At 46.1% G+C, this 72089-nt stretch overlaps 1 protein-coding gene across 1 annotated transcript; it reads right to left on the reverse strand.

Moving 5' to 3' along the window:
- Positions 1–9193: 9193 nt before the first annotated feature.
- On the reverse strand, positions 9194–38607 carry LRP10 (LDL receptor related protein 10). The gene is made up of 5 exons (XM_040354310.1): positions 38369–38607; positions 29327–29362; positions 25055–26165; positions 21104–21233; positions 9194–11257 (listed from the first exon to the last, which is right to left on the reverse strand). The coding sequence occupies exons 1-5, from the start codon at positions 38397–38399 to the stop codon at positions 10706–10708; spliced, it is 1860 nt and encodes a 619-aa protein (XP_040210244.1). The 5' UTR covers positions 38400–38607; the 3' UTR covers positions 9194–10705.
- Positions 38608–72089: the final 33482 nt, after the last annotated feature.

The raw sequence follows: 72089 nt of genomic DNA on the forward strand, positions 1-72089 counted from the left end.
TGACCATTTCCCCTGGAGAGACAAACCTCCCAGGACTGCACCCCAGCCTAGCAGACTGGCGTCCGTGGTCACAACCTGCCATGTCACAGGAACAAAGGACTTCCCTTTTAGCAGGTTCCGGGGAACCAGCCACCAACAAAGGCTCTGCCGGACTGACCGGGAGAGAGACATAGGGAGATCCAAGGATTGAACCTTTTTGTTCCAAGCAGACAGAATGGCATGTTGAAGCTCCCTTGAGTGGAACTGCGCAAATGGAACGGCCTCGAACGAGGCTACCATCTTTCCCAGTAACCTCATACAGAGGCGAATGGGAGGCTGACGCTTTGCTTTGACTAGTTGAACTAGTTCTCTTAAAGCCTCGAACTTCCTTTGGGGCAGGAAGACCCTTTTTAGCTTTGTGTCTATGAGTAGACCCAAATATTCGAGCCTTTGCACAGGCATTAAGGCTGACTTTTCCAGGTTGAGAACCCAACCCATGGATTCCAGAAATTTTACGGTTCTGTGTACCGCTGAGTTTAGATCGGCCACCGACCGGTCTACCACCAATAGGTCGTCTAGATAGGCTACTATGGATATGCCTTGAGACCTTAGATAGGCTAACAGTGGAGCCAATACTTTCGTGAAAACACGAGGAGTGGTGGCCAGACCAAAAGGTAAGGCCACGAATTGGAAGTGGCGCTGATTTACCGTGAAGCGAAGCAGCTTCTGATGGTCGAGAAAGATAGGAACGTGCAAGTATGCGTCCTTTATATCGATGGACGCTAGTAGTTCCCCTCCTTGCAGGGAGGCCACCACTGACCTGATCGATTCCATCCGGAATGATTGGACCTTTAGGAACTTGTTTAAAGCCTTGAGGTCCAGGATGGGTCTTACATCCCCGTTTGGTTTGGGGACAGTGAAGAGATTGGAATAAAACCCCAAACCTTGTTCTTCCACTGGCAGTTCTCTGATTACCCCTTGGGATAACAGATGATCTAAGGCCAATGCTAAGGACCTTCTTTTGCCGAGGTCCTTTGGGACGTTCGAGGTTAAGAAGCGCGGTGGAGGAAATTCGCTCAACTCCAGCTTGTAGCCCCCGGAGACCGTAGAGAGGACCCACCTGTCTTGGATCCTGTCTAGCCAAGCCTCCGCAAACAGCTGAAGCCTTCCCCCCACCCGGCTGAGTGGGGGAGAACCTTCATAATGCTGGCTTGGCCTGTGGCTTTCGGTTCCAAGGCTTTTTGGAAGCCTGAGGCTGGCCCTGTGGCTTCCCACCTGTATTGAATCGTCCAGGAGGCCGTCGGAACTGCCTGGTACCGGAAGTACTAGGGATAGGAGAGGAGGATCTCTTAAAGGAGGGGGGACCCCTAAACCTTTTCTTTACTGGCAAAAGTGTACTTTTGCCACTGGAAATTTTCTGAATATAAGCATCCAGATCTTCCCCAAACAAATGCTCTCCATGAAAGGGAAACCCCGCCAGTAATTTTTTACACGGGGCTTCAGCAGACCAGTTCTTCAGCCAGAGTAACCTGCGCATATGAACTAGCGAGAGAGTGAGACGTGAGGACTGCTGAATGGAGTCCTTGATAGCATCTATGGCAAAACATAATGCTCTGGGAAACTCAGCCAAATTCTGGGCCTGTTGTGCCGGCAATTCCTTTAAGACCCCCTTAAACTGGTCTTTCAAGGCCTGGCAAATCCCAATAGCCACAATTGCAGGCTGGGTTATTCCTCTAGCCGAAGCAAAAGAGGTTTTTAATAATGTCTCTAATCTCTTGTCTGTCGGATCTTTGAATACCAGAACGTTGTCTACTGGACAGGTCAAAGATTTGTTTACGCAGGACACAGCTGCGTCAACCTTGGGGATGCCCCATTTTTTAGTGAATTGTTCCTCCATGGGGTATAAAACCGAAAACTTCTTAGGAGGAAGAAAATATCTATCTGGATGTTCCCAATCCTTGTAGATAAGCCCTTCCAGCAGGGGGTGAACCGGGAAGGAATAATTAGCTTGAGGAGTTTTTAAGGAGCCTAAAGATGAGACTGCACTAGAAGCTGGCTCTGAAAGTGGCAACTTGAAGGCCGAACGGACCATCTCAGTGAGGGACTGGACCAACAATTTTTCGGATTGTGACGCCGAAAAGGGTTCTCCCAAAGTGGAATCCTCAGAGTCCACTACTTCCAACTGACCTTCTGCCAGATCTCCAGAGGGTAAATCAACCTCTTCTGAGGATGCATGCCCCAAATCGAGGGACTCCTCAGAGGGAGAGGGGGACCTTGTGCGTTTTTCCCTTGAGAGAGAGGATGCAATCAAGGTCGCTAATCTCTGCTCCAGACCCCCCATAGCTGAGGCCAGAGCCTCCTGTGTCACAAAAACTGGAGCAGGTGGGACAAGGGCAGAACAGGCATCTGACAGCCCTGATGGTTCACCCTGGGCCTCCTCCAATTTATCAGGAGCAGCCGCAGGAGCATGCCCGAGATCCTCTGAGCCAGATGGCGATCCCTTTGCTTTTTTGCTTCTAGTCCCTGAGCCTTTAGCCATGATAAAGCTGAGGTACTCACAATAGTTGCAACTACTTGCGAACCTATAGACCAGCACTGACGCTGCTATTTGATGGTTGGCAAGGTGCAGAGCCCACTATGCGCCTTAAGCGGATGTCACTGTCCACCAACAGTACCAAATACTGAAAGTATGTGCACAAGATCTCTGTGTCCACCGTCAGCCAGAACCAGTTAGGTGGACTGGAGCATATAAGGACTAGGTGTAAATCACCTGACCTGCTCTGTCCTGTAATCTCAAGTCTCATAGAGAACAGCTGAGATAGACCCCCTGCACGCATGCGCACGCCGCTGTTAGGCGTGCACCACGAGGCTACGCGCGCACACGTAGCCGCACGCGCACACATGTCGTCACACGCATCTCACAGACCACGCCGCGCACATTCATGCACACCGAAGCAGCGTACAAAAAAGTTCATTCGCGCGCGCCTAAGACACATCAATGTCGCGCGCGCATGACGCTACGCGCTCATGCATGAGGATGGAACACCGCAGCTCCATGTGAGGACCAGGTAAGCCAAGTGAAGCCAAACATTTTGGACAACTTTTAACCTGCACAGGAGGGGCTAACTACCTGACTAGAGATACCCCTCCTCCCCACAACACACAGGACCATATAGGAGAAGCACAGACAGATAGCTTAGGCAACCATAATGGCTCAAATAAAGGAAGGTTACTCCTAGGACCAAGTCCTGAAGCACCTTCACTTACCTGAGCCAACGCTGCAGGACTCTGCATAAACAGACAGTCCAATCTTCACCCATCACGGAGAGCAGCGTCTGTAGACCTTCAGGGACCGGGGTCCATGGACAGGAACACCACACCCCTGGACCCATATCGCACCCTGTCAGTAGACTTTTGGTATTAGGAAATTGACCAAAGTACTGAATAACCAGGATCCAGCTCTCAAAGAGAAGCATTACAGGCCAAACCCCGTTCTTCTTAACCGGGGCCCGGGTACCGTCCACTTTGGCTCAGAAGCACTTTGGACGGATCTGGATTTCATGGAGGCTTTTTACATCCAATATGGATCCCTCCAGTGGAGCTCCTTGGAGCACATGTTCACTCGTGACCAACACCTTAGACACTGGCAAAAAACTGAGGTACTCCCGGTATGGGAGGGGTTATATAGGGGAGGGAACTTCTTGCCTTAAGGGCGTGCCAGTGTCCACACCTGAAGGTACTCTCTATAACCCACATAGTAATTACTATGCTCCTCTGTGTCCCGTGATGTACGATAAAGAAATTTTTTTTGAGCAGACATCCGCTTTAAATTACTTTTTTTCCCTTTAGAAATGAGATTTTGTGCAAGGACAGTTCTAAGCACGGGAAACATACGCTACTTTACAGGCATACTATAGACACCCCCCCGGGTATGAAATTTAAAGGAATATTTCACTTTTATTGTTTCACTTTAAGCATTATTAAAATCACTGTACTCGAAAAAACATCAGTTTTTAAAACTTTTTTTTGCATTGATACATGTCCCCTGGGGCAGGACCCAGGTCCCCAAACACTTTTTATGACAATAATTTTATTTTAAAGGTTAATATGCAAGTTAACACTTTTGATTTCTCCCATAGACTTTTAAAGGGTGTTCCGCGGCTTTTCGAATTTGCCGCGAACACCCCAAATTGTTCTCCGAATGGGCGAACAGCCAATGTTCGACTCGAACATAAAGCTCATCCCTATCATTCACATTGCAGTGATTTGTCATGCAATTTGACAGGTCAAATTGCATGACAAGTCACAGCCTATTCCTGGCAATGGCACCGTTCCAATCGGTGCGACGCTGCACTGATTTGCAAATGTAGTTCCTGCACTACTTTTGCAAGATTTCAGGTGCGTCTTCAATAGACATCTGTGCATGAAGCCACACAGATAGAAGTCTATTGAAGTCAGACCTGACAATTCGGCATTGAAATCGTGCAATTTCAGATGAAGTTGCACGATTTCAAAGCAGTGTTCAATGTGAACGAGTGCTTTATAGCACTTGTACCATCCTTTGCTGATACATCAGCAGCAGTGTTTGCAAATGTATGTATAGTGCATGCTCCCTTTTTTCAGTGCAAAGCACATTTCATGTTGTAAACTCTGGTGTTTGTGGAAGTGCAATGGGGTGCCATTCAAAATGAATGGCACTGCACATCACCACGTGCATGTCGTGTTGCTGCAAGTTGTGTATGTGCATGTTTTACCCCACATTACTGCAATGCACTAGTGTGCAGGAACTCTTAATGCACTTGTGCGTTAATGTAAACGAAATTTAGTGTATTTCTGTATACAACTAGTATATGTACCTAAATCTGCTGTCATGTAACCCCCTGTATAGTAGCAGTCAAACTGGGAGAGGCCAGAGCAGTACTAGTAGCCAATCAGGCACTGCTACATGCATACAGTATTTGCTCACAGGCAGGAAGAGCAAAGTTGATGACATCAATGTGTTGCTGCTCTTTCATTGTACAGTCAGCAGGCTGTAGTTAGGGAGGTGACTGCACTATATTCCTTTCCTCTACCTCTTTACCACAGGCAAAGAAATGTGACAAGTTGACATGCAGGTCTCCAAGGATATAGCATTAACCATTTAAGCCCCGGACCATTTTGTAGCTAAAAGGACCAGGCCACTTTTTGCGATTCCGCACTGCGCCGCTTTAACTGGCAATTGCGCGGTCGTGCGACGTGGCTCCCAAACAAAATTGATGTCCTTTTTTTCCCCCACAAATAGAGCTTTATTTTGGTGGTATTTGATCACCTCTGCGAGGTCTTCCAACAAGACAATGATCCAAAACATAAAGCAAAATCTACAATGGAATGGTTCACAAATAAACATATCCAGGTGTTAGAATGGCCAAGTCAAAGTCCAGACCTGAATCCAATCGAGAATCTGTGGAAAGAACTGAAAACTGCTGTTCACAAACGCTCTCCATCCAACCTCACTGAGCTCGAGCAGTTATGCAAGGAGGAATGGGCAAAAATTTCAGTCTGTCGATGTGCAAAACTGATAGAGACATACCCCAAGCGACTTACAGCTGTAATCGCAGCAAAAGGTGGCGCTACAAAGTATTAACTTAAGGGGGCTGAATAATTTTGCACGCCCAATTTTTCACTTTTTTATTTGTTAAAAAAGTTTGAAATATCAAATAAATTTCGTTCCACTTCATGATTGTGTCCCACTTGTTGATTCTTCAAAAAAAAAAAAATTACAGTTTTATATCTTTATGTTTGAAGCCTGAAATGTGGCAAAAGGTCGCAAAGTTCAAGGGGGCCGAATACTTTTGCAAGGCACTGTAAAATCTGGCCCGTTAGTGGGCCCTGAGGACAGGGTTAATGGCCACTGCCCTAACACACGTGTGTACTGTCCCACCCGCCTGTCATTGTTTTAATTACCTAGTGTGTTGGCAGGTGGTACAGGAGAATGGAATAAAAAAAGTAAAGTAAAAATGCTTGTTTTTGACGTATATTTAGGCCCACGTGAGAGAGGCCACAGAGAAAGTGGAGTCACCCCTCTGACTATCATGTTTGGCATAGGAGTACACATCACCAAAGTGGCTACACACAATGGTGAACCAGTTGGCAAATACAATATGTGGATGTCAGCTTTAACTGTAGACACCATTTTTTTCAAAGCCGATAAAGAACATGTCAAGAAGAACTCACAAAATGTTTCAGCACAATAAAGATTTATTTCTTATTTTACATAACCACAGAAAATAAATAATTTAGACAGCCCTGCATACAATCCCACACCAATCATTAATGAAAGCCAGCTAGAACATCATACAATTGTAGGAGTTGTTTGTATGTTGGCTATATGTGAACACAGCAATATACATCTGCAATTCCTGTGTGAACGATCCATTTGCAGACAGGAAGCCGTTTCAATGTGGTGTGGGCCTCATGTCTGGTTCACGGAAGATAAAAGGAATACTTAAGAATACTTTTTTTTTTGATAAAAAAATATATGTTTAATTTGTTTCCACACAAACAACCTTGAGAAGACCTGCTCAAAATATCTCCTTTTTGTAGATGGTGAGGAAATCAAAAGAGAAATTTCAACCATCTGATTGTCGATACAAACTGCGTTTCTGGAAATTGAAGGAACCAAAGTGAAAGCAGACAAGCAGTGTATGTTAGATTTCACCAAAAAAAAAAAAAAAAAAAAAAAAAGGATAGATACAGGATATTAAATCAACATTGGGATTGCATCAACAGAAAAGGCTTGTTGGGAAAAAAACAAACAAAAACGTATACTTGGCACAATCCCGAAAAATTTAAACCAAAAGGTAAGTTTAAAAAATGCATACGCTAAAGTTACCATCAGTGAAAGACAAGTGTCATAATAACCTATACAACCAGACATTAAAGGTACAGTGGAACCTCGGTTTAAGAGGAACTTGGTTCGAGAGCGTTTTTATTTGCGAGCAACTTTTTTTTTTTTTTATTCTGACTCGGTTTGCGAGTGTTGACTCGCAAGATGAGCAGAATTCAAGCTAAATAGGCCTGCAGTACCTCATTTGGCCTGAGGTATGGGGGCGCAGAAGCCGAGCAGAGCCGAAAATAGTCCTGCAGTACCTCATTTAGCCTGAGGTACGGGGGCACAGGAAACGAGCCGAAGTGTCCTTGGGCCTTTTCGGGACCTCCCCACCTCTGGCCACATGCGGTATTGCATCCCATTGAAGTCAATACGGGACTAATTATTTTGGTTTCTATTGACTTCAATGGGAAAACTCACTTTGATATGCGAGTACTTTGGATTACGAGCATTCTCCGTTAACGGATTATGCTCGTAATCCGAGGTTCAACTGTATTAGGCTGCATTCACACCTGAGCGTCGGTCGTTCGGTCGTTTTTTTCCGGCGTTTTGTTGCGTGTATTCATGCTTATTTGCGCGTTTGCATACAGCGTTGTCCGACGTTTTTGTACTTCGACGTTTTTTTATTGTGGCCAATAGGAAAAATTATCATCTTTTCATCACTTGTTGCTATGTTGGTAGATTTGTTTTAATCTTCTGCCTGGGTGAAAAGTTCTATTGATTTAAGCGACGAAACGCCCGTAGCAAACGCCCGTTGTCGCGCAAGTCGCTTGAATCGAGCGTTTCCATTACTTTCTATGGGAAATGGAAACGCTCAAATACGCCCAAACCGCCCGATACGCGCGACAAAAAAGGGTCCGGGACTTGTTTGAGCTTCAGGCGATCGTCGTTGAGATGTGAACAGTCTCCATAGAGAATAATGTAATTTCGACCCTCTGGCGTATTGTAGCGTCGCGCTTCAGGCGTTAAAACGCCTAGGTGTGAATAGAGCCTAAATGTTATATGCAAATCTCAACAGCAAAGCTTGGTCTCGTCCCTTCTTACTTCCCTACTGATAGTTGTTGATCACAATAAAAATCTAACAAGGCAGCAAACAGAAGTGAATGGTGGGAAACAGTTGAGATTTGCATATCTTTATTTAGCTTTCTGTACTGTATCTGCTTGGTTTTGTCACAGATTTACTTTTATATGTTGAACACATTCACACATCTTTGCTGGCTTCAAAATACATCCATACAAGGGGGTGGATTTACTAAAAGTAATTTTACAAGTGCAGTTGCTCCAGAGCTTAGTAAATGAGGGGAAGATCTGCTGACTTCCATCATCCAATAACATGCAAGCAAAAAATAAATAAATTTTATTTTACTTGCATGTGATTTGCAAAGTGAAGCTTCAACTCATTACTAAATTCTGGAGCATTGCAAAATGCACACAGTCTATTTGCCTTTATTAACCACTTAAGACCCAGACCATTTTGTTGCTAAATGACTGGGCCACTTTTTATGATTCGGCACTGCGTCGCTTTACCTGACAATTGCGCGGTCGTGCGACGTGGCTCTCAAACAAAATTGACGTCCCTTTCCCCCCACAAATGGAGCTTTCTTTTGGTGATATTTGATCACCTCTGCAGTTTTTTTTTTTTTGCGCTATAAACAAAAATAGAGCGAAAATTTTGAAAAAAAAAAAAATGCAATATTTTTCACTTTTTGCTATAATAAATATCCCCAAAAAATATATATAAATTTTTTTCCCTCAGTTTAGGCCGCTACGTATTCTTCTACATATTTTTGGTAAAAAAAAAAAAGAAAAAGAAAAAAAATAAGAAAAAGAAAAATCGCAAAAAGTGTTTATTAATCGGTTTGCGCAAAAGAGCTTCTACAAAATAGGGGATAGTTTTATGGCATATATATTAATATTTTTTTTTTACCAGTAATGGCGACGATCAGCGATTTTTATCGTGACTGCAATTCATCAGGTGGTAAAGAAAAATTTCGGATGAAAGCCCCAGAGCCTACATCTTTAAGAACAATTGCAACTCCCAAATTGCTATGTGAACATGTTCACTGTAATGCTCACCCCTTATGCCAGTTATTTTAATGCACTGCATACATGCGTGACATTTTTCACCATATTACTTTTTACTTTAAACATATTCACAGGACCTGCAAGGTTTTAATTAGTGCAATTTAATGTCTGATCAGTAGAGGGGTTCCCACTGAAGCTGCAAACGTCACTTGATCTTAGTCAAAAAGCAGAGAAGCCGGCAGAATTGTCTCAACCACTGCACACAGCTGTTCTGCATGGTCTTCCCTATAGGAGTTAGAAATTCCCCATGCTACCTTTCTATTTTTACACCAAAGGCTTTATGCCCTCTCAGGCATTCAGTCACACTCCGCTTTGCACCGCCGCTGGATATTGCAGAGCTCTGCTCTGTTTATTAGTTAGCACAGTTAAATCTCTTTTAAAAAAGGTGTGAGGACATGTGGGCCCTACCTGTATCGAGGATCACCAGCACATCGCAAGCTCAGTTTAGCATTATTTATTTAGTCACAAGAGGACCAATGAGAAAGTAAAAAAATAAAATAAAACTTAAAACATATGATCACCAATATGCTAAAGTAGGTCTGTGCTCCGGTGTCCTGTCCCAGTACATCATGCCGCAAATCGCCATTGAGAATGTACATACAAACCATGCGATTCCTAGAACAGTAGGAAGTTTAAAAGGCTCTCCATAGTAATTGCCATCCCACCATCCTGGCCGCTCCTACTTCTGCCAGAAGTGAAGTCAGCACCTTGGGCAGAACCTCATATCTAAGCAACCAGACAATAATAAAAAAATAAAAAAAGTGTGCAGTCAAAAGGAGCGGCGATAGAGCATAAGCAATATAAGCAGGCAACAGATAAAAACATGAGGCATGGTCAAAAATACCAACGGAGGACACGGAGAGCTAAAAAAATTAAAATCTAAAAACATTAAAATAAGGCTTTATAATACACATGAGCAGGGGAGGGGCATTTATGACTCTCTTCCATTGGTCCTATTGCAATAAATATTTTAGATATGACTGAATTGCGGTACTGGTGTCACGACTTGCTTGATGAAGGGGCTGCTATATTTTCCGAAATCTAGCTGTTATTTTTTCTGTTGTGACTAATAAACGGCTCTTATTTGAGCTTTCGATGTGCTTGTGACGATCTTTGTTTTTGAAGATACTGGAAGGCATCATCGTCTAGTCGTCTACCTTTTGTTCACTTCATCATTTGCTTTACCTATGCCACCACACCATTTGCAGTGCACCACACTCTTTGCTCCCTACTTGTATCTGACTCTTTCAAATCAGATGGTATAAGACCTTGGCCCCCACACCGACTAAACTGAGCCCTATGTACACAATCTAGAGGTGTACACAAACACTCTAAACCCAGTAAACAGCTGAAGGTGGGGCATAGTTCTGTGTCTCATCTGGGAGAAATTATATTGAAGCAGGCCCCTTAGATCCACAGAACACCTATGCTTAAATTTTTTCATCATTGCCAAAGTCTATGAGACACAGACAGTAAAACAATATATTGGTCATCTGCTCAGTCTTTGATGCAGAGATACATCCACCACCTGGGAACAATATCCAGATCAAGAAGACATCCCTTTAATTATTTTTGACCGTTTTCTGTGCTGTTTTTTCCCTCTCCATCTGTGTGGCTGTCATGAATCACATGTTGCAAGGAGAGGTGGGGATAAGAAGTTGGGGCGAGATCCACCGAGCACTGTAGTTAGGAGTGTATTATTAGCGTGGGCAGAATTAAAAAGCCCTCCACTTTGTGCAAAGGTGTATATAGAGGATAGAACAAAAAGCAGTGTTAACATGAAATCAAGCTTACATCTTCTGACTCGCTGTCTAAGCTTTCTGCCAGTGGTAGCAACAGCATTTCATCCTCTTCTTCAGGCCTGTCTATCTCCACACCACAATCAGCTCTTTCTGCACCCAATTGTTCCGCTCCACTAAATGGGAGCAAAATTCTTTCCCTGACCACCTGCACCATTCCCATCATCAGTCCACTCCTATCCTCAGTGGGATCATTTGGTAAAGGAGAAATGGCAGAATCAGTCTGGGAAACAGAAAAATCAGGAGTGTCTAAAGGGGTCTTGACTGGAAGCAGTGGAGCTGAAGGTGGATCACTGCCCTCTGACACTAGATGCGATGAGCCTGTACTTTGATTTTGATGGGTCTCGGTCTGTGTCCCTTGGGTACGAGGAGGAAGGAGTCCCCAACGCCTGAGGCGACGGAGGAGGCGCCTGACAGGACGTGGTGGACGTCGTCGTGTTGGCAGCTCGTTTAGGCCTCCAGCAGGGTGTGGCTGAGTCTGATGTAAAAACTGCAGTAGGCTTCGGAGATTTCCCATGAATGTACCCTATAGTAAAAAAATAGATAGTGATCAATAGTATAGTGCCATTGTAAAATCACAGCAACACTGACAGATAAATAACATTATACTTTACAGAGCCTTCATGACAAAAGGGGAATGACAATGATGACAAAACACAAGGCCAAGTCGACCCGTCATTGGCTACATGACATGACAATGATCCAAAACACAAGGCCAAGTCGACCCGTCATTGGCTACATGGCATGACAATGATCCAAAACACAAGGCCATTGGCTACAGCAGAATAAAGTGAAGGTTCTGGAGTGGCCATCTCAGTCTCCAACCCTCAATATCATTGAACCACTCTGGGGAGATCTCAAAACGTGCAGTTCATGCAAGACAGCCCAAGAATTTACAGGAACTGGAGGCTTTTTGCCAAGAGGGATGGGCAAGCAAACTGATCACCGGTGAGGATGGTTACCTTTAATGCTCATTCACCTTTGTGTCAACTTGTGTGCATGTTAACAGGCCAAAATCACCAGGGTGTGTAAACTTTTGATCAGGGTCATTTGGGCAGTTTGTTGGGATTAGGACTTAAAAAGAGTAAGCACAGTCGATTGATAATAAATGGCTTCAGCCAATCACTAACCATGAGTGAAAGAAATGTTTTTGTGTTATCATTCATATTCTCTGAAAAATAGCCAATAAATCACAAATTCTGCCAGGGTATGTAAACTTATAAGCACAAGTGTATACATTACTATGACGGACTTGTTATAGAATCTGGTCACCCTTTTCTTGTTTATATTCATTCACCCTCCTTTCTATTTACCATGACCATTCCTTGGCTAAATTTTTCAAGGTCCTACCTGAGGAGGTATTGTAGAAATGCGTTTCCATGTAATTGGAGGTATAATAAATAAAATGATAGATTCCTTTTTGCTATTTGAGTGTGGAAGCGTCTTCATTATTTTACTTGGGTTATGTAATGGGGCAGGCTTCGGACACCTATTGTCAAGTATTTATGAATGTTTAGATCTATTCTAATGAAAGTAAATCATTTGATGGCAAGGACCGTATCTTCTCAGCCCTAACTGATTCTTTATATGGTTTCTTACTGGTAGATATTGCCTTTGTGTCAGCTCCCATCTCCCCAACAGAAAGCTATTCTATAGGATGAAGGAGGTTTATGCAGAAAAAGCACACATTGGGCCGATTTTGCATGCGATTTAACATGTCAGATCACATGCCAAATCGGAGCCTATTGCCTGCGATGGCACCATCCCAAAAGGAGTTTCTGCATTACCTTTGGAGAATTTGAGGGCAATTTCAATAGACATCCTTGCATGAACCCGCACAGATGTCTGCCAAATCGCCCCAAACTCGCATTGAAATGGCGGTTTGAAATGTGTGCGTGTTCAGCTAAACTCGTACGATTTCAATCCCACCCTCAGTGTGAACGAGGGCTCAAACAGGGAAGTATACACTCACCAGCCACTTAATTGGGTACAATTAGCTTGGTAATCAGCCAATCACATGGCAGCCACCCAATGCATTCAAGCATTTAGATATGGTGACGACGACTTGCTGAAGTTCAAGCCGAGCATCAGAATGGGGAAGAAAGGGGATTTAAGTAACTTTGAACGTGGCATTGTTGTTGGTGCCAGACCGGCTGGTCTGAGTATTTCAAAAACTGCTGATCTACTGGGAATTTCACACACAACCATCTCTAGGGTTTACAGAGAATGGTGCAATAAAGAGAAAATATCCAGTGAGTGGCAGTTGTGTGGTTTAGGATGATAGAAAAGCAACAGTAACTCAAAAAAATCGCTCGTTAAAACCAAGGTATGCAAAATACCATCTCTGAATGCACAACACATTGAACCTTGAAGCAGATGGGCCACAGCAGCATAAGACCACACTGGGTGCCACTCATGTCAGCTAAGAACAGGAAACTGAGGCTACAATTTGCAGAGGTTCACCAAAATTGGACGAATAGAAGATTGGAAAAACGTTGACAAGTCTCAATTTCAGCTGCGACGTTCAGCTGGTGGGGTCAGAATTTGGCATAAACAACATGAAAGCATGGATTCACCCTTCCTTGTATCAACGTTATAGGCTGGTGGTGATGTAATGGTGTGGGGGATATTTTCTTGGCACACTTTGGGCCCCTTAGTACCAATTGAGCATTGTTCAAACGCCACGGCCTACCTGAGTATTGTTGCTGACCATGTCCATCCTTTTATGACTACAGTGTACCCATCTTCTGATGGCTACTTCTAACAGCATGTCACAAAGCTCAAATCATCTCACCACTGTTTTCTTGAATGACAAAGAGATCACTGTAATCCAATGGCCCCCACCGTCACCAGATCTCTAATAGAGCACCTTTGGAATGCGGTGGAATGGGACATTCTCATCATGGATGTGCAGCAACTGCATGATGCCATCAGGTCAATATGGACCAAAATCTCTGAGGAATGTTTCCAAACGCCTTGCCGAATCTTTGCCATGAAGAATTAAGGAAGTTCTGAAGGAAAAATGGGGTCCAACCGAGTACTAGCAAGGTGTACCTAATAAAGTGGCCGGTGAGTATTGTATATACATAATAAATGTAGAAATGTAGCCAAACACACAGCAAGCCTGCAGCCTTGGCCCATTCACCCAAAAGCTGAAAATGAGTTTAACAGTAAGCTTCCATTCTCGGCTGCCACTAGAGGGCGCACAAGGCTTCTTCTCAGTGACAGGTACAATGTGTTTTTACGAGTAGAATTGCCAGTCATTTAAATGATTGGTAGCGTCAGTGTGTGACTCTCTCTGGGAATGACTGTGTGCACGCTTCTTTCTTTTGTTCCTCCTCTTTGTGTGCATTTCTATTCTAAACCCTTCCTGTAGGTGTCTATGCATTTCTGCTGCCTCCATAAAGTGAGTGATTTCTCCGACTCCCAACCCCCCTGTTTCCTGTCCCATCACACATACTACCCACTCAACGCTCTCTCCCACTACTTCTAAAGCGGCACAATCTGGGCAGCTTACCTTTTATACTGAAATCAAGAAATGTCAGAGAGCTCACTAATAAACCTTTATATTCTAAACAGATTCATTAACCACTTCAATACCGGGCACTTACACCCCCTTCCTGCCCAAGACAATTCTCAGCTTTCCGCGCTGTCGCCATTTAAATGACAATTGCGCGGTCATGCTACACTGTACCCAAACAGAATGTATCATTTTGTTCCCACAAATAGATTTATTTTGGTGGTATTTGATTACCTCTGCGGTTTTTCATTTTTTGCTAAAAAATAAATAAAAAAAAATGATCAAAAATTCAGAAAAAAGTTTGTTTCTGTTATAAAATGTTGTAAATAAGTAAGTTTTCTTCTTCACTGATGGGCACTGATAAGGCAGCACCGATGGGCACTGATAAGGCGGTGTAGTGTCACAGTTTGCTGCCTATCGTAGAATGCTGCGGAAGTCACGTGGCGGCCAACTGCGCATGCGCGATGCGTTCCAAAGGATTTTCAACAGTATACACCAGCAAACCCGGCATTCAGGGCGACGTGGATTTAGAGGAAAGTGGCCAGTCGGCCTCACGTCCTCGCTCCGCTCGCTCGGCCTCCTGGCTCTTTTTTTAACATCCTCCAATCCACGGGGATGTTAAGGAAAGAGCCTGGAATGCCGACCGAGGTTTCACTGGTGTGCACTGTCGTGAATCCATTGGAAAGCATCGCGCATGCGCAGTTGGCCGCCAAGTGACTTCCTGGGCATTCTAGGATAGGCAGCAAACTGACAATACAGCGGCACTGAAGGGTAATTATGGGTGGCACTGCTGGGCACTAATAGGCATCCCTGGTGGCACTGGCAGGCATTGTGGATGGACACAGATTGGCAGCTGCCTGGGCACCGATTGGCTTATCCCTGGTGGTCTAGGGTGGCATACCTGGTGGTCCAGTGTGAGTGCCCAACCCTGGTGGTCCCGGGCGAGCATCTGAAGGGGGGCTGCGCTGATAAACAACAGCGCAGACCCCCCCCCCCCGCCGAACGGCTCTCCTTTACCCGCGAGTAAGGAAAAGTCGGTCAACAGCTCTTCCCGTTTACATCGCGATCAGCCGTGATTGGACACGACTGATCACGTGGTTTACCAAGATCGGTGTAGCGGTGTGTCAGGCTGACACGTCGCACCACCGATCGCCGCGATGCGTGCCCCCACGGCTGTTATCCTGCTGGACGTCATACGACGCCCAGTCATGATAACAACCAACGCATTCTGCTATAGGCTGGGCGGGAAGAGGTTAAATAAGGTATTAATGCTTTGTGCATTTGTATTAATTCTCTTTTAGAGATTGTTAGCTCTAAAGGAGCAGGGCCCTTTTTCACTGTATGGAATTGGATTGCAATTGTACGGCCTGCCCTCGTGTTGTAAAGCGCTGCTTAGACTGTTGGTCCCATCAGATGATTTAGAATCTACTGTGTCAATATAATGATTTCAGGCTGAATAAAACACTTTTAAAACATTTCTGATCACTGCCAATGGCTGTGGCTGGTTCTACTTAGTTGATATTCTTCCGTTTCAGACATTTGCAGGCACTTAAATGCCACAGTACGTCTAGAAACACCACAATTCAGCTGCTGTTCCATACTGAAATGAATATTTGTAAGAGAAAGGCCAGGCATTCAAATCAAATGATTTCACAATGACATTCAAGGAGCTTTTGCCACCTTTACACAGTAACACTTCACTAAATGGCAACAGCACAGGTGAGGAACCTCACCATCAGTGTTCCCGAGACTAGTCACAGATAAAGGACTAACACACACACACTGCTATTATTAATAGTCACCACCCAGCTCATGTACAATTGTATATCATGCCTCCGAGTGTAGCATGTATTAAATGTGCTGATGGGGTCTGCAATAAGAGCCTAACCCTTCCTGCAAAGACTTGTGACAACAAAGATATGGCTACTGCAGCACTTCCATGGCAATGTGCAGGTTCCTAGAGACTTCTATGGGTATACACACTCACCGGCCACTTTATTAGGTACACCTTGCTAGTACCGGGTTGGACCCCATTTTGCCTTCATTCTTCATGGCATAGATTCAGCAAGGTGTTGGAAACATTCCTCAGGGATTTTGGTCCATGTTGACATGATAGCATCACGCAGTTGCTTCAGATTTGTCGGCTACACATCCATGATGTGAATCTGCTGTTCCACCACATCCCAAAGGTGCTCTATTGGACTGAGATCTTGTGAATGTGGAGGCCATGGATATGGTCAGCAACAATACTCAGGTAGGCCGTGGCATTGAAAAGATGCTCAATTGGTACTAAGGAGCCCAAAGTGTGCCATGGAAATATCCCCAACACTATTACGCCACCACCAGTCTGTACTGTTGATAAAAGGCAGGATGTGTGATGCCTTCATGTTTATGCCAAATTCTGACCCTACAACCTGAATGTCGCAGCTGAAATTGAGACTCATCAGACCCAACGTTTTTCCAATCTTTTTATGTCCAATTTTGGTGAGCCTGTGCAAATTCTTAGCTGACAGGAGTGGCACCCAGTGTGGTCTTTTGCTGCTGTAGCCCATCAAGGTTTGATGTGTTGTGCGTTCAGAGATAGTATTCTGCATACCTTGGTTGTAACAAGGTTTTTTTTTTTGAGTTACTGTTGCCTTTCTATCATCTTGAACCAGGCTGCCCATTCTCCTCGGACAAGAGGGCATTTTCGTCCACTCAACTGCCACTCACTGGATATTTTTTTATGTTTTGGAACATTCTCTGAAAATCCTAGAGATAGTTGTGCGTAAAAATCCCAGTAGTTTAGCAGTTTTTTTAAATTCTTAGACCAACCACCATGCCACATGCAAAGTCACTTAAATCCCCTTTCTTCCCCATTCTGATGCTCGGTTTGAACTTCAGCAAGTCGTGTGGTTTTGCACAGAGCAGTCCTAATCCTCCTCTTTTGGGGTCCCCCGTCAGCGCTCCACCCCCCTAGCAAGCCGCTTACTATGGGGGGGGTGGCGACGACGACAACTGGTGCATGCTCATGCCACGTGCTGTGTATCTCAACCCTGCCCCCACTCCATCCTCACTGACTGATTTAGGGTAGTGGGAGCCAATGAGGAGGGAGAAAGCCAGGAGAGCAGCTGGATTGAGATCGAGATCTCCGGCTTTAGAGACCAGAAGCAGGAAGCATGCAGCAGGTGAAGTAGCAGCTCCCGATTTATTGGATATACTTGTTACAGGTCAGTGAGGTGTCAGCATGGATGCCGGAAAGCATTTTCAAAAAGAGGACAGCAATGGCAGTGTACGGATTTTTCCTTTGTACAGGTTTCCTGTACTTGTAAAAGGAAAAGGTGTCATCCAACTAAATGCCCTCCTGGTGGAGCTTGCTGTAGTCTGACTCACAAGATACATACAGATTCCCTGACAGTGAAGTACTGGTTGAGCATCACTACAAATACACGTTTTACATAAACTAGCCCATGCAGCCCCTAGTTTAAAATGCAAGTGTATTTGTATGCACAATAACAAGACTTTCCTGGGGAAAAATGTATTCATATTTATGCTCATCATATGCACATACCTGAGCAAATCACTGACCAGGAACACAGATTTTCCTTTTACTTAAGAATACATAGCACTTATGTGCCTGTGTGTATAGGTATATTCTAAACAATGGACTGCATTTTAGTTCAGTAAAAAAAAAAAAAAAAAAACTGCTGTACTGAGCCTTTTCAAGCTGCAGTGTGCAATGGCCTATTTCTGTCTGTGTTCCTACCGGGCAGAGTCACATTCTCCATTTGTCCTGGTGACCACTGCCATGATGGCAAATCCAAAACTCTGCAGCTGTCGCCAGAACAAGAATAGAGGAGAAATCTTGGGCACTTGTTCTGGTGGCTTTACTTTCATTTCAATGTGTACTTACATAAAAGCTGCTAAGGCTACAAGGACAAGGTAGATGGTTGTGCAACAGCTAGATAAACAGTTCGAGAGACTCTTGCCAGGGGAATGTGGGTAGGGAGCCAAGTAGCTGCTAAATCTTTAACCACATCCATACCGGGCACTTTCACCCCCTTCCTTCCCAGGCCAATTTTTAGCACTCTCGCATTTTCAATGACAATTGTGCGGTCATGCTACGCTGTACCCAAATTAAATTTTTTATAATTTTGTACGCACAAATTGAGCTTTCTTTTGGTGGTATTTATTCACGAATCAGTTTTTTTTTTTTTTGCGAAATTTTGGAGGGGAAAAAAAAACAATATTTTCTTTCTTTATTTAAAAAAAAAAAAAAAAACACCCCAATAAAATCAAATTTTGTCATACATTTAAGCCAACATGTATTCTGCTACATGTCTTTGGTAAAAAAAAAAAAAATCCTGTTAAGTGTATAATAATTGGTTTGTGTGATCAAAGACATATGTACGCAGATGATCATGTACAGATGTGCGCAGGTGATCACGGACATATGTGTGCAAATGATCATTGGGACATATGATTTTACTGTTACATATGTGGGGGACAGGTGTTTTTACTGTGTGGGGACATGCATTTTTTACATTGTGTGTTACTAGGCTGGTGATCAGTGTGTACAAATCTGTAAAAACAGCTCATACACACTGATCACCAGCTGGCTGCAGAGATCCGCTCTCCTCACAACAACTAATGTCTGAGGAGAGAAGAGCCGATCGGCCAGCAACCGGTTCTCCGTTTACATCACATGACGGTTGCGATTGCACACGGCCATCATGTGATCAGGAGGGCCAATCACAGAGCCCTCCTGCCATTCTGAGATGCGCCGTGTCCGGGTGACATGAGCACATCCCCCTCCTTCTGAGGGACGTTCCTGAGAGAGCGCCCATCCAGCAGTACATATGCAGTGGCTGGGTGGGAAGTGGTTAAAGCGGAGGTCTACCCAATTATTTTTTTTTTTTAAAAGCCAGCAGCTACAAATACTGCAGCTGCTAACTTAAAAAAAATGGACACTTACCTGTCCAGCGCGCCCGTGATGTCAGCAGCCGAGGCCGAGCAATTGCTCATCTCTTGGCTGCCCCCGCCGTCATCCTTGGGGAGGGAATCAGTAAGTTAAGCGTTGCGGCTTCACTGCCCGGTTCCCTACTGCGCATGCGCAAGGGGCGCGGCCGGTCCTCACTGGTCCCTGCTCTCTCAAGGGAACAGTGCGTTTCCCAGGAGACAGAGGGGGGGGGGGGGGAAGTCTTAAACAGGTATCTGCACCCCCCTCCCCCTGAAAGGTGCAAAATGTGGACACCGAAGGAGGGGGAGGGTTCCGAAAAAGCGGAAGTTACATTTTTGGGTGGAACTTCGCTTTAAGGACTATATGATTGGGAAAATCAGTAAGTACTTTTTTTTTTGTTTTTAAATAAAAGAAGCTACTGTATATATTGTCAGGCTGTGTCCTAAACTTCTAGAGAACAATAGAAAGTGTAATTTTCTTGAAAATCTCCCTATCAGGCCTGATCCTCTCTCTCTGGCATTGGGGTCAAAGTACCAAGAACACACCTCTGTCATCACTGAAAGAGTACAGCGATATTTGTTCAGTGACGGGTAAGTTTCTCCTTGACAAACATATATAGAGAGGGAAATAAATTCTAAGTTTCAAAATATAGAATGCTGTATTTTCCCAGTTTGATGGATTTCTCTACACTACTGCTTTCTTACTGCAGTATAGAAACATAGAAAAGTGACGACAGAAAAAGACAGAGTAGTCCATTGAGGCTGCCCAAATTTATCCCCATTTACCTTGTTATCTGACTATGTTTATCCCAAGCAGGTTGAAGCCATTTACTATTGAATGTCTCTAGTGAGTCAGTTGGTAGTTTATTCCAATCATCAACTACCCTTTCAGTAAAATACTAGAAGCAAGGTTTTATGCCGCTTCCATTCTCAAGTGACAATTGGCCTCTTTCAAGGTCAGAGTTCTCTTTAGTTGTATTTCACCCTGTCTTCCAAACTGCTGCACACATTTAGATCATTTTCAATACAGTGTCCAGTGGACATCAATAAACACAAGGAAATGCCAAATGACCTGATGAACCAGCTCCACTCAACATCTTTCCATAAAGACATGGATGAGCACGTTTGGGGTGGAGGAACGCGACAGTCCCGACCTTAACCCGATAGAATACCTTTGGGATAATTTGGAGACTGCGAGCCAGGCTTTCTCGTCCACATCCGTGTCTGACCTCACAAATGTGCTTCTGGAAGAATGGTCAAACACTCCCACAGACACACTCCTAAACCTTGTGGACAGCCTTCCTAGAACAGCTGAAGCTGTTATTGCTGCAAAGGGTGTGCCAACTCAATATTTAACCCTGTGGACTAAGGCCTCTTCCACACAAGGCGGACTCTGTTACAGAGTCCACCAGCTCAGCGGGAGATCTCTCCGCTGAGCCAGCGGATGACAAGTCCCTCTCTGCTCACTGAGCGGGGAGGGGCTTGTGCAGACCTATGGAGAGATCTGATGAAAACGGTTAGCATGTCCGTTTTCATCAGATCTCACCCAATCTGATATGGACGAATGGGGACGTATCACCATCTGTCTGATTTTGGCGGATCGGATGTCAGCGTATAAAGGCAGGTGTCCCAGTACTTTTGGTAATATATTCATCTTTTTCTGTACTATCCAAGAAGATGCAACCACTGTTCAGGTATTCTGACTCCTGCCTTAGCACAATTGCCTGCAGATTTGTCGATCCATGCTCTACATCTACAACATAGATGGAGAAATCCGTTTGGCCTGCCAGCTAGACAGATTGTAATCAGTTTTTGGCTAGCTTACTGCAAAACATAAAAAAAGGCAATGTATAATATAAAATTAACACTACAGAACATATATAACCAGATGGAAGCCATATTAGGGGTACTCACATCACTTGGACTCTCAGTTGGGAAGTCATCTACAGGAGGAATAGCTCCTTGAGCAATTAATTGCCCATAGGATGGAGGAGCTTGCTGCTGGATCAATTCTGCATCAATCCGAGACAGAGGAGCGAAGATGCTGCAGAAAAATTTTAAAAATAGTTAAATGTGATGCTGGTTCCTGGCTTTACAACACATTTTCTTAAAGCGAACCCATCATTAAAATTCAAACTTCCCATAAACAGGACACATATTAGCATTACCAAAACATTATTCTTGTGATGTGTAAAAAAAAACAAAAAACCTTCTTTACTTTAAATGAAGAAATAATATTTCTGTACCCAAGCTGCCACATGTAACCAAGACCCCTTTTCACACTGGAGCGGTTTGCAGGCACCATTGCGCTAAAAATAGCGCCTGTAAACTGACCCTAAACAGCTGCTTCTGTGTCTCCCGTGTGAAAGCCCCGAGGGCTTTCACACAATAGAGCGGTGCGCTAGCAGGATGGTAAAAAAAAAAAAAATCCTCCCAATTGCATTTTTGGAGCGTGTGTATACTGCTCCTGCCTATTGATATCAATGGGACACCGCGGCTATACCACCTCTGTAGAGGCGCTTTGCGGTGGTTTTTAACCCATTCTCAGCCACTAGCGGCCGAATAGCGCTTTACCGGTGACGCACCTCCCGCCAAAGTGTGAAAGGGGCCTAAAATAGGTTGTAAACCCTCTGAAAAAAATAAATAAAAAATAAATAAATAAAACGGAGTTCAAAGCCGCGTAGAGGTCATCGTTTTCCCCCTCTGGCGGTGACATCTCTCCCAGGAGTGACTTACAGGTATAGCGGGCCCTGGCGCTGTGATGACGTCACTCCCGCGCATGCGGGTGGTAGCGGCCTGTAACAGCACGTCTAACCGAAGCGACGTGCCATTGCTTCAGTGCCGATGACTTTGGCACATGCAGACACAGGGGGATATCTCCTAAACCGTACAAGTTTAGGAGATATCCCGGGTAGCTACAGGTAAGTCTTAAGGGGTTGTAAAGGTAATTTTTATTTTCCCTAAATAGCTTCCTTTACCTTAGTGCAGTCCTCCTTCAGTTACCTCATCCTTCCATTTTGCTTTTAAATGTCCTGCCCCGCCCCCCCCCCCCCTACAGCTAGAAACACAAACCCTACAGCGCCCACTAGTGGTTAACTCCTAAACTGCAATTGTCATTTTCACAGTAATCAATGCATTTTTTTTAACACTTTTTGCTGTGAAAATGACAATGGTCCCAAAAATGATTCAAAATTGTCCGATGTGTCCGTCATAATGTCGCAGTCACAAAAAAAAACGCTATTTTGTAAACGCTATAAATTTTGCACAAACCAATTGTTAAACGCTTATTGCGATTTTTTTTACCAAAAATAGGTAGAATACGTATCAGCCTAAACTGAGGAAAAACATTTTTTTTTTTTTTAGAGCTTTTTTGGGGATATTTATTATAGCAAAAAGTAAAAAATATTGAATATTGAAAAATGTCGCTCTATTTTTGTTTATAGCGCAAAAAAATAAAAACCGCAGAGGTGATCAAATACCACCAAAAGAAAGCTCTATTTGTGGGGAAAAAAGGACGCCAATTTTGTTTGGGAGCCACGTTGCAAGACCGCGCAATGGTCAGTTTAAGTGACGCAGTGCCGAATCGCAAAAAGGGGCAAGGTCCTTTAGCTGCATAATGGTCCGGGTCTTAAGTGGTTAATATATGCTTACCTATAGCATAAAGTGTGTTGTAAGGGTTTACAACCAGTTTCCGATGCATTTGTGCATGCACATTTTTGGCCATTCCAGATGCTTCCCCCCCCCCCCCATGTTTTTTTCCCACTGTACTGGGGGCAGGTGTAGGTTTTGATGCATTCCAGTGCAAGAAAAATGCAGCATGGGCCTCACACACTGGACATGATGAAAAAAAAAACAAAAAAAAAAACACTAGTAGCGTTAGCTGTAGAATGCCACAATAAAAACGCTAGTTTTTCAGCATTTCTGCATTTACGCTTTTTAGTGTTTTGGCGCGTTTGAGCTCCTTAGGCAAACTATACTCCCACAAAAGCTTGAAGCTTAAAACACACACACACGCCCGGTTTTAAGCATTTTTTACAGCTGAAAAACTCTTTAAACTCACTAAGGACACAAAGATTAGATGGCAGCACTCCCACACAATGCAATTCGCTTTAAGGACTTATCCCCCTGCCTGTCTGTGCTTGGTTGTTTTGTGGATTTTTGTTTACTTCACAAAAGCCAAATTGCATTGTGTGGGAGTGCTGCCATCCAATCTTTTTGTTTGCATCGTATCTGTTAGCAGTGACAGGTTGTGGACCCCACTGCTTGCATTACACCAGGTGGATTATGGCCGTAGATCCTCACCTGTCAGCAGCGGAACTTCTCTCCTTCAAACCCACTATTTCTCAGATTTTTCCAGCCTTAAAACCCCCCTGCCAAAAAACACTGATAAAAACCTGTGTGTGCATGGACACATGGGCTAACATGCTAGGGAGTTTAACAACTGCAAAAAAAAAAAAAAAGGGGGAAAGGCTTGACGCCCAAAATAACAGCTGTAAAAAAAAACTCCCAGTGAGGCCTTATGCGGTTAGTATTAGTAAACAGATAGGGAAGTATATAATATTTACTTGATGGATTCCAGGAAGAAAACGCTACAAAAATCATCTGCCCTCACTCAAGATGATCACGGCCAGAAATACTAGAGGGTGTTTTCTTTAAAGTGATGTCGCAACAAAATAAAGCATGGAGACATGGATGGATGGCAAAATAGCATTTTTGGGGGATTGTGGTGCTCAAATGAAGTGTAGTTCCACTTTAAGGCATAGGCAGTTTAGATGACAAGGTCTCTGCCTACTAGAAACATTGTGGGTGTTTCATATCATCAGAGAATCTATGGTTTTCAATGAGACATGCCTGTGTGGCAGGCTTCCTGTGAGATAGGAGCAGGGCTCGACAAATCCCGGGCGCCAGGTCGCCATGGCGACTAGAAATAGGGTCCTGGCGACTTGGCTTGGAAGGGGGGAGCAAAAAAAAAAAGCTGGCACCATCCGGTGGTGAGCCGTTGGTATTACAAGTTATTACCAACAGATGTGTGAGCTGGAGCCATCTGGTGGTGGCCGTTGGTATTACAAGTTAAGCATTACAAGTTAAACAGCAATTCTAATGTAATTTTTCACTATTTTCACTGCCATCTTCTTCCCTCTAATTAGAACCCCCAAACATTATATATATTTTTTTATCCTAACACTCTAGAGAATAAAATGGCGATCGTTGCAATACTTTCTGTCACGCCGTATTTGCGCAGCGGTCTTACAAGCGCACTTTGTTGGGAAAAAATTACTCTTTTTTTAATTAAAAAAAATAAGACAACAATAAAGTTATCCCCATTTTTTTTAATATTATGAAAGATAATGTTACGCCGAGTAAATTGATACCCAACATGTCACGCTTCAAAATTACGTCCGCTCGTGGAATGGCGACAGACTTTTTACCCTTTAAAATCTCCATAGGCGACATTTAAAAAATTCTACAGGTTGCATGTTTTGAGTTACAGAGAAGGTCTAGGGCTAGAATTATTGCTCTCGCTCTACCAATCACGGCGATACTTCACATGTGTGGTTTGAACACCGTTTACATATGCGGGCGCTGCTCACGTATGTGTTCGCTTCTGCGCGCAAGCTCGTCGGGACGGGGCGCGTTTTCTGGCTCCTAACTTTTTTAGCTGGCTCCTAGATTCCAAGCAAATTTGTCAACCCCTGGATAGGAGGATGTAATTAGTACATATGGCCACTCCCATCAACACATATAACTATGACGTTTTTAAAAACCAACATGCATTGATTAGATTATTTACATCAACCCTTCCACATGCACGTTTGAAACCATTATGAAAAATGCAGTTCCTCTGTAAATCCCAATTTGTCTTACCTATATTCCCGAGCTCGTGAAGTATACAGTCGGCAAGTACATCCAAGAGCTACAACTAGTAATGTAGCACATATCAAGCTTCCAATCACGGCTGCAGCAATCACTTTCCTTGGGAGCGTGTACCCACAGTTTTTCTCATCACTTCCATCTCGACAGTCGGCTTGACCATCACACACCCAAGCTTCATAAACACAGCGCTCTATGTCACAATGGAAGCCTCCAGGCTGACATCCACGGCAGCCTCTTTCATCTGTTCCATCTTGGCAAGATGTCTGGTAGTTACACCTTTCAGCGAGGGGATAACAAGCTCGGCTAATGGCACAGGGATAGTGACCTTCTGCACATCCAGAACAATTAGCTTCATCTCTGCCATTGGCGCAGTCCCAAACTCCATCACAACGCTGTGAATCTGAAAAACATCCTCCTCCTACTTCCATGCCATCCTCCCACAAAAGACCTGGACTGGAACCACAAGGCTGGTCCCAAGGGAGGCAGTAGCCATGTACACGGTAAGTGGCATTAAAACGAGGAAGAAAAGAGTTGCGACCACCATAGCCAGGAAAGCGAGAACGAGAGGGAGGTGAACCCATCTGGTCGAAGAAACGTGAACCTGGCTCATGAACCAAAGAGCTGGGAAGCCGAAATCTGCTGTCATAAGTTACAGGAGACCCAATATTGGGGATACGAGTGGAGCTTGAGTGGTACCGATAAACAACCAATACTCTTCCACCAGAAGACTCCACTGTGACAGATTTTCCATTACTGTGTTGATCTAAGGCACGGAGAAGGTGTGGAAATTCTCCAACACTATTCTCATAGACTACAAGAGCATCTTGCTCAGACAGATCTAGGGTAGAGAACTGCAGGACAAGACCTCGGCTATCTTCAGAATCAATCAACCAACGACAAAAAGGCATTGAAGAGGATGGAGCAAATGGATATCCAAGAGGAGAGAAGACTCCATAGAAGTCCTTTAGAGTAAAGTTGCAGTTTGAGGAGCATGCCAACTCATCAGATTGATCCTCACAGTCAAAGGAACCATCGCAGAGAGTATATAGTGGAAGACATCTAGAGTTGCACTGAAAAAAACCTGGGTAGCAGGAGGATGATTCTGATAAAAGAAAAAGGGGAGAAAGAGATTTTAGCTTTTCTTTATAAAACCACAAGATTTGTATGTAGCATGGTACATAAAGATGATCAAATCAAATAAATAAAATGCAATAACAGACAGACAGTGTCAATCGCTTTTCAAATTAAATTGTGACAAAAAGTTACAACTTTAAAAAAAACTCACCATACCTTGACTGTCTATTTTGCAAAAATAGGGTAATTTAAGGGATATTTGTTCTATCCTGGAATTTTGGGGCCTCAAGAAATGACAGGCAGTCAGATCATCAGGACCGATAAATATTCAAATACACACACACATACATACGTGCCTGCGCGCGTATGTATGTATGTATGTATGTATGTATGTATGTATGTATGTATGTATGTGTATATATATATATATATATATATATATATATACACATATATACATACATACACACACACACACACACACACACACACACACAAACGTTGTAAAATATATAAACACGGACTAAAATAATATACATTAATTCCCCCCCACTAAAGAAATGCATCAGAATACATGCAGAATATGCAAATCTTTTTTTTTTTGGTCCCAGGTGTCCTGGGCCAGGTCCAATGATGCCACAGGTCCTCTTTGACCTCTTCTTTTTTTTGGCAGTAGGCAGATCCGAAATGCTCTAGTGAAATGGACCACATAATGATATGGTGCTGTTCTCGAATTTCTCCTTTTAGTCCAGGGTAAGGGAAATCTTGACACCATGAGCTAACCGAAAGTAGGTTATATGATGCTGGGCATCATACACAACCCAGAGGACAAGCACTATTGGATTGGCGAGTCTGAGGGATAGGGTGAGAAATCAGGTCTTCTGCTCTTTTATTTTCAGTAACTGCAGGGGACTGGCAAAAGTAAATCTTTGGCCAAACTGGAGCTTTGAGGCGGGCACAGATGATCTTTGGCGCCCTGTACTTCTACTGTAGGCTGTGACTCGGCTTGGTGCCTGCCAGAGCTAGGTGCTTGTTGCACCATTCCACAATCCAATACCAGAACCTCTCTGCCAAGTGGCCTTTCAGTCTTTGTTAAACACACTTGACTGTTGACTTGAGTTTACTCATTGTTGCATAAATTATATCTCCAGCTCAAACTGTCTGTATTGGATAGAGTGCCAAATGGTTAACACTGCTGTCAGGTTTTTAATGCCGACTGTGACGCCTCCAACTCCTGTATGAGAGACCCAACAGGCACTAAGTGCAGAGTACTATTTATAACGTTCTGCTCAAACGGAGAAAGTCAGAAAATGAATCTCTAAATTTTTTAAAATTAAGGCAATATAAAAATTGCATGTGATAAATGCTATATAAAAAAGTTTCAGGAGATAAAAAACGAAAAAAAGGACACACACACACACAATGGGCCAGATTCACATAGGTTAGCGGATCTTTAGATCTGATTTAAGATCCGCCGCCGCAAGTTTTTGAGGCAAGTGGGTAATTCACAAAGCACTTACCTCAAAACTTGCGGCGGCGTATCGTAAATCCCCCGGCGGAATTCAAATTCCGCGGCTAGGGGAAGTGTACTATTCAAATCAGGCGCGTCCCCGCACCGATCGAACAGCGAGTGCATTGCTCCAAATGACGTCGCAAGGACGTCATTGGTTTCGTCGTGAGCATAACTTACGTCCAGCTCTTTTGTGAATCGACTTACGCAAACGACGTAAAATTTCAAAATTCGACACGGGAACGACGGCCAAACTTAACATTGGCTGCGCCTCATAGACCCAGGGGTAACTATACGCCGGAAAAAGCCGAACGCAAACGATGTAAAAAAAAAGCGCCGGGCGGTCGTTCGTTTCGGAATCGGCGCAACTCCTCATTTGCATAATCGTCGCGTAAAAGATATGGAAGCGCCACCTAGCGGCCGGCCTGGAATTGCAGCCTAAGATCCGACGGTGTAACACAGTTACACCTGTCGGATCTTAGGGATATCTATGCGTAACTGATTCTATGAATCGACCGGCAGAACTCAGATACGACGGTGTATCAGGAGATACACCGTCGTATCTCTTTGTGAATCTGGCCATATATATATTTTTTTTTTCCTATCAGAGCTCACAGAGCAATAGGCTGTGCATAGCCAAGTTACACAAAAGTCAAACCGTCAGTGCCTGTATGTGTGGGAAAGGTCTTCCAATAATGAAATGGTTTGTGGGTTTCTGCCTGGTACAACAAACAATACACTGAGGTGCCCAAACACATTCACATCATTATAATTGTGTGCATGACTCAAGTCCTATTACTTTAGAATACTTGACAGACAGCAAAACCATGTTTCTTAACATTCCTGGCACATTTGATCATTGAAAGGTGGGGCACAAAAACAAACGTCGCTTAAGTTGTTTATTAGCTATTTGTATATCTAGATTCAATGATGAATAGGTAAATAATTTCGGAGCTTTTAAAATAAGAAAATGCATACTATACTAAACCTGTGGTTGAGAGAAATATAGTGGCAATTTTCCTCAGACAATAGTAACGGCTAGGCTGCTTTACTGAACCGCTCTATTTTCTGAGTCACTAACCCAGAGCAAGTATGAAGATCAGAGAAGCGAGAAGTCCCTAATTGCAGACTTGTTCTGGGCCAGTGAAATGTACATGACACAGCGGACACATGGAGAGTCTCATACAGGCTTACTGGGAAGACGATGGAACTATCTTTAAGTTATTGCAAGTTACATTGTTTTTAACTGATCCACTTGGGTAATTTGGTGAATATGAAGTGTATGTGATTTAGAAACTTATTATGTGGAACGTGATTGAGGCTGTTAACTGTACAGTATATGCTCACCCCAGCGCAGCATTATTATTTTACTATATAGAGACTGGCTAAGCTAGTGGCAAGGTTAGACTGTGCCGTGCTGCTCACAAACCCTGGAAGCACGGTGATATTCTAACACATGGATCCTCAAACTACGGCACTCCAGCTGTTGCGGAACTACAAATCCCATGAGGCATTGCAAAACTCTGACATTTACAGACATGACTAGGCATGATGGGAATTGTAGTTCCTGAACACCTGGAGTGCCTTAGTTTGAAGACCCCCTGCTCTAACACCTGTAGAAACTACCATTTACATTACCTTTGTGTACTTTTTTTAGCAGATCTGAGTATTAAACTTACCGTAAGCTGAACCTCCAATTGCAAATACCAGATGTCCTAAAGGGGAAGCAAGAAAAATGTCAAGTCAGTCAAAAACCTAATTGGGCTATTATGCTCCTAAGCATACAATTTCAAATAGTATGTTACTAAACAGAAAGCCTGACAATATGCGATTACCCCTGGGAATAGTAGTAGATTAAGACAACAAAAGACACCAGCTAATGCAATAAAATGACACTATACTCTGGTCTAGAAGGCTATGCACACATCACATTTTGTGGGCAGTTAGCATGCAGCACATTTACTTGAGTGTGGGCAGAAAAGTGGCAAGTCTGTATATCCCATACTATTAGTTAGATAAAAGGCATCAATACAAAAAAAATATTATGCCATACACCAGGCATGTCCAAAGTCCGGCCCACCTGGTCATTTTGACATCTATATCTTTTGTGGCCCCCCCAACGAATCCCTGAACGCCACAAAAGAAATACATGCTGGCTGCCTTGTAGGAGACAGGGAGGGGGGCGGGACGAGTGCTGTGCATACAGGAGTATTTCCTATTTACACGGCGACCTCTGTAAAAGAAAGTCCATTAATAATGCCTGCCAGTGCTATCAGCGATGCTTATAAGTGCCACCCATAAGTACCCAGTGTCGCCTATCAGTGCACACCAGTGCCACCTATGAGTGCCCATCAGTGCTGCATATTAGTGCCAGTCAGTGAAGGAGAAATTCTCCAAATTTTCGGTCTTTTTATATTTGTTTAGCAAAAAATAAAACTCAGAGGTGATCAAATACCACCAAAAAGAAGCTCTATTTGTGGGAGCAAAATGTGTAGCATGACCGCGCAATTGTCCTTTAAAAAAAAAAAAAAAAGTGACAGCGCTGACAATTTTAAATTGGCTTGGGCAGGAAGGGGGTATACGTGCCTGGCATTGAAGTGGTTAAGAAGTAACTAGGAGTTCAAAGACATCCATACAAGTTACTTAAAAACATTTAGCTGCCAGCTTTAATTGCATTTAGCACAACTAATGGTTGTGCTGCATTTGTCCTCCAGAAAACCTGCACTGTACAAGATAAAAACAAGGGGGGAATTTCCAAGTAAATGCCAATTCTTTTCCCTGGTCTTGTCAATGCTTCTCATATTAAAGTTAGGGCAGCTGTTCTAAAGGGAAAGCAAATGGACACTCTGGCTTTGTTGTAGCTACTGTGCCTACCCAGAATGCCCAGCAAAGTATACACACAGTTTGCAAAGCACTGTGGGTATGTTTTACAAACACAGAAACTTCATTGTTTACAAAACACTGCAGGAGATGTAGAGTGTAATTAAACATAACCCAGCATAGGTGTGGTCAGGAACATACTTCAAAGCAAACAGCCAATTTAATTCTGCAACAGACAGACAAAGTCACTGAGAACAATGGCCCCGAATGAAACTCAACACAACCCACCATCATGTTAAAGGATACCTGAAGGCCAAACTTGCTGTCTGTATCCCTGTGAGGGAGATTCACCGCCTCAATTTCCCTGGTGACTGCCACAAGTGAAAGGAAATTGGAGCAGTCACTAAGAGCGGGAGAAATCTTCACAGTGAGGACACTAGTTCTGGGGATTACCTGAGATTCCCTCACTTTGGAGGGACTTCCTGTATTGACAGGAAGTGAAATCTCCCCAAAGGGCTATACATAGCAATAACCTGACTGATGTTATAACCCTCCCTTACTCTATCCAAAATAAAAATCTACTTCAACCCTTTTGCTTAGAGTTTGCAATCTTTTTATTCAAATATATATATATATATATATATATATATATATATATATATATATATATATATATATATATATATATATATATATATTTTTGACAAACCTCTGGTTTGCACAAGCTGTTAAAGCAGCCCTACACCCCAATGTAAACCTTATATTTTATGTACCTCACCCTATAATCTATGTACTTTGTATGATACCCGCCTATCAGTTTCTCCAGGTTCCCTTCTCCTGCCAACCCTAAAACAGAACCAACAGACTAAAGCCCCGTACGCACTACAATTTTTTTTGTTAAAAAACAAACAAAAAACAGACGGCTCAGGAGGAGCCGCTGTACTAACGTTAGTACAGTGACCTCCCCTGTTGTGCTATTGTGTTGTGACAGAGGGGCGGCCTAGGCATCAAAACACGCTGGTCAGCCCTCCCAGCCATTAGCAGACCTTTTTCGGTCAGAAGCCCGCTTAACCAACTGCAGTACACACGGGCCAAGTGTCGCCGCCCAACATTCGGTCTGTGTGCACTAGACTTTACCGATAGACACTCAGTAGTTATTTAAAAAAAAACTGGATCTGCGTTAAGTCAGTCACTAAACTTAAAGTGGAGGTTCACCCTAAAACAATTATATACCGTTACATCCAGCATTCTGCTGACATCTACACTATGCTGGAATTTTTTTTTTTCCCGCTGTACATACCTTCTTATAGTTCTTCTCTCACTCCCACTTTTAGGGTGAACCTCCGCTTTAAGACCTGGTTCACACTTATGCATTTTTAAGTGGGTTTTGCAGAAACACACTACAGTCCATTTAACACGATTTCCCATGGATATAGTTCACATCTGTGCATTTTATTGAAAGGGCCAGGGACTTTTTTCTGTTTTTTGGTTCCATAGACTTTAATGGATGAAAAGCATGTATTGAACAATGCAAAATGCACCTGGAATATGCAACCTGCATAAGTGTGAAGCAGGCCTTAGGCTGGATTCACACCTAGGCATCTTTAGTGCTTTTTGCATTTTGTAGATTTGCACTACAGAACATGTTCCATAGGAAACCATGTTACATGGACTGTAGTGCAAATCTGCAAAATGCAAAAAGCACTAAAACTGCATAGGTGTGAATCCAGCCTAAAAGGATAACAATACTTGTGTGAAGAAATCCTTTAATCCTCCCCACCCAAAAAAATAAAAATCTAATATCCCAGCTGCCGTCGGATTCATGCTGTGTGCAACCATTATGGCACATTATACACATTTTCTTGTACCATTTTTATTTAGATTTACCAAAACCATATAATATGAGGTCAGACCTAAACCCTTGCAAGCAGGTCTTTGTACTACATAGTTAGAGCCTGAGGCAATTCAATAAGGAAATAGTATAATGTATGAACAGCTTTAGCCAGGAACGATTTCAGCTTGGATAGGCAAGTAGAAAACTTGAGGCTAAGGGTTGGGGGGGTAAATTAAAAGATAACATTGGGGGGGCAGTTTAGGATTATATGAAGAACTCATTAAAGCTGGCTACTTAAAAATACAGCAGCACTACCAAACAGTGACTGCACTTGCTCAGTCACTGGTAGGCCAATCATCTGTCAATTTTTAACTAGACTTTAAAGTGGAAGTCCAAATAAAAAGTGAACGCCCGCTTTTCGGAACCCTTCCCCCCTCCGGTGTCACATTTGCCACCTTTCAGGGGGGAGGGGGGTGCAGATACCTGTATAATACAGGTATTTGCACCCATTTACAAAGAACAGACTCCCGCGGGAGACATGCCCCCCCCCCCGCTGTCTTCTGGGAAACACACTGGTCCCAGGAGACAGCGGGGACAGAGGATGGCGGCGGGGCAGCCAAGAGATATGCGATTGTTAGGCCTTGGATGCCGACATCGCGGGCCCGCTGGACAGGTAAGTGTCCATTAACCACTTCCCGACGGCCACATGTATATGTACGTCCACAATATGGCACGTACAGGCAAATGGGCGTACATGTACGTCCTTGCCTTTCCGCGGGTCCGATCGGGACCCCCCCCGCTACATGCGGCGGTCGGGTTCCCTCGGGGAGCGATCCGGGACGACGGCGCGGCTATTTGTTTATAGCCGCTCCCCGGAGCTGAAGAACGGGGAGAGCCGTGTGTAAACACGGCTTCCCCGTGCTTCACTGTGGCGGCGTATCGATCGAGTGAGTGATCCCTTATATAAGGGAGACTCGATCGATGACGTCAGTCCTACAGCCACACCCCCCTACAGTTGTAAACACACACTAGGTGTACCCTAACTCCTACAGCGCCCCCTGTGGTTAACTCCCAAACTGTAACTGTCATTTTCACAGTAAACTATGCAATTTAAATGCATTTTTTGCTGTGAAAATGACAATGGTCCCAAAAATGTGTCAAAATTGTCCGAAGTGTCCGCCATAATGTCGCAGTCATGAAAAAAAAAAAAAAAAAAAAAAAAATCGCTGATCGCCGCCATTAGTAGTAAAAAAAAAAATAAAATTATAAAAATGCAATAAAACTATCCCCTATTTTGTAAACGCTATAAATTTTGCGCAAACCAAATCGATAAACGCTTATTGCGATTTTTTTTTACTAAAAATAGGTCGAAGAATATGTATCAGCCTAAACTGAGGGAAAAAATTGTTTTTATATGTTTTTGGGGGATATTTATTATAGCAAAAAGTATTGCATTTTTTTCAAAATTGTCGCTTTATTTTTGTTTATAGCGCAAAAAATAAAAACCACAGAGGTGATCAAATACCACCAAAAGAAAGCTCTATTTGTGGGGAAAAAAAGACGCCAATTTTGTTTGGGAGCCACGTCGCACGACCGCGCAATTGTCTGTTAAAGCGACGCAGTGCCGAATCGCAAAACCTGGCCTGGGCATTAAGCTGCCTAAAGGTCCGGGGCTTAAGTGGTTAAAAGTCAAGAGCTGCAGTATTTGTAGCTGCTGACTTTAAAAAAAAAAATATTAATTTCGGGTGGACTTGCGCTTTAATTCTGCCAGGCATACCAACATGGTACACCACATGAATTTCATTCAATTCAGCTGAAATTTGAGCCACGATTTATGCATCCCATAGTTTATGCATTTTTCTTTTCCTCCATCACAGGTGAAAGAAAAACAATTGAGTGGCCCAATAACACAGTCAAAGTTGATGGGGGGCTCCCTCCCTTGTGTTCTACCAGCAGGGAGGTACAGGGAGCCTTATAGGCCGGCAGAACACAATGGTTACTACTAGTGGCTGTAGCTCCCAGATGTAATGGCCTGTAAAAAATCCGATGGGCAGGTTGAATCCATTGATCGACTTGGGTACAACCAGCCTGCCCATAGATGGATTGAATCTCAGTCAGTCCCTGCTTTATAGAAAATAGTTTTTTTGTACAAGGCTATTCACTCCTTACTCCACCCCAACCTCCCTGCCAACAAACACACCTAGAAGAGGTAAATGTGGGGACCTTGGAGCTGCTGCTACTACAAAACCTGTGTTTTCATTAAAGCCAACCCAAGCAGGTGAACACAGTTTAAATCAAGGGTTGCCCAACCTTTCGAAGGCCGGGGTCCACTTAAGCGACTTAGTATTTAGTCGCGGGCCACAGTGAACGGAGTGGGCAGATGACAGGTCTGTGGCCAGTCTGCATGCATATGTAAAGCAGACATAGCCCAATCTACTCTACCTCTGATCCAATCAGATGGAAAGAGACAAATCCACTTCTGTTTTTTTTTTTTTAGCAAATCGGATTGGAGGTAGGCAGGTGTAAATGGACAAAAGTCTGTTTACATCTGCCACTCCATAGAGGTGAATGGTGGGTACGATTGTGTCGGACCGATCATGTGAAGGGAGCCCAAGGCTGCTTTTACACTGATGGTCTGCGATCTACCCACACCGTGGGTGAGGCGCAGTGTACTTGTGGTTTTTCCGCCGGATATCTGCACTTTGCCATAGACGTCTATTATATCCTGCAGGTGTGGCGCACTTTCTGAAAAGCCGTTTGCTTCTTCTAGCACCGGCTTCATTTACAACACTGATGCTCTGGTATAGCGGGTCTGCAACCTGCAATATGGGCTTGTCAACCAGCCATTCCAGAGCAGGTGGTCGTGGGCCACATCAGAGGGCTTCGCGGGCCACCAGGCCACTGGTTGGGCACCCCTGGTTTAAAATGTATATATGTGAGCTGTTTTAACAATGAAAAGAACTGCAATATTGTTAATTCTGAAATCGAATTTTAAAATTTGAACCACTGCAATTTCACAAAGTTTTGTATAGTCACTGAAGTTATCATTGCATAGAATGTTCTGACTTCATGCACACTTTTTCACAAAAATGCAGCAGTGCATGTCATCCTTAGGGCTCGTTCACAAGTGTGGCGGTCACTGGTGCTCCTCTGAAAAGTGATCCACGCTCGGGTTGCTATTCAGAGGTGACTGTCACATGGTGAAGAGCTGATACGGTATGTTGCCTCCTCACCACCCAATTTAAGTTGACCCCTTACTTTATTGTACTGTTTATTGTTCACTATTCCCATTTAGGGAACATGTATTTTTTATTATAGTTTTTGTTCACTATTCCCAGTCAGGGAACACAAATATTTGATTGTGCACTCAGTATCTTGCTACATTGCAAATTAATCACTTATTCTTATTTAAGGATTCTTGGGGAGTTTTTTTTTATATTGAGGAAGCGCAACACTGTTTTGTAAATTGCTTTACTATCGTGTTGCAATCACATGCATTGCATGCAGCTGCAGTTCCAGTACAGCCACATAGAATTGCAATAGTTGTGTTTGGCACTGCCCACCGAAAGTGACATGCTGTTTAAATTTTGCCACATGTGTACAGCTGTATGTTAAAGTGGAAGTAAAGGCAAAACCTAACTGACTCAAAACCCACCTCTCAGCCACATTCTAAGAATAATCTATCTAGACCTGTAAAGAAAAGATCGCTATACTCATCTGTTCTGCTGCCGCTCCAGTCCGATCCCAGGGTGAGCGGTTAGTGGCAGCTTGAGTGTGTAGGAGAGGCAGCCAAGAACAAAAGCCCCATAGTAAGTCTATGGGTTACATCACTTTCCAGCTATTGTCGGCTTTCTCCTGCACACAGAAGGCGCCACTGCAGACTGGACTTGGATCGGCTGCAGAACAGGCAAGTATGGTAATTTTTTTCTTTAAAGGGGCTAGATAGATTAGTTTTAGAATGGGTTTGTGGGTAGGTTTAGAGTTAGGTAGGTTTTGCCTTTACTTTCAATTTAATGTTCAGGCAGGCAGGCAGGCAGGCAGTCAAACTGACGCTCAACAACCCCCCCCCCCCGTGAACAAGCCCTTAGACTAAAAACTGTAAAAGGTATACAATTAAGAATTGAGGCATCACCAAGGACTCAAAACGGGAATTAGGGAAAAAGTCTGGGGACTCAAGTGGTTAAAGTGACACAAAACTGTTAACCACTTACTAACCGCCCGCCGCAGGAATACCGTTGTTATGGTAGCAGCTAGCTACCATAACTCCAGTGAGTGGTCCGCTTTCAGATTAAAGTGGTCTCTGCGGCGGATTTGCCGCAAGATCACTTTAATCGGCGGCGGGAGAGGGGCCTGCTCCCTGGGATGACATGGAGACGATGGCCCCCACCCGTCTCCATATAATTGCAGGGCGGAAGCGACATCAAAACGTCACTTCCGCCCAATGCTCTTAAAAAGGGACTTTTTTTTTCTTAAAATGACATAAAAATAAAAAAAAGGGATTGCATTTTAGTCTAAATATGAGATCTGAGGTCTTTTTGACTGCAGATCTCATATTTAAGAGGACCTGTCATGCTTTTTTATTTTACTACAAGGGATGTTTACATTCCTTATAATAGGAATAAAAGTGACCTAAATGTATTTATTTTTCTTTTAAAAACAGTGTAAAAAAAAAAAAAAAAAAAAAAAATGAAAGTAAAATAAAAAAAAAAAAAAATTAAAATGTTTTAAAACGCCCCGTCCCGACGAGCTCGAGTGCAGAAGCGAACGCATACATAAGCAGCGCCCGCATATGAAAACAGTGTTTAAACCACACATGTGAGGTATCACCGCAATCGTTAGTGCGAGAGCAATAATTCCAGCCCTAGACCTCCTCTGTGGAGATTTTTAAGGGTAAAAGTTTGTCGCCATTCCACGAGCAGGCGCAACTTTGAAGCGTGACATGTTCCATATCAATTTACTCAGCGTAATATTATCTTTCACAATATATTGAAAAAAATTGGGCTAACTTATTTTTTGATTAAAAAAAAGTTAACTTTTTGCCCAAAAAAAGTCCGCTTGCAAGACAGCTGCGCGTGACAAAAAGTATTGCAATGACCGCCATCTTATTCTCTAGGAGATTATATATATATATATATATATATATATATATATATATATAAAAGTTTGGGGGTTCTAAGTAATTTTCTAGCTCTTAAAAAAATAAAAAAAGTATTCACTCAAAGAAAGAAAGTCACTTCTATGGCTCATTTTTTTGTTGCTGTGATCCAACTTCCTATTAGAGAATGGACTATGACAGTGGTCTCCAAACTGCAGCCCAGGGGCCAGATGTGTCACTTTATCTGGCCCTTGGGGTACTATTTCACCAACTGACACCAATAATGGGGCACCATTCCTCCTTACACCATCAATGGGTCGCTATTGCCACTGATACTTTAAAATTAAAACTGCATTAAAAGTGCAATTACAAAATCTCATGTTGAGAAATACCAAAAGGTGAGTTATAGCTTCAAACCCAACTGAAACAAACAAAACAAATGTCAGCAGCTTCAACATGTTTACAACACTCAGCCACAAGGAGGGCATCTATCTAAAGCAGGCATATGCAAATAGCGGACCTCCAGCTGTTGTAAAACTACAAGTCCCATCATGCCTCTGCCTCTGGATGTCCTGCTTGTGGCTGTCAGAATCTTGCAATGCCTCATGGGACTTGTAGTTCTGCAACAGCTGGAGGTCCGCTAATTGCATATCCCTGATCTAAAGGAATGTTTCTTGTTGCCCATAGCAACAACATTCCACCACTCATGTATCAGCCTTGCGCCATAAATAACAGCTGATTGGTTGCTATGTGCCATGAAGGCTTCCTTGCTTGGGCACAGCTGGCATAGGTCAGGCCCATGATGGTAATGGCAGATCATGTGACCTCAGCTTCCTAGAAGTGACAACACACAGACATATGAAGGTCCTCCATAGTCCTCTCACTCGGTGACCCCTGAGACACCATAGGAAGTCTATGGAGATCACAGATCTGCCCCTGGGTGGGGGAGGGCAACACATACAACTCTCTTACCGTACAGGAGAAGTGTGAGGAGTAGAGACATGGTGCTGGCTCGGGCAAGTCACTTGTTCAGTGTGTCATGTCTGTGTGTGGAAGCAGAGAAGTCCGGCCAGAGGCTGTGGAACTTTGTGGGAGTCTAATATTGGAGGTCCGGAGCTGTGCACACCCTGTGTGTGTCTCTTCCTGTCTCTTATTTTTCTCTCCACTTCCTTCTCCCAAAACAAACGGCTCTTCCGGCTCTCCGCTGCCCCCTACCGGCGCTACTGCTCGCTGCAGGTCCGCCTCCTGCCTGCTGTGCAATGCTCAGCTCCTGTCTAGACTGGAAAGCCTGCCCTAGAACAGATGTGACAGGAGGACTGCTCATGCAATAAAGAAGCTTTTTATGGCCTGGAAAATATCCACATTATACAGGTTGTAAAACTAGCACACAGGTTTGCAAAGATGGATGATTTCTTAGCAGTGTTTGTCTCCTAGATAAAGTCCTAAACTGAAGTGCTTTTCCTGTTCTGAAAATGCAAGGTAATTGGCTGTTATGGTGACTCGCACACCTCAGCAGGGTCCCAGCCACTAACCAAGAACAAGCATGTACCTAGTGAAGTAGGAGGGAAGTTACACCCTGACCTGCAAATGTGTGCAGAGAGCAGTATGTCCTGAGGGTATGACTGTGGGCAGTATGTGTACAGGAGGTGTGCAGAGGGTATGGCAGTGGGCAGTATGGTGCAGAGGGTATGCCAGTGGGAAGTATGTGTACAGGAGGTGTGCAGAGGGTATGGCAGTGGGCAGTATGTGTGCAGAGGGTATGAGAGTGGGCAGTATGTGTACAGGAGGTGTGCAGAGGGTATGGCAGTGGGCAGTATGTGTACAGGAGGTGTGCAGAGGGTATGGCAGTGGGCACTGCAGTATGGTGCAGAGGGTATGGCAGTGGGCAGTATGTGTGCAGAGGGTATGAGAATGGGCAGTATGTGTACAGGAGGTGTGCAGAGGGTATGGCAGTGGTCAGTATGTGTACAGGAGGTGTGCTGAGGGTATGGCAGTGGGCAGTATGTGTACAGGAGGTGTGCTGAGGGTATGGCAGTGGGCAGTATGTGTACAGGAGGTGTGCTGAGGGTATGGCAGTGGGCAGTATGTGTACAGGAGGTGTGCAGAGGGTATGGCAGTGGGCAGGAGGTGTGCTGAGGGTATGGAAGTGGGCAGTATGTGTACAGGAGGTGTGCAGAGGGTATGGCAGGGGGCAGTATGTGTACAGGAGGTGTGCAGAGGGTATGGCGTGGGCAGTATGTGTACAGAAGGTGTGCTGAGGGTATGGCAGTGGGCAGTATGTATACAGGAGGTGTGTAGAGGGTATGTCGGTGGGCAGTATGTGTACAGGAGGCATGCAGAGGGTATGGCGGTGGGTAGTATGTGTACAGGAGGTGTGCAAAGGGTATGGCCGTGGGCAATATGTGTACAGGAGGTGTGCAGAGGGTATGGCAATGGGCAGGAGGTGTGCTGAGGGTATGGCAGTGGGCAGTATGTGTACAGGAGGTGTGCAAAGGGTATGGCAGTGGGCAGAAGGGGTGCTGAGGGTACGGCAGTGGGCAGTATGTGTACAGGAGGTGTGCAGAGGGTATGGCAGTGGGCAGTATGTGTACAGGAGGTGTGCCGAGGGTACGGCAGTGGGCAGTATGTGTACAGGAGGTGTGCTGAGGGTATGGCAGTGGGCAGTATGTGTACAGGAGGTGTGCAGAGGGTATGGCAGGAGGTGTGCTGAGGGTACGGCAGTGGGCAGTATGTGTACAGGAGGTGTGCAGAGGGTATGGCAGTGGGCAGGAGATGTGCTGAGGGTATGGCAGTGGGCAGTATATGTACAGTAAGGACAGGTCACCCTTCTCTCGGGGACAGTATTAGCGTTATGGAAAGGTTCCAGACAGGTAGGGAAAGTTTAGGGATCCGTCACACCTCTTGGAAACCTTCCCACATGGGTTCGGACTGGCCAGGCCGCATTCTGCCCCTCCAGACCGACCTGCTTCATTACACGCTGCTGTCATCCATGAGTGTTCCTGGCTGTGCTTCCTTCCACCAGGCTTGTTGTGAACTGTTTTCACTGACTTTAATACAAGTTCCATTATTTGCCTCTGGACTGAGTGTGTGTTATTGCCACTGCAACAGGAAGTGAGAAATTCCGACAAAGAAAAAAAACATTTAGAAGGGAAATGGAAGGAAAAGGTAAGTGAACCAACAATGCACTATCTTAAAGGAACCTATTTAGAAAATAAAAGACGAACCTTTAACTTTGCAATTAAGCCCTTTTACCATAAATCAATCGCTCCCACCAGATATTTTTATTATAAAACATCAATCGTTCACACTAACAATTAGCAATAACAATTGGACTTAAAATAAATGTCTGTAACACACGCTGTCACCACAGACAGAGCTATCCAGAGATTTACTGTATAGTAGTAAGACAGGCATTCGAGACAATATTAACAATTTTGAAAATATTGTTTTAAAAAACTGTTCAAAATAAATATTATTTTTGCGCTATAAACAAAAATAGAGTGAAAATTTTGAAAAAAATGCATTATTTTTTACTTTTTGCTAAAATAAATATCCCCAACAAATATATATAAAAAATCCTCAGTTAAGGTCGATACGTATTCTTCTACATATTTTTGGTAAAAAAAAAAGTGTTTATTGATTGGTTTGCTCAAAATTTATAGCGTCTACCAAATAGGGGATAGTTTTATTGCATTTTTATTAATCATTTTTTTTTCTAGTAATGGCAGCAATCAGTGATTTTTATCGTGACTGTGACATTATGGCGGACACATCGGACACTTTTGACACTATTTTGGGACCATTGTCATTTTTACAGCGAACAGTGCTATAAAAATGCACTGGTTACTGTAAAAATGACACTGGCAGTGAAGGGGTTAACCAGGAGGGGGTGCTGTGTGGGTTAAGTGTGCCCTAAGGGAGTGATTCTTACTGTGGGGGGGCGTGGCTGGGCATGTGACGTCACTGATCGTCGTTCCCTATGACAGAGAACAGACGATCAGTGATAGGCTCACTAGGAAGCACTGGGAGAGGTTTGTTTACAATTACCTCTCCCCGTTCTTCCTCTCTGTGACCCGATCACGGGACACCGGCGGCGATCGGGTCCACTATTCCCACGGGGACGGTCACGGAAAAGAGCACCGGGCCGCGAGCGCGCCGCCGGCAACGCGCTCGTGACCCACGGCTGGGATCTTAAAGGGGACTTACATGTACGCCCTTGTGCCCAGCCGTGCCATTTTCCCAACGTATATCGTCGTGCGGCGGTCCTCAAGCGGTTAAACGTTAAACAGCTCTCCATGAAAGAAAACCGGTGCCCCACAGTCTCCAATTATCAATTTCCCTCTTACTTTTTAGAAAATGGTCTTCTTCCCAGCCCTGCTCCCCCAAAAGAAAGCCAAACTCTATAACACCCACAATTATTCCTGTGATGTAGTTTCTCCACAAGGAGGGTTCCGCCTTAATGTTGTTTGCCACTGCACAACCACCACATGTCACTTTCTCACTATATATATATATATATATATATATATATATACAGCCCTCAAAAAATCCACTCGCCTGCTCGCATTTTGCGAGTGGATTTTGAGGTCTGGCGAGGAAGGGCTGCCTGGGAGCGGGGGGGGGGGGGGGGGGGTCGAGCACCGACGGCAGCCTGTGTAATGGGAGTTCTTCTCCCAGTGACCGGGGAGGGGGAAGAGAGAAAGAACCGCCCGGGTGTTTAGAGTGCAGCGTGGGGAACACAGGATAACAGTTTTCATTTCAATTGCAGTGTTCCCCACCACTCGCTGTCAGATCCAGCCCTGCCCCCTGGTCCCGGGACTTTGATAGACACCTGGTGACGGGTGATCTGTCAATCAAAGTTCCCCGGCCAGGGGGCGGGGCTGAATATGACGTTGAGTGGCGGGAACTCGGCAATTAAAATGAAAACTGTTATTCTGTGTTCCCCGCGCTACGATCTGATCACCCGGGCAGCTCTCCTGTTCCTCTCCTCCCCTGCACAGGTAGGCTACATGTGGTGGACACGGGCTGCATGTGGTGGACACGGGCTGCATGGTAAACACGGGCTGCATGTGGTGGACACGGGCTGCATGGTAAACACGGGCTACATGTGGTGGACACGGGCTGCGTTTGGTGGACTCGGGCTGCGTTTGATGGACTCGGGCTGCGTTTGGTGGACACGGGCTGCGTTTGGTGGACACGGGCTGCGTTTGGTGGACTCGGGCTGCGTTTGGTGGACTCGGGCTGCGTTTGGTGGACTCGTGCTGCGTTTGGTGGACTCGGGCTGCGTTTGGTGGACACAAGGCTGCATTGGTGGGCATAGTCAGGATACAGTTGTTGTTAATATTTATTTTTATAACTTAATACTGCATAAAACATTTAAGTGTCATTTCATGAGATAATTTATGAGGGTGTGTTTAGGGGCGGGGCGGGCTGGGTGGGGCAACTGGTGGCGAGTAACCCTTGAGGCCTGGCTAGTAGCTCAGGACTTGAAATTTTGAGCCCTGTGTGTACAGTACGTGAAATAATAGTAATATCTAACCCCCCCCCTTCCCCCCAGAATGGTACATTGTAGTGTATCAGTTCTTAGAAAAATGTACTATATTCGTTTTGCTTTTATATTATTTATTCCTTTATTTTTACCTGGTGATTTGACCAGTAACACAATTTTTGTCTACACTCACTCCTCCAGTATATTTATGGATCAGCAACATCATCTTTAAAGTTATAGTAAGTTTTGTTTTCTAAATACCATACATATTACACTTACCTGCGCTGTGCAATGGCTTTGCACAGATCGGCCCCGATCCTCCTCTTCTGTGGTCCCCTGTCACCCCTCCAGGCTCCTCTTTACCTTAATCGCTAAGTTCTTGGGCAAAGTGTCGTGCTCGCCCCCTCCCTTGGACTACGTTGCAGATAGAGAAAGGAGCTGTGTGTTAGTGGGTGTCCTGACTCTCCTGTAGTCCAAGGGAGGGGGCGAGCACAACACTCCACACCAAGGAGAAAGCCTCACATTACAGTGTGTAGTTACAGACAGAAGAACAGGAAGTGAGGATTTCTCAGAAGAAATAAGGACATTTAAAAGCAAAATCAAAGGATGAGGTAAGTGAAGGAGCACTGCACTAAGGTAAAGGACGCTATTTAGGGGAAAAAAAATTGTACCTTTACAACCCCTTTAAGGCAACCTGTAGATGTAGAACAGATCATACGCAACTGCCCTGTACTAATACAAGGATTAGATTTTAAAAATGATTCAGACTATGGCAATACAACTACCAAAGGACTAAGGGCCAGATTCACGTAGAATCGCGGCGGCGTAACTTATCCTAGATAAGTTACACCGCCGCAATTTTTCATCGCAAGTGCCTGATTCACCAAGCACTTGCAATGAAAACTACGCCCGCGGCCTCCGGCGTAAGGCGGGCTAATTTAAATGGGCGTGTGCCATTTAAATTAGCCGCGTGCCCGCGCCGGACCTACCGCGCATGCTTCGTTTCCGAACTCCCGCCGTGCTTTGCGCGCCGTGACGTTATTTTTTTGAACGGCGACGCGCGTAGCGTACTTCCGTATTCCCGGACGGCTTACGCAAACGACGTTGATTTTTAAATTTTGACGTGGGAACGACGGCCATACTTTAGACAGCAATACACTTGCTGACTAAAGTTAAGGCACCAAAAAAAAAGTGTAACTTTGCGACGGGAAACTTGACTAGCGGCGACGTAGCGAACACGAAAAACCGTCGTGGATCCGCCGTAACTCCTAATTTGCATACCCGACGCTGGTTTACGACGCAAACTCCCCCCAGCGGCAGCCGCGGTACTGCATCCTAAGATCCGACAGTGTAAAACAATTACACCTGTCGGATCTTATGGATATCTATGCGTAACTGGTTCTATGAATCAGTCGCATAGATAGACACAGGGATACGACGGCGTATCAGCAGATACGCCTGCGTATCCCTTTTGTGAATCTGGCCCTCATTTTCCTATTTTTCACCTTCCTTTTGATATTGTCCTTGGATCAAATGTTACTAAATCATTCCATTTAATATTGCACTTAGATGAAAAACGTATGAACCACGTTTTAACTGCAGCTAGATGTTTGATATCCCCCTTGAAAGTCGCAAATATATTAACAGTGGCAGATGTTTTATGTTTTTTTTTACAGGGTGGTTACATTACACAGCCAGATACCATGACTGTGTGATTTAAAAACTTGGACAGAATTTGGTCACAATGACACTTTTCACATTATTTTCCTGAAACCTAGTTTCTTTTTAGCTTTAAATGTTGTACTTTGCTGTGACGTGTGTACTTTTGTTACATTATAAAAAGACATGAGTTGCTTTGAAGTTTGAACAATTGTTTTTTGTTGCTTGTTTGTTATTTTCACACAGGGGCTCTATATAGCTACAAATAAAAAATGTTTCAAATAGTGGCAACACGCCTTCGTTTGGGTTTAAGACTGCTTTAAAAAAACTTTAGTGCTACCTTCGGTGGCACAGTAGACTGAAATGATACTGACCACACATCATAGATCATGGTAATAGAAATATCATGGTATTCAAGAGAACTAACCATAATCTGAGCCATCTTGTGATAAAATAAGAAGTAAACCCTAATGTCATTAAAGTGTTACTAAACCCACAACAGTAAAATTAGTGTGTATATGCAGTAAAGCATGCTTGTTATACTCTCTGTGGAACATAAGGGGTTAATCTTCCACATTGTGTAAAAAGGCTGTTTGATCTCTGATCCTCCCCTTCTTCCACAGTTCCCATCCATCTAATGATACAACAGAGCCTTGGGGGAACTCTGCACATGCTCAGTTTGGTGTGTATTGCTAGAGAGTTTTTTCTTTTCTTGGGAGGGTGCGTGTGATTAGCACTGTTCAGACAGAGGGTCAGGGGTCCTGCAGTCTCATAGGACAATCAGAGGAGAATGAAAACTCCTTCTACAAACTTTAACCAGACACTGATAGAAGTCACAAGACTGCTATATACTGCTGATGAGAAAATGTATTTAGCAGTTTATAGTTACTAAAATAATTGCATTTCCATGTTCTGTGTACTGTGGGAGACCAGATATAGTGAATGCAGGGTCCTGGGTTTAGTAACACTTTTATGCCCCGTACACATGATCTGGCTTTTGCCCGGACAAACTCAAATTGGAATTCTGATGGAAAGAGAACATGTTCTATATTTAAACTCCGATGGAATTCCCTGGAATATCCGATGGAAAAACTCAGATGGGGCATACACACGGTCAGAATTTCCGATGAAAAAAAAGTCCATCTGACTTTTTCCATCGGAAATTCCGATCGTGTGTACGGGGCTTTAGGTTTGCTAACACTCAGTATTGAATACTGTTTTCAACTTTCTATTATTTTTTTTTGTTCCATCTCAGTCCAGCTTAACCCCCACAGCCCCTTCAAATCTACATACAGTATTTTAAGGCTTGACATGTTGGGTATCTATTTACTCATCACAACTTTTTTAAAAAGCCAGCAGCTACAAATACTACAGCTGCTACTTTTAAGAAATGGACACTTACCTGTCCAGCGCGCCTGTGATGTCGTCAGCCGAGGACGAGCAATCGCTCGTCCCTCGACTGCACCCGCCGCCATCCTCGGTTAGGGAATTGGGAAGTGAAGCACAGCGGTTCCCTACTGCGCATGCGCGAGCAGTGTGGCGCGTCATCACTGGTCCCCGCTCTCCCCTGGGGACAGTGAGTTTCCCAGAAGACAGCGGGGGCTGCGGGTAGGGGCATGGCTGCCGCACTGTCTTAGACAGGTATCTACACCCCCACCCCCCTGAAAGGTGCCAAATGTGACACCGGAGGGGGGGGAGGGTTCCGAAAAGCGGAAGTTCCATTTTTGAGTGGAGCTCCACTTTAATTTATGGTTTACAAAAAACTGTGCATTTTAACGCGTGCAAAAAAAAAAATCTAAAAATGGCCTTGTAGACAAGTGGTTAATGAAAGCTGCAAATTTAAAAAAAATACAATTTACTTATTGCATTTACTTTATTTACATACTTTAACAAGCAAACAGTATTAAAATGCACATACACTATACAGCATGTACACAGAGAGAAAGTCAGAAAATCTGTTTAATAAATAAAATCATAAACAAATATTTTGAATAAAAAATGTAATACAATTGAACAAAAATAGGAACAGGCAGTAATATCAAAGTTAAACTTACAGTTCCCATGTACTATTGCCAGAGTATTCATCAGCCAAGAACTAAATGCTATTACCCATTTGAAGCCAGGTTCCTCCATCCTTACTCGATACTATGAAATCTATTAGCTACCACGGTGTTACCAGGGACCTGGGATAAATATTCCCATTGTATTAACATGGTCAATTTTTATCTTTTCCCAAACTGCAAAGCGCCTGAGATAAAGAGTGAATCATTATGGTAACTTGTGAAGTCAGGGCTGCATTGTGTTCTTCACACATAAAATCTATGACACATCGAAGTTAAATTTATCACCTTACACAAAGCTTTATCCAGCAATTTCCCACATGTATTGCCAAGCTGGAAACTCTACTTTGATTTTAATTCCTTATTTGATTAACATATTTCAATTGTATATTTTTTTTTTTTATCTGAGCATGCTAACATGATGGATCAATGAAAACTGGTTTAAATATATAGAGCAGTAGTGGCAAACTTGCCAGCTATAGGGGACCTCAAATGAGTCCGCAAAAAAAATGTATATGCTTCCCCCATATGCAATAGAATAAAATGGCCCAACATTTTTTACATACTTATTACACCATTTAATTTGGTGTCTCATCAAATTTGGTTACATTGTTCCCAGTCATGGTAATAGTGGTCTTTAAAGGCATACTACAGAAATTTGATAAGGTGTGGTTTATTTGGATGAATAGCGAAACTACAGTGACGGATTGAGTGGCATCATATGAAATGAATCTTCAGCAGGATGTAACATGTATGTAACAGTTTGAGACATATCTAACGTCTCATTGGTTGTCATAGATAAAAGAAGGCCTTATTATTATCTTGATTATATCACTGAGTGAGGGTCTGGAAGTAGGAGGAGAAAGCCAATGCCGATGAAATGTATATAGTTTATTTTTGTATGTGGCCTATTTACCTGTTATGGCAAAAGCAATAAATAAAACTTAAAAAAAAAAAGCCATGGCAGGGCATCAAGGACCAATGGTCCAGTTTTAAAGCGAAGTTCCAGGCTATTTTTAGTTTATTAAAAGTCAGCAGATACAAAAAGTATAGCTGCTGACTTTTAATAAACAGCCACTCACCTGTCACACGGTCCAGCGATGCGGCCACATGGAGGCCTGTTCCTCTCCCCCTTCTCTCCTCGGCGCCTCCATTGGAACGGTGGGCACCTGGCCGTGAAAGCTTGTGGCTTCACGGCCGGGTGCACACTGTGGATAGGCGATCTTCTGGGACCTGTCACGTGTCCCAGGATATCGCCTAGAGGGAGGGGCCGCCTAGGGAGAGAGGAGGAGTCGCCTAGGCGGCCCTCTAGGCGGAAGGAGGAAGCCGGACAGGAAGTCCCCTTCAAAACAAAGAACCCCCCCCCCAAAATAATTACATGCCAAATGTGGCATGTAAGGGGGCGAGGAGTGCTTAAAGCGGAAGTTCCAATTTTGGGTGGAACTCCGCTTTAAGAATGAACTACTTCAGTTACATTCCTGGCACTAAAAATGCCTGTATTCTGCCTGACTTAAGTTTTACCCTTTACCAAAAGATCAGCAAATTGCTCAGCAATGCAAATGCTGCCTCCAAATCACTTACATTTAACTTTGCAGGAATACCAACTTTTTAAGGCTGTGGCAGTGGGAATAATTGAGCAGATACAGGGTACTGGGACTTGAATGTTTAAAGGCTTTTATTGGAAATGCAGCAGTTTGACAAGTGAAAAATGTGTAGGAACACCAAGCATCCAGTGCAGGAGAATACATAATACTCACATGATTGAATGATCTTGAGCATAGGTTCACTTTCTCTCATTCCATTGCACTAAACCTTGTCAGGGTCACTCACAGTATACTGAATGTCTGTTAAGGTTACTTATGTGTGCACAGTTTTGTAGTGAATTTGTGTATACCTTCTTGAGATAGTTCATGTGTCAGGTCTGTGTAGCAGCACTTAAGAATAGGCCCAGACTGGCCGTAGGGCAGGCCAGGCATTTGCCCGGTGGGCCGGAGCCGCCCGCTCCATGGCCTGTTGATGATGAGGCCGCACAGTGGGAGGTAAGCAGCGACCGCGGCCTGGACAGGGTTAACACAAGCTGTGATCGCTGCTCGCCTACCGCCAGGCGGCCATGGCTGTGTCTTCTCCAGCGGAACTAGCTGGTGCATGGACTGAGCTGTGTGTTTCTCTCACACACAGCTCAGCCTCAGAGCTGACATTGATAGTTTCACTCTCCGCTGCTCCTCCTCCAGCCATGGGCGTCCGCATGGTGGGGTAAAGGGGGAGAGCTGCGGGCCAGTGTCAGGATGTTTCACCCACTCGCCACCCCCTCCCCTTCTCATGTCGGCAGCACAGGGAAAAGAAGGCTTCCTCCCTGTTCTTCTTCCCTCCAAATTGGCCACAGCGGAGGGCCAATCAAAAGAAACTAGAGGGGCATCATGGGAAATGTAGTCCCAGAGATTGGTGGCCCAATTGTTCTCAGCAGGGAGAAGGCTACAGTCCCCAGCATGTCCACAGTCCACAGCACCACCAGATAGAGCCACGCTGTACCCGCAGCACCAGAGAGAGCCACGTTGTAACCACACCACCAGAGAGAGCCACGTTGTAACCACACCACCAGAGAGAGCTACGCTGTAACCACACCACCAGAAAGAGCCACGCTGTACACGCACCACCAGAGAGAGCCACCCTGTACCTGCAGCACCAGAGAGAGCCACCCTGTACCTGCACCACCAGAGAGAGCCACAAGAGCCATCCTGTACCCGAACCACCAGAGACAGCCACGCTGTACCCGCACCACCAGAGAGAGCCACGCTGTACTTCGCACCACCAGAGAGAGCCACAATGTACCTGCACCACCAGAGAGAGCCACACTGTACCCACACCACCAGAGAGTGCCGCGCTGTACCCACACCACCATAGAGATGCCACGCTGTACCTGCCCCACCAGAGAGAGCCACGCTGTACCCGCCCCACCAGAGAGCCACACTATACTCACCCCACCAGAGAGAGCCACACTGTACCTGCACCACCAGAGAGAGCCACACTGTACCCACACCACCAGAGAGAGCCACGCTGTACTCGCACCACCAGAGAGATGCCATGCTGTACCTGCACCACCAGAGAGATGCCATGCTGTACCTGCACCACCAGAGAGAGCCACGCTGTACCTGCCCCACCAGAGAGAGCCACGCTGTACCTGCCCCACCAGAGAGAGCCACGCTGTACCTGCCCCACCAGAGAGAGCCACGCTGTACCTGTCCCACCAGAAAGAGCCACACTGTACCCACCCCACCAGAGAGAGCCACACTGTACCTGCACCACCAGAGAGAGCCACTGTGTACCCGTACCACCAGAGAGAGCCACACTGTATAACAGGGGTGTCCAAAATTTTCACCTTTCTGGGCCACATTGGAAGAAGAGAAATTGTCTTGGGCCACACATAAAATACACCAACAATAAGCATTGCTCATGAGCAGTTCCTCCTGTGGGTCTAAGTGGGTAGTTGTGACCGCTGGGCTCATTCACTATAATGATAGGTCATTGCACCTATTTGTGGCTCTCAACACTGCCACCAATTACCTGCATCCAGCAGTGATCACTGCAAGTAATCCCTAGCTGTTTAGAAAGCCGCAAATAGGCGGCAAACGGAATATACAGCAAACACAAAGATATACGTGAACAATAAACCAAATGACAAAATACCTAACTAGCAAACTAAGAGACAGAAAATCTAATTAGTAAACTAATTATAATACATTACATACAAAATAGGGAACACGGATCAACGCAGTAAAATTGGAGGTGCAAGGAACAGTCAAGAAGGGGTCAGAACCAGAATCAGGAACAAGGAGAGCAGTGAAAAGGCAGCAGGGTACAGGATAAAGGTACAGGGCAGGATCAAAATCTGGATCAGGAATAAGGCTCAGGGTGAATCAGCAAGTGGAATTTGGCTAACAGACAAAACACTCAAGCAATAGTGAAATATGCAGGAGGGACTAAATACCCCCCCAGCAGTCAGCATCAGGTGAAGACAAATTGCTAGGATCTGCTGGCTGCTGGGAGAAACCCGCTGGTGGAAGCCAGAACTACAACCTTCTGGTCCGAAAAAACAAGAGGTCCCACAAGCAGTTGGTCCAGTTCCTGACTCCCTGGTTCCTTGGAAGCCTTTGTTGCTTCACCAGCATGGTTGCCTTTAAAGAGCCGATTGTATCTGTGGTGCGCTGTGTACACAAGTGCATTATGCATAGAGTGCAGGGTTCATGGGTGTGCTATGTACAGAGTGCATGGTTTAGGGATGCACTAAGTACAGAATGCAGGGTTCAGGAGTGCGTTATGTGCAGAGTTCAGGAGTGTGCTGTGTACAGAGTGCAGGGTTTGGGGGTGCATTATGCATTGTGGAACCCCAGCCCCCCTTCCCAAAGCTTCTTTGTATCTCTCTCTCTCTCATACCTGACCAGGCTCTAGTACCTCCCTATGTAGGCCACTTGCCTCACCTTGCAGGGAGATCATATTCCCTCTCAGATTTTGGAGATTTGTCCCCGCCATGAGTGATTTTAGGGATCTGTTCCTGGGAGCAAAGCTGGCTCTTGTAAACAAAGTTCCAGTAGAATGTGGCTCCAAGGTTTCTGTGCTTACAAGTGACAACGGGGAGCTGGAACAGAGGGTGAGTGCAAGTCGTGGTGGAATAGAGTTCCAGTAGAATGTGGCTCCAAGCCTGGTGTGAGGGCCACATGACAAGGCCTGGAGATCTTCATTCAGCCCCTGGGCCTTGTGTTTGATATATGTGGCTTAGAAGTTCAAATTTGTAACCTTTAACAGAGATTCATGCAATATGTGATTCATACAAGATCCCAAGAGTATGTAGAAAGATTGGTTTAAATTCATAAGACTAATGAATGGCTGGGAGGTGTTCCCAAGATATGTTATTAAATGCTTCATGCAAGCCAATGGATAAAAGCATTGCCTGTAGTTTTGGATGTGTGTTGCAATTCGACTGAACCACAGAAAAAAGATCTGTTGCACATCTTGTATAATCTGGGCCAATCTTGCCTGATCTTTATGGACATATTGTTCAAGAAAGGAATTCATATGCATTGCCAAAGCCTTTGTCTTGACCTTAATGGCACAATTTATAAGGAAAACATCTAAAATTGGATACATCCAATAAGTCTTTACCTGGTTTGAAGATTACATTGATAAAGGCCAAATTACTAGCTATTCCCAATAGTTATTCTAGCACTAAAGGAACAACACGGATAAGGAGCCAGCATAAATTTTATAAGAGCAGTTAGAAAAGTCATCTGTACTTGTTTTCCTTTCTTTTCATTCTTGATAACCACTAAAATTTCAGCAACTCTTCTTACATTAGGTTCACATGGCTTTGATATATTACTGGAGGATCTAGTGACTGTAGAAGTTTGCTATCTATGCCTTTGCAAATTGGCTTAGAATGGTCATATAGAGTGGCATAAAATCAATAGAATTCACCAAAACTAATTGGGAATTTTGTAATATAACCCCATTATCTGCCTAATCTTTGGAATGGCAGATGATAAAGGTATTGGGTTAAGTTTAAAGGCTAATGGTGTACCTGGTATATCTTCTTGGGTAAAGAATGGGTTGACCCATCTTAATTTTTTTTTAATGAGAGTGGTAAGGCATACATTTAGGTTTTGTACAATTTGTTCAATCTGTACTCATGGGGGTCCTTATTAGGGTTGCATTTGTGTTCTTGTATCAATGAACACTATTCCCTGGATTTATACTCTATAAGAGAGTTACTAGCTTTTTAAGCCCAGAAGCTTATTGGATTATATGGTCTCTAATATTGGCTTTATAAGTAACTTCCAGTAAATAGCAACATTTTATTATCGAACATTGCGTTATTCAGCAAGAATATATTGAGTTACAAGTAAAACGGGTTAGCATTTGTGCCTAAAGCCACGTACACACAACCATTTTTAATGTCCTAGAAAAACGTTTTTTTTACATGATTCTTGTCAAGCCTGCCTTGCATACACACGATCGTAAAAAAAATGCTCAAGCAAAGCGCGGTGACGTACAACACGTATAACTGCACTATAAAGGGGAAGTTCCATTCAGATGGCACCACCATTTGGGCTGCTTTTGCTGGTTTCGTGTTAGTAAAAGTTTGGTGAGAGACGATTCGCGCTTTTCAGTCTTCGTGCTTTTCAGTCTGTTACAGCGTGACGAATGTGCTATCTCCATTACAAACGCTAGTTTTACCAGAACGAGTGCTCCCGTCTCATAAATTGCTTCTGAGCATGCGCGTTTTTTTCACGTCATTAAACGCCTACACACGACCGTTTTCACGATGTGAAAAACGACAACGTGAAAAACAACGAGAAAAATTCTAAATTATTAATGCCCATTTTTCACGTCGAGAAAAATGCTCTGGAGCCTACACACAATTGTTTTTAATGACCATTTAAAAAAATTGCATTTTTCACGCCATGAAAAATGGCCGTGTGTACGCGGCATAAGCCTACTAAATGTATCATGATACCTAACCCTTAATACCAAACCCCAGCCCCCCACCCCCATTCTTAACTCAAATGAGCCCTTACAACGTAATCCTTTACCTTAAAACTAATATATATATTAGGATGTCCGCAGTTCCATACACTCACTTCCCAAACAATATTTTTCTCTATCCCTTAAAACTTTTGCTTACCCATCAAAATCAAACTGAAAGTACCATGAAAGAAAGGAGGAGGAATTCTTATCTTTCCAGTTTGTAGAATATTGAATCTTCATTCTCTGAGGCCCCGTACACACGGTCGGTTTGGTCCGATGAGAATGAACCGAAGTTAATTTTCATCGGACCAAACCGACCGTGTGTATAGGCTATCGGTCTGTTTTCCTTCAGTCCAAAATTTTAAAACATGCTTCAAAACCGAACCGAGGGACCGCTGCCCGATCGGACCAAACCGATGGTTAGTACAGAAAGCATCGGTTCAAAACCCGCGCATGCTCAGAATCAAGTCGATGCATGCTTGGAAGCATTGAACTTCGTTTTATTCAGCACGTCGTGTGTTTGACGTAACCGCGTTCTGACCTGATCGGATTTTGGACTGACGGTGTGTACACATATCAGGCCGTACGGCCACTTCAGAGGTGAACCGATGAAAACGGTCCGACGGACCAGTCACATCGGTTTGGTCCGACCGTGTGTACGGGGCCTGAAGGATCTTATGCTTATCGTGGAGTAGGACTATACTGGCCAGCAGGGACTCGCAATCTGATATACCTGGAATTGTTGGATAGCAGCCATGTCCTGAAGAGAGAGAAGGTGCCACCCAATGAAAAAGGTGAGTACTCCTATTCTTCTCTAGATGGGTAATTTTGGTTTGATTCAGGTGGATAAGTAACATTGTCACCTAAGTATGGCCTTTACACGTCAGAGTTTGTCCAGGCTTTACTCAAATGTAACCCCCCAACCTTCCACTTTCCCTTTAAAGCATGCACTTATGCCACGTACACATGATCAGTCAATCCGATGAGAATGGTCTGATGGACCGTTTTCATCAGACCAAACCGATCGTGTGTAGGCCCCATCGGTTATTTATCCATCAGTTAAAAAATGTGAAACTTGTTTTAAAATCCATGCATGCTCAGAATCAAGTCGACGCATGCTTGGAAGCATTGAACTTCATTTTTTTCAGTACGTCGTTGTTTTTTACGTCACCGCGTTCTGACACGATAGTTTTTTTAACTGATGGTGTGTAGGCACGACTGAGCATCAGTCAGCTTCATCGGTTAACTGATGGAAAAATCCATCAGACCGTTCTCATCGGATTGACCGATTGTGTGTACAGGGCATAACACATTCATGGAGTTTGCATACTCCCCCAGTGTTTGCTTGAGTTTCGACTGGTTTACTTTCACACTCCAAAGACATGTTGGCTCAGGTTTATCGGCTCCCGTCTAACTTGGCCCTAAAATGTGTGTGCCTGTGTTTGTATATGTGAGATAGGGACCTTAGATTGTAAGCTCCTTGAGGGCATGGGCTGATGTAATTGTGCAATATGTAAAGCACTGCATAATTAGTGAGTGCTATGCAAATAAATAAATAAATATTACCTGCTGCAGTCTAACACAGTTTTAGAGTTCTATCTATATACAGTGGGGCAAAAAAGTATTTATTCAGCCACCAATTGTGCAAGTTCTCCCACTTAAAAAGCTGAGAGAGGACTGTAATTGTCATCATAGGTATACCTCAACTATGAGAGACAAAATGTGATAACAAATCCAGACAATCACATGTCTGATTTGGAAATAATTTATTTGCAAATTGTGGTGGAAAATAAGTACTTGGTCACCTACAAACAAGCAAGATTTATGGCTCTCACAGTCCTGTATCTTCTTCTATAACCACTTGCCGACCGCGCTATAGACAAAAGACGTCTACAGCGCGGTCGAGTTATTTTGGAAGGACGTTCCTGGGACGTCCTCCCAGAATCCTGCTCCCGCGCGCCCCCTGGGGTGTGCTCCCGGAATCATCCGTGACCATCAAGCATCGCGGATCGCAGTAAATTTCTGCTGATATCGGCCGTTTACCACGTGATCGCTCCGTCAAATGACAGAGCGATCACTTGTAAACAAACCGGCGTCATGTGATGACGCCGGTTCCTTTCTTCCCCTTTCTGTACCGGTCGGTAGAGTGTGAGAGGAGAGGGGGAGGGATCGGATGTCAGCAGCAGTGCTGTGGGCTGGATCTGTGACAACTGCAGTCACACGGCAGTAGTTGTCGGAACAATCATCAACTCACGACTCGACTACGCAAACTCCCTCTACTTAGGACTACCAAAATACCAGATGGCGCGTCTACAAGTTGTCCAGAACACGGCAGCCAGACTGGTAACAGGTAAAAAGCCGTGGGAATCAGTCTCCCCAGTCTTGAGGTCCCTCCACTGGCTGTCCGTACAGGACCGGGTGACATTCAAGACGCTCTGCCTCACCCACAAATGTACACAGGGAAAAGCTCCTCAATACTTATGCGAGAAAATAAAACCGTACGTCACCAAGCGCATGCTCCGGTCTACCAACCAAAACCTTCTCCAAATTCCTAAATCCCGCTACAAATCGAAAGGAGAACGAAGATTCTCGGTCCAAGGACCACGGCTCTGGAATGCTCTACCCACGACCATCCGCTTGGAAGAAAACCATCGGGCATTCAGGAAAAAGCTAAAGACCCACCTCTTCTGAAAAATCTGTACTACTCTGGATGTCAAGCGCCTTGAGGCGATTAAGTTCGCATTTGCTGCGCTATACAAGTTACTCACTCACTCACTCACTCACACATCCAGCCATCCATCCCTCCATGCTCAGCCATCCCTGTGCAATACTCTGCAAATACCTTGTGCAATACTCTGCAAATACCCTGTAAATACCCTGTGCAATACCCTGCAAATACCCTTTGCAATACTCTGAAAATACCCTGTGCAATACCCTGCAAATACCCTGTGCAATACTCTGCAAATACCCTGTGCAATACTCTGCAAATACCCTGTGCAATACTCTGCAAATACCCTGTGCAATACTCTGCAAATATCCTGTGCAATACTCTGCAAATACCCTGTGCAATACCCTGCAAATACCCCGCGATACTCTGCAATACCCACGATACTCTGCAATACCCTGCGATACTCTGCAATACTCTGCAATACCCTGCAATACTCCGCAATACCCTGCAATACCCTGCCTTACGTCCCCCCCCCCCTCCCGCCACCCTCCAGTGCTTCTACCAACTCACCGATACGATCAAAGCCAGGATCATTTTTTTAATTCAGGCTTCCCAGCCTAGAGGTGAGATGTGGGGTCTTATTGACCCCACATCTCACTTTAAAGAGGACCTGTCATGCTATATTCCTATTACAAGGGATGTTTACATTCCTTATAATAGGAATAAAAGTGATCAAACAATGTATTTTTGGGGAAAAAAGTGTCAAACTAAAATAAATAAAGTAAAAAGAACAATACATTTATTTATTTTTTTAAAGCGCCCCTGTCCCCATGTGCTCTCATGCAGAAGCGAACGCATACGTTATTCCTGCCAACATATAAAAAAAAGGTGTTCAAGCTACACATGTGAGGTATAGCTGCGAACGTTAGAGCGAAAGCAATAATTTTGGCACTAGACCCCCTCTGTAACTAAAAACATGTAACCAATAAAAAAAATTAAAGCGTTGCCTATGGGGATTTTTAAGTAGCGAAGTTTGGCGCCATTCCACGAGCGTGTGCAATTTTGAAGAGTGACATGTTAGGTATCTATTTACTCTGCGTAAGTTCATCTTTCACGTTATGCAAAAACATTGGGCTAACTTTACTGTTTTTTTTTTTAAGCACAAAACCGCTTAAAAAAAAAAAAACACGCTCGAAAAATTGCTGCACAAATACTGTGCAAGATAAAACTTTGTAATTACCGCCATTGTATTCTCTAGGGTCTTTGCTAAAAAAAACATATATAATGTTTCGGGGGTTCTATGTAATTTTTTAGCAAATAAATTATGATTTTTACATGTAGGAGAGAAATGTCATGACTTTAGTACAACAGATGTCCTACTTCACTTATTTACCACCTTAACAAAAACCTTAGTATCCCCCCAACCTCTGCCCATTAAATTGAAACCACACCATTGCTTGTTGGGGAAAAAATAGGCCGTAGCAGCCTGATTTATTAACATAATATATTTTAACACAAACTAAGCAAGAACATCTGCTAACTTAAACTACCTGAAGTTGGTCCCCGCAGGCAAAGCCTCTATCCTTCCGTAAACTATATATATATATATAAACATATATATATATGCCCTTTTTGATGCACTCCGGTCTTCGGATTCCTCTGCAGGCCTCAAGCCGAACAGGCTCAAAGGCGTCTCACGACCGTAGTGCTCCATACTCCATTCTTCCAGCTAACCTCCGTTAACTGGCATCACCCTCATCATCGCCTGTCACCGACAGGTCATTAATTTCATTCTCAAAGTCTATTCCTTACCCGCAGGGACCAACCAACGCTGCCACGACAACCCATTTTTTGAACCTGTAACAAAATATAAAGAAAACAAACACACACACACAAATCACACATACTACAACCCCCCATGATGCTCTACCACTACCATAAGGGGTGGGTGGGCGGGAACTTTCCTCCGCGCTGTGTTGCCGGGAGGGCGGGAACCAAACATTAAATAAACTCCCTTCCCCCGCCCCCCGGGTACTGACAGCCAACCATTAATTTTGCTGTCCCCTGTGACGTCAGTCATGCCAGCCCTCCACCGAGTCCACTGCGTTCCCCTGCTCTGGGCTTTTCTTGACTTTAGTACAACAGATGTCCTACTTCACTTATTTACCACCTTAACAAAAACCTTAGTATCCCCCCAACCTCTGCCCATTAAATTGAAACCACACCATTGCTTGTTGGGGAAAAAATAGGCCGTAGCAGCCTGATTTATTAACATAATATATTTTAACACAAACTAAGCAAGAACATCTGCTAACTTAAACTACCTGAAGTTGGTCACCGCAGGCAAAGCCTCTATCCTTCCGTAAACTATATATATATATATAAACATATATATATATGCCCTTTTTGATGCACTCCGGTCTTCGGATTCCTCTGCAGGCCTCAAGCCGAACAGGCTCAAAGGCGTCTCACGACCGTAGTGCTCCATACTCCATTCTTCCAGCTAACCTCCGTTAACTGGCATCACCCTCATCATCGCCTGTCACCGACAGGTCATTAATTTCATTCTCAAAGTCTATTCCTTACCCGCAGGGACCAACCAACGCCACCAGCACCCAAAGGTAAAAAACCTTACCCTTGGGTGCCCCTCCACACCCTAATGGCCCTCTGAATCCCATCCTGTAACCCCAATACCCACATGTCAATCCCAACTGGGCTAAGGTGGACCCCGTCTCCTCGCAGATACCTCCAGGTCTCTTCCTCTAATTCCATATGGCGTACCACCAACCCCCCGTTCCTCACTACAAACTTGGCCACGTCCCTATTAATTTTCCTCCGGGCCCTGTTGATTCCCGCTACCGACCTAGCCATACGCCATGCAGTCCGAGCCACAATGTCGGACCACACGACGATCATATCCGGAAAGGCCATCCGAAGTCTCAAGATATCAAACTTGATATCCCGAGTGATGTCCATCATTGCTCTGACCCCTAGGTCGTTGCCCCCCACGTGCAAGAGTAAGACGTCGGGGGGCCTGTCCAGCCGCGCAAAGCGATGCACTTCCGGAACCACCCTGCCCCAGAGCATTCCCGGAATCCCTAACCAGTGCACGCTTGCCTCTTCCCTCGGGAAACCCAACTGCCGACCGCTATGTCTAAGCTCAGCCCGTTTTGCCCCCCAAAAGACATAAGAATGTCCCATTATCCATACTAGTGCCGGGGTCCCACCTGAAAGAAAAAAGACAATTGCACCGGGTAATCCACCGCATAACCCAGCAACACTCAAACAGATAACACCACACCCCAGACCCCCTCCCCACCGCCACTTGACGTGACCGTCCTATACATCCAATAGGTGGGGACGGACATAACTCTGAAACCTCCTAGATTCCCATCTGCCTATACGCTGTATGGCTTCCGTACCCAATCCCCAACGGGCCGCCTCTGAGGCCGCCCCTATCCTAAAGGAGTGGGAAGAAAAACCCTTGCCATCCAACCCCATGGCCAACAAACACTTCCTAAAAACAGCCCCGAACTGATATTTTGACAACGGCAACCCGTCCCTATGTACCAGAAACGACCCCGTCGCCTCAGGCCGTTCGGCCCCGAAGGCCCGCACCGCCTGCACCGGACATAAAGGAGAACCCGTAATTGTAAATACCTGTATGGACTTGCCCCGTCCCCCCTGGTCCGTCTTTGACTTCGGCAGCCAAATAGATACCCTGTCCTGCCCACAAGCCACATCTTGAGAGCCCAAGCCCCCTTGACATTTGGTAGACGGGCTGACCAACTCACTGATCCTGAAAGCCCCGAAGAAAGCTAACGTGAAGGCCGCCCTGAACAGCAAAAACTCATATTCCGAAGAACAAATAACCGGTAATTTTTTCAGCATTCCTTCCAGTAGAGCAAACGACACGGGGCGCCTGGAGTCCCTTGTCGTTCCTGCCTTTCTATAACCTCTCAGCGCCTGCCGCACCCAGAAGTCCTTCGTGAAGTCCTGGCAACCCCGCAATTTAAAAAGGAACGCAAGACCTGCCATCTTTTTGTTCAGCGTGGCCACAGACGTGCCGTCCTCCATGTTCCTAGCCACGAAGTACAACACCAGCCATCGTGTCTCCGACCCGAACGGGTCCACAGCCACCATTCTCGCCAAAGCCTCCCATTCCAACCACACCTTGCTGTATGCCCCCCAAGTGGCCTCACTCACCGACCTCCTGAGCCATTTTGATATCACGCCAATGCAACCCTCCACAGCCAATCCGGACAAGGCTCTCCGTGTCGTTCCGCCTCCGGGGCCAACTCTCGGAACCTGTCCCACTGAAATCGAGACAGCGCGTCAGCAATAACATTCTCAACCCCAGGCAGATGAACTGCATGGACAAAAATATTCAACTGTAGGCACCGTAGAACCAGATGCTGCAACACCCGAACCACCGGCGGTGATGAAGCCGATACCCTGTTAATGACCTGAACCACTCCCAGGTTATCCCCATGGAACCTGACCTTCTGATCCCTGAACTCCGAGCCCCACAACTCAACCGCCAGTACCACCGGAAATAATTCCAATAGCACCAAATTCTTAGTGAAACCCGCGTCCACCCAGTCTTGCGGCCAAGGACCCGCACACCACTTGCCCTGAAAGAATGCTCCAAAGCCTGTGGAGCCCGCAGCGTCCGTGTACAGCTCCAAGTCAAAGTTACTGACCGGTCCCGCCATCCACAATGCCCGGCCGTTGAATGACTCCAAAAAGGAGTGCCACACCCTCAGATCCTCCCTAAGAACCCTGCCGAGCGTGACAAAGTGGTTAGGGGAACTCACGCCCGCGGTCGCCGCCGACAGCCGTCGGCTAAACACCCGCCCCATGGGCAAAATACGGCACGCGAAATTAAGCTTACCGAGCAACGACTGTAGCGCTCTCAGCTTCACTTTCCTGACCCCCAGCATGCCCCTGATTTCTGCCTTCATCGCCTCAAGTTTGTCCTCCGGCAGGCGGCATTCCATTGCCATGGAATCCAATGTTATGCCCAGGAAAGTCATCTCCGTGCTTGGGCCCTCCGTCTTCTCGGGAGACAAGGGGACCCCGAAGCGCTCCGCCATGTGTTCCAGCGTTGCCAGCAGAATCGCCGCGATCCGTGACGCCGCCGGTCCAACGCACAGGAAGTCATCCAGATAGTGGATGATAGAACTCACCCCGGCCACGTCCCTAACCACCCATTCCAAGAATGAGCTGAACATCTCGAACAGTGCACAAGAAATGGAACACCCCATGGGCAAGCACTTGTCCACATAAAACTGCCCCCCCCAATGACACCCCAACAGCCGAAAGCTGTCCGGGTGCACTGGCAATAAGCGGAAAGCCGCTTCAATGTCAGATTTTGCCATCAAGGACCCCCGCCCATAATGTCGCACCCAATGGACAGCCGCATCGAATGACGTGTAGCTCACTGTGCACGCCTCCTGGTCTATAGCGTCATTAACCGACCCCCCTTTTGGGAAGGAGAGGTGGTGTATCAGCCTAAACTTGTTGAGTTCCTTTTTGGGCACCACCCCCAGCGGAGAAACTACCAGATCCCCCCAGGGTGCCACCGAAAAAGGACCTCCCATGCGCCCCAGAGCTACCTCCTTCCGCAGCTTCTCCGAAACCACTTCTGGATGTAAGAGCGCAGACCGCAAGTTGCGCGGGACCGGGGGTACCACCCCCAGCGCACACGGTATTTGAAAACCCTCTGAGAAACCCTTTTCCAGTGCCCGAGCCGCCCCCCTGTCCGGATACCTACCGAGAAACGGCCGCATCCTTTCCACCATCACCGGTGTCGTCCCTCTTGTTCGCAAAATCTCCGGAACGTCCCTTACCCTGTTTGAAGCACTTGGACAACGGGTGGGAGCCTCCGCAACCAGAGCACTCGTGTTTGTATCTGCAGGTGCCTCCGAATTTGCAAGTGCCGGAGCTAAACTGCCAACACACCCCTTTTGCCCGACCGGCCGGTTGTCCAAGGGAAGATGGACCCCCGGCCCCCCCTTGAAAGGACTGCCCCGGAACCCTCGCCGCCGTCATCAAACACAGCCAAAGGTTCATATCCTTTTGATTCCAGCGCAGGTCCTGCCGCACCGCCATCCGCTGTCGGAATTGTTCATCATATCGCAGCCAAGCGGATCCTCCGTAGATCCTGTGTGCCTCCCCTATCGCATTCTGATATATGAAGAGCCCTGAGCAGCATTCCGGCTTTTTCTCCCCTACCACACACGCTAGGATGCTGAACGCCTGCAGCCAATTAGTAAACGTCCGTGGAATCAAGCGATACCTGCGCCGTTCCTCCTCCTCCTTCTTGGATTCATCCGGCTTCCCCCTGTCCAGGTTGAACTTCTCTAATGGGAGTAACGCGAAAATCTCCACATACTCACCCTTCCATATCTTCTCCCGGACCTCTGCCTTCAAATGTGTCCCCAGCGACGCCTCATAGCATAAGTACACCTCACATTTCGCCGCGTCAGCGAGGCGGATTATTTCCTGTCGCGCCGCCTCACTTGCCACCGCCCCTTTTTCCACTGTTGCTGCCGCCGGAGCCGCAGCTGCTCCCGAACCCCCGCTCACCGCGGGGGCGGATGCCACCACCGGCCCAGCCGTCACCACCGCCGGCAGAGTGTTAATCGTAGCGACCACCCCTCCCCCACCGGAACCGCAGGGGGGACCCAAGCCGCAACCGGGCCCGCAGTCGCCCCATCTGAGCCCTCAAATCTACCCACCAGCTCTTTTATGCCCGCTAAAAAACCTGCAAAACCACCCCCCCCAGGGACACCCCCCCCGCCCGGTGTCACAGTCTGAGAGCCCCCTGCCCGTGTATCCGCCCCCCCCGAGATGCCCCCCCCCCCCCCCCCCGCTGCCCCCAGCAGACATCACACCCCTCCCCACAGTACAAGGCAAAGATAAAAGTGACTTACCGGGCTGCCTAGGTGATGACCCACCAGCCGATCGTCCCGTCTCCACCGCCGCTGCTACCGTCCTGGATGGTTGCTCGTCCTCCGAATCCGTCAGCTCCCCTTCCGACCGTAGCGTGGATGGATCCTCTTCTTCTGCTGATTGCACCCCAGGGGAAGGATCCCTGGCTGCCGTGGGCCTGGCGTCCGCCTGGTCACTCCTCCGCGCGCCCGACCCGTTCACCGACTTCTGCGCCGCTTTCCGTGGGCCTGGGGGGGTCTCCCCAGCCCTGCTGCCCCCAACTAGGTCGCCGGTGGTCCCCTCCCCCTCAATCCGCACCGCGGCAAGGCTGTGGGCCGAGGAAATGGAAAGCCCAGCAGCCGGGCCTCTAGGTCTCCCACGCTGAGGCGCCGCACCCCCCGCGGTGGCGCGGGGGGCGGGGCCCGCCGAATCACCATCCGTACGCCGCGCGGGCCCAGGTGCTGCTCCAGGGCTGGCCGAACGGCCGGCTGCCGCGCCACGGCCCCGATTGGGATTCCTCCCGTTCCCCCCCTTTGTGGGCAGTGCTGCGCGCTTGGCGGGGGGGCCCGGAGGGGCCAGCGAACGGGGGCTCCCTTGTCTTCTTTGGGCCCTGGGGGATGTGTCCGGGGAAAAGCGCTCCGGCGGGCGAGAACGCCGGGCGCGTCCTGTGTCCCTCCCCCCCGCGTCCTCAATAGCTGCCGACCTACCGAAAATAGGCCGCAGCTGGTCCCGAAGCCACTCCGGGCCGTGCGCCGACGCCTCCGCCTGTAGCTGGGCTAACATGAGCTGCACTTCAGACATTCTCCTGGAACTTTCCTCCGCGCTGTGTTGCCGGGAGGGCGGGAACCAAACATTAAATAAACTCCCTTCCCCCGCCCCCCGGGTACTGACAGCCAACCATTAATTTTGCTGTCCCCTGTGACGTCAGTCATGCCAGCCCTCCACCGAGTCCACTGCGTTCCCCTGCTCTGGGCTTTTCTGGATTGGTCTGGGTGCTCCAGAACGCCTGAAGGTGATCCCTGCATGTTGGGCCTCTGTATGTGGCCACACTGTGTAAAAGTCTCACACATGTGGTATCACCCATACTCGGGAGTAATAGCAGAATGTGTTTTGGGGTGTCATTTGTGGTATGCATATGCTGTGTGTGAGAAATAACCTGCTAATATGAAAATGTTGTTAAAAAATAAAAATAAATCTTGATTTTGCAAAGAATTGTGGGAAAAAAATGACAACTTCAAAAAACTCACCATGCCTTTTTCTAAATACCTTGGAATGTCTTCTTTCCAAAAAGGGGTCATTTGGGGGGGTATTTGTACTTTTCTGGCATGTTAGGGTCTCAAGAAATGAGATAGGCCGTCAGTACTTCATATGTGATCAATTTCAGATATTGGCACCATAGCTTGTGGACGCTATAACTTTCACAAAGACCAAATAATATCCACCAATTTGTACTTATTTTTACCAAAGATATGTAGCAGTATAAATTTTGGCCAAAATTTATGAAGAAAAATTACAAATTTTATAACAGAAACAAGATTTTTTTTTTTTTTTTACAGAATTTGCGGTCTTTTTTCTTTTATAGCGCAAAAAAATCAAAAACCCAATGGTGATTAAATACCATCAAAAGAAAGCTCTATTTGTGTGAAAAAAAGGACAAAAATGTCATATCTGTACAATGTTGTATGACTGAGTAATTGTCATTCAAAATGTGAGAGCACCGAAAGCTGAAAATGTATCTGGTTAGGAAGGGGGTTTAAGTGCCCAGTGGTCAAGAGGTTTAGAGGCTCCTCTCTCCTCCACTCATTACCTGTATTAATGGCACCTGTTTGAACTTGTTATCAGTATAAAAGACATCTGTCCACAACCTCAAACAGTCACACTACAAACTCCACTACGGTGAAGACCAAAGAGCTGTAGAAGGACACCAGAAACAAAATTGTAGACCTGCACCAGGCTGGGAAGACTGCATCTGCAATAGGCAAGCAGCTTGGTGTGAAGAAATCAACTGTGGAAGCAATAATTAGAAAATGGAAGACATACAAGACCACTGATAATCTCCCTCGATCTGAGGCTCCACGCAATATCTCACCCCGTGGGTTTAAATTGATCACAAGAACAGTGAGGAAAAATCCCAGAATCACACAGGGGGACCTAGTGAATAAACTGCAGAGAGCTGGGACCAACGTAACAAAGGCTAACATCAGTAACACACTACGCCGCCAGGGACTCAGATCCTGCTGTGCCAGACGTGCCCCCCTGGATAAGCCAGTACATGTCCGGGCCCATCTGAGGTTTTCTAGAGAGCATTTGGATGATCCAGAAGAGGATTGGGAGAATGTCATATGGTCAGATGAAACCAAAGTAGAACTGTTTGGTAGAAACACAACTTGTTGTGTTTGGAGGAGAGAGAATGATGAGTTGCAACCAAAGAACACCATACCTACTGTGAAGCATGGGGGTGGCAACATCATGCTTTGGGGCTGTTTCTCTGCAAAGGGAACAGGACGACTGATCCGTGTACATGAAAGAATGAATGGGGCCATGTATCGTGAGATTTTGAGTGCAAACCTCCTCCCATCAGCAAGGGCATCGAAGATGAAACGTAGCTGGGTCTTTCAGCATGACAATGATCCCAAATACACCACCCGGGCAATGAAGGAGTGGCTTCGTAAGAAGCATTTCAAGGTCCTGGAGTGGCCTAGCCAGTCTCCAGATCTCAACCTCATAGAAAACCTTTGGAGGGAGTTGAAAGTCTGTGTTGCCCAGCGACAGCCCCAAAACATCACTGCTCTAGAGGAGATCTGCATGGAGGAATGGGTCAACATACCAGCAACAGTGTGTGACAACCTTGTGAAGACTTACAGAAAACGTTTGACCTCTGTCTTTGCCAACGAAGGATATATAACAAAGTATTGAGATTAACTTTTGATATTGACCAAATACTTATTTTCCACCATAATTTGCAAATAAATTCTTTCCAAATCAGACAATGTGATTGTCTGGATTTGTTTCCACATTTTGTCTCTCATAGTTGAGGTATACCTATGATGACAATTACAGTGGGAGAACTTGCACAATTGGTGGCTGACTAAATACTTGTTTGCCCCATTGTATATATATCTATGTTTTCACACAAGATTCACAAAATGTTCGTCCAGGATTCATATTTCTTTCTAATTGGATTTATTAAAAAAAATGTGTGAACCCTATCTGTAAGATTAGATGTCCAGTGCATCCCCCTCCCCTTACATTAGATGTCAAGAGCCACCCCACCATCAGAAGTTGAGTCCCCCACTCTCCCTTACAACACAGTGCACCCCCTTTCCTTATACTGCTGTTGGGAAGAAGCTGGATGCATTGCTTGAAAGCATAAAGTAAGGGCCTGGAGGAGGACCAGTAGCTTCAGGAGAGGTCCAAGGGCCACATTAAATGGCCTGTGTTTGACACCTGTGGCCTACAGGTATGCTAGTTTAGCTAGTGACTGACCCAGGCTAGGGTAAAGGGTTAATGTGTGTGGTGCAGTTCTTGGGCTTTTTGGATCCAGCCTACCCACCGGTGGTATAAATATGGGGGAAGGCTGGGTTTGTGGCTCTGATCCGGCCACAGTATGCAGGAGATGCAGTGACTTCTGTAGAGGAGGACTGCTGCACCTTGAAATCTGTCTGAGGGATCCATAGATCAACCAAGACTTGGAGAATGCCATCTATGGACCACTAGCTTGTAGAGGTATGCCTGGGAAGCCAGCTAGGAAAAGTTGGGGATATTCTGAATATTTTTAAGTAAAGTTGCATCACCTGATCTGAGCTTGGTCTGAAGTTATTTAAAAGGGGTTCATGTTGTTTCTGGTGTATACAAAAGAACCTGGCTTAGTAAAGCACATATGGGGTATGAAGTAAACCCACTATCAGAGGTCTACTCGGCAAGTCAGGCAAGAGGAATAATGCAGTTGCTATGACTAAGAACTAGTGCAAGGCACAGTGCAGCCAGTCATAAAGCATGGCACCTGGTATAGGTGAGCGGTGCTCCGGTAGTGAGGGGATCAATGTTCTGGCTCCCTCCTCAGCGGTCAATTTCCAGTAGCAGTCGGAACCAAATCTGTGTTACGGAGATCCATGACCTGGTCACATGGTACGATAGTAAACAAGTGCACGCATGAGGTCTACGCTATGTTCATGGCAGGGCCCCATTCTGTCACTGGGAGTGAGGTAACAGAGGTACGCTGGACTGGTGGAGAGGGCACAGGCTCTACAGCTTCCCTCCTAAATGCAATATACATCAGACAACAGTGTTTAGTAACATGGGACAGTACTTTTCAATGGATACAGTGACATGGCTCATCTCTAAGTTGGAGAACTGCCATAATGTTTGATTCTCACATGACTGCAGTCCCCGTCTGGTCCTGGGCATTGATGAGCACATTTAGGGTGAGTGGCCCCACCCACACATACCACAAAAAAAGTCCATAACCAGCATAAAATAAAATTTACAGAAAATACTAGTACAGCTTCCATATTTCCAATCTTAAACCACCACTATCAATCAACAGTACTCTGCACCCTGCAGTACTGGACATAAAAGTTCAATTTTTACTAGCCTCCATAAAAACAATGTGGCTATCTATGGATAGTTTATGGTGAAGAGAATAGTGCACCCCAAAGAAACCAGACAGATATGTTTTTTAATGGTTTGAAAACAGCAAACCATTGTTGTTTTTGTTTTTGAATGACTTTCCATTGTATGAATCTTCCCTCTACAAAGCCATCTTCTGTAGTTTCCACTAGGTGTCACTACAGTCTAGTAACTAAGTTGAAACATTGAAGTACTCTTGTGTCTTTTGCAAGGCTTGATAAATAAAGCATAATGCTAATATGTAGCGATTCTCAGCTCTTCAGTCACTCTTGTGAAGCAAAAGTCTTCATTAAATTAGATCCATGAGGCACATACTACTTCAGTTGAGGCAAAGAAGTAGACATATGGAAGACTGCATTTAATACCAGGGTAACAGGTCACTACAATATCTTGTAATCCATTTCAGACTCTGTAACTGTCTTCCAGCACTTAAAGCGGGGGTTCACCCTTAGAGGGCACTTTTCCCCCTTAGATTCCTGCTCGTTATTACTAGGGGAATCGGCTATTTATTTTAAAATATGTGCAGTACTTACCCGTTTACGAGACGCATCCTCTCCGTCGCTTCCGGGTATGGGCTTCGGGAATGGGCGTTCCTTCTTGATTGACAGGTTTCCGAGAGGCTTCCGACGGTCGCATCCATCGCGTCACGATTTTCCGAAAGAAGCCGAACGTCGGTGCGCAGGCGCAGTATAGAGCCGCACCGACGTTCGGCTTCTTTCGGCTACGAGTGACGCGATGGATGCGACCGTCGGAAGCCTCTCGGAAGAATGTCAATCAAGAAGGAACGCCCGCTCCCGAAGACCCATACCCGGAAGCGACGGAAGAAGATGCAGCTCGAAAACGGGTAAGTACTGCTCATATTTTAATATAAATAGCCGATTCCCCTAGACCGAACGAGCAGGAAGCTAAGGGGAGATTTTTTTTTTTTTTTTAAATGGGTGAACTCCCGCTTTAATTAACAAAATCGTCTAGATCAGGGGTCTTCAGTCTGAGCAGGGCCGGCGCTCCCACTAGGCGAACTAAGCAGCCGCCTAGAGCGCACTGCCGCCAGGGAGCGCTGCCACAGCTGCTGGGTCTTCTACAGAAGATCGGTTCCTCCTCAGCCGATGGTGACTGATGCAGAGTGTAGCGGAAGGGCTCTATATGGCTGGCTGCAGAGTGACTAGGCAGGGAGAAGAAGCAGACAGATCGTCCCCTTCGCTGCACTAAGCCAGAGGTGACCATGCTGATGTCCAGCAGGCAGCAGCAGCCGTGGGTGTCAGCTCTCTGCCCGCCCCGCCTCCCTCTCTGGGTGATGTGCAACCATTGGAGGAGCAGGGCATAGACACCCAGAATGGATCCACCCAGGCCTAGACTGGCCACACGCTGGGCCGAAGCCACTTGTCCTGGAGGAGTGTGGAGCCCAAAGCAAAGCTGATCCTGCAGCTTACCCAGCCTGTGACATGTGGAGGGAGATGGAAAGAAGTGCTCCAAGGTAGGAACTTGTCAGGTGGTGGGGGAAGCGCTGGGGATGATCTTATCACTGGTGTGTGACCCCCTCCACTTGGCTGCATCCATCCACCTAGCTGTCCACTTTGCTATATTCTCCCTCCACCACGCTGCACCCCCCCCTCCCTCTGCTCTCCACCTGGCTGCACTTTCCCTCTGCTGTCCACCTGGCTGCACCCCCTCCTCTGCTGTCCACCTGGCTGCACTTTCCCTCTGCTGTCCACCTGGCTGCACCCCCTCCTCTGCTGTCCACCTGGCTGCACTTTCCCTCTGCTGTCCACCTGGCTGCACCCCCTCCTCTGCTCTCCACCTGGCTGCACTTTCCCTCTTCTGTCCACCTGGCTGCACCCCCTCCTCTGCTGTCCACCTGGCTGCATTTTCCCTCTTCTGTCCACCTGGCTGCACCCCCTCCTCTGCTGTCCACCTGGCTGCACTTTCCCTCTTCTGTCCACCTGGCTGCACCCCCTCCTCTGCTGTCCACCTGGCTGCACTTTCCCTCTTCTGTCCACCTGGCTGCACCCCCTCCTCTGCTGTCCACCTGGCTGCACTTCCCCTCTGCTGTCCACCTGGCTGCACTTCCCCTCTGCTGTCCACCTGGCTGCCCTTCCCCTCTGCTGTCCACCTGGCTGCCCTTCCCCTCTGTCCACCTGGCTGCCCTTCCCCTCTGCTGTCCACCTGGCTGCCCTTCCCCTCTGCTCTCCACCTGGCTGCACTTCCCCTCTGCTCTCCACCTGGCTGCACTTCCCCTCTGCTCTCCACCTGGCTGCACTTCCCCTCTGCTCTCCACCTGGCTGCACTTCCCCTCTGCTGTCCACCTGGCTGCACTTCCCCTCTGCTTTCCACCTGGCTGCACCCCCTCCTCTGCTGTCCACCTGGCTGCACCTCCCCTCTGCTCTCCACCTGGCTGCACTTCCCCTCTGCTCTCCACCTGGCTGCACTTCCCCTCTGCTCTCCACCTGGCTGCACTTCCCCTCTGCTCTACACCTGGCTGCACTTCCCCTCTGCTCTCCACCTGGCTGCACTTCCCCTCTGCTCTCCACCTGGCTGCACTTCCCCTCTGCTGTCCACCTGGCTGCACCTCCCCTCTGCTGTCCACCTGGCTGCACCTCCCCTCTGCTGTCCACCTGGCTGCACCCCCTCCTCTGCTGTCCACCTGGCTGCACTTCCCCTCTGCTGTCCACCTGGCTGCACTTCCCCTCTGCTGTCCACCTGGCTGCACCCCCCCTCTGCTGTCCACCTGGCTGCACGTCCCCTCTGCTGTCCACCTGGCTGCACTTCCCCTCTGCTGTCCACCTGGCTGCACCCCCCCTCTGCTCTCCACCTGGCTGCACTTCCCCTCTGCTCTCCACCTGGCTGCACCCCCCCTCTGCTGTCCACCTGGCTGCACTTCCCCTCTGCTCTCCACCTGGCTGCACTTCCCCTCTGCTGTCCACCTGGCTGCACCCCCCCTCTGCTGTCCACCTGGCTGCACCCCTCCTCTGCTGTCCACCTGGCTGCACTTCCCCTCTGCTGTCCACCTGGCTGCACTTCCCCTCTGCTGTCCACCTGGCTGCACTTCCCCTCTGCTCTCCACCTGGCTGCACTTCCCCTCTGCTGTCCACCTGACTGAACCCCCCTCCTCCTCTCCACCTGGCTGCACCTCTCCTCTCCACCTGGCTGAACCTCTCCTCTCCACCTGGCTGCACCTCTCCTCTCCACCTGGCTGCACCTCTTCTCTCCTCTCCACCTGGCTGCACTTCTCCTCTCCACCTGGCTGCACCTCTCCTCTCCACTTGGCTGCACCTCTCCTCTCCTCTCCACTTGGCTGCACCTCTCCTCTCCACTTGGCTGCACCTCTCCTCTCCACCTGGCTGCACCTCTCCTCTCCACCTGGCTGCACCTCTCCTCTCCATTCCACCTGGCTGCACCTCTCCTCTCCACTCCACCCCACCTGGCTGCACCTCTCCTCTCCACTCCACCCCACCTGGCTGCACCTCTCCTCTTCACTCCACCCCACCTGGCTGCACCTCTCCTCTCCTCTCCACTCCACGTGGCTGCTCCTCTCCACCTGGCTCCACCTCTCCTCTCCTCTCCACTCCACCTGGCTGCACCTCTCCTCTCCACTCCACCCCACCTGGCTGCACCTCTCCTCTCCACTCCACCTGGCTGAACCTCTCCTCTCCACCTGGCTGCACCTCTCCTCTCCACCTGGCTGCACCTCTCCTCTCCACCTGGCTGCACCTCTCCTCTCCACCTGGCTGCACCTCTCCTCTCCACTCCACCTGGCTGCACCTCTCCTCTCCACTCCACTCCACCTGGCTGCACATCTCCTCTCCACCTGGCTGCACATCTCCTCTCCACCTGGCTGCACCTCTCCTCTCCACCTGGCTCTATCCCTCCACCTACCTGCACCCCCCCCCACCTGTCCCCCTGGCTCTATCCCTTCACCTGGCTGAACCCCTTCTCCACCTGGACCAGTTCTGGTGCTAAAATTTAATTCACTTTAATAATTTTTTTTGGGGGGGGGGGGGCGCAAGTAGCTGGTCTCGCCTAGGGCGCAAAATAGTCTAGCACCGGCCCTGAGTCTGAGGGAGGATACCACTCAAAAATCAGTCCCCCCTTTCACATCGGAAGCCTCCCATCGTATCAGAGTCTCCCTTTTACATCAGAAGCTCCCCTATCACATCAGAGCCCCCTTCCATCACATAAGAGTACCCCTTTCACATCAAATACCCCTTTCAAATCAGAAGCCTTTTATCGCAGAAAAGTTCCAGTTTTTACATCAGAAGTCCACCCTTTCCAATCTGAAGCTCTCCTTCACATCAGAGCATCCCCTTCACATCAGATACTCCCTTTCACATGAGAAGCCCCTCATCACAGCAGAGGCCCCCACTTTACACCAGAACCATCCCATTACATCAGTGTTGTTGAAGGCCAGATACAATCTTGCATCAGGCCAGATGTGGCCCTTGGGCCATAGTATAATGACCCCTGTTCTAGGTCATCTCAACTAGGAATGAGGTTTAGGTTACAGCCATGCAGTGGCGGCGCGTCCATAAGGGCGCACAGGCACAGCCCCCTCATTCCAGCCACCAACTCTATGACCAATGGATAGATTCATGCATAGCAGGTGCTCGCCCCTTTTTGGTGCCTGAATTACAGTGGCGGGGAGTGTTTTTGAAGAACCTGATTAGAGCCATAGGCCAGGAGTGTGCGTTGTGAATCCTAGCTTCGGGACACCGTTGGCCTGGGGCTTCGGCTTCGTCT

This window comes from Rana temporaria, chromosome 1, assembly GCF_905171775.1.
Source record: "Rana temporaria chromosome 1, aRanTem1.1, whole genome shotgun sequence".
In the NCBI taxonomy this organism is placed as follows: domain Eukaryota; kingdom Metazoa; phylum Chordata; class Amphibia; order Anura; family Ranidae; genus Rana; species Rana temporaria.

What these genes read in the sequence shown, in the direction of transcription:
- LRP10 (XM_040354310.1), bottom strand. Translation starts at nt 38,399, where the DNA reads ATGTCTCTACTCCTCACACTTCTCCTGTACG. An exon ending in AATTGGAGGTTCAGCTTACG is followed by an intron (nt 26,166 to 29,326) that starts GTAAGTTTAATA and finishes TTCTTTTATCAG; the next exon opens with AATCATCCTCCTGCTACCCA. An exon ending in CAACTGAGAGTCCAAGTGAT is followed by an intron (nt 11,258 to 21,103) that starts GTGAGTACCCCT and finishes TTTTTACTATAG; the next exon opens with GGTACATTCATGGGAAATCT.